Source organism: Musa acuminata, chromosome BXJ1-10 (genome assembly GCF_036884655.1).
Source record: "Musa acuminata AAA Group cultivar baxijiao chromosome BXJ1-10, Cavendish_Baxijiao_AAA, whole genome shotgun sequence".
Lineage (NCBI taxonomy): Eukaryota > Viridiplantae > Streptophyta > Magnoliopsida > Zingiberales > Musaceae > Musa > Musa acuminata.
Window position 1 is genome coordinate 14,769,173 of NC_088336.1, and position 72,089 is coordinate 14,841,261.

At 38.2% G+C, this 72,089-nt stretch overlaps 4 protein-coding genes and 1 long non-coding RNA gene across 6 annotated transcripts; 3 read left to right on the forward strand and 2 right to left on the reverse strand.

Moving 5' to 3' along the window:
* Nucleotides 1–205: 205 nt before the first annotated feature.
* LOC135595202 (large ribosomal subunit protein uL29-like) lies at nt 206–4,965 on the forward strand. The gene is made up of 4 exons (XM_065085815.1): nt 206–345; nt 432–567; nt 670–826; nt 4,677–4,965. Exons 1-4 carry the CDS (start codon nt 342–344, stop codon nt 4,749–4,751), a joined length of 372 nt encoding a protein of 123 aa, XP_064941887.1. The 5' UTR covers nt 206–341; the 3' UTR covers nt 4,752–4,965.
* Nucleotides 4,966–5,695: 730 nt separating this feature from the next.
* On the forward strand, nt 5,696–9,714 carry LOC103999902 (caffeoylshikimate esterase-like). Its single transcript, XM_009421802.3, has 9 exons — nt 5,696–5,776; nt 5,886–5,918; nt 6,009–6,102; nt 6,202–6,234; nt 6,325–6,471; nt 6,550–6,680; nt 6,754–6,891; nt 6,975–7,073; nt 9,260–9,714. Exons 1-9 carry the CDS (start codon nt 5,774–5,776, stop codon nt 9,533–9,535), a joined length of 954 nt encoding a protein of 317 aa, XP_009420077.1. The 5' UTR covers nt 5,696–5,773; the 3' UTR covers nt 9,536–9,714.
* Nucleotides 9,715–15,221: 5,507 nt separating this feature from the next.
* Nucleotides 15,222–16,283, reverse strand: LOC103999903 (uncharacterized). Its single transcript, XM_009421803.3, has 3 exons — nt 15,986–16,283; nt 15,801–15,906; nt 15,222–15,624 (listed from the first exon to the last, which is right to left on the reverse strand). The coding sequence occupies exons 1-3, from the start codon at nt 16,022–16,024 to the stop codon at nt 15,488–15,490; spliced, it is 282 nt and encodes a 93-aa protein (XP_009420078.2). The 5' UTR covers nt 16,025–16,283; the 3' UTR covers nt 15,222–15,487.
* Nucleotides 16,284–23,198: 6,915 nt separating this feature from the next.
* LOC135595203 (actin-2) lies at nt 23,199–26,320 on the forward strand. 2 transcript variants are annotated; one of them, XM_065085817.1, is made up of 6 exons: nt 23,200–23,286; nt 23,826–23,861; nt 24,489–24,559; nt 24,671–25,064; nt 25,146–25,759; nt 25,841–26,320. In XM_065085817.1, exons 3-6 carry the CDS (start codon nt 24,500–24,502, stop codon nt 25,904–25,906), a joined length of 1,134 nt encoding a protein of 377 aa, XP_064941889.1. In that variant the 5' UTR covers nt 23,200–23,286; nt 23,826–23,861; nt 24,489–24,499; the 3' UTR covers nt 25,907–26,320. The 2 variants fall into 2 exon arrangements, with proteins under 2 accessions (XP_064941888.1, XP_064941889.1); XM_065085816.1 differs by lacking the exon at nt 23,826–23,861 and having other exon boundaries at nt 23,199–23,286.
* A 914-nt stretch (nt 26,321–27,234) lies between these two features.
* Nucleotides 27,235–28,108, reverse strand: LOC135594880 (uncharacterized). Its single transcript, XR_010480226.1, has 2 exons — nt 27,588–28,108; nt 27,235–27,522 (listed from the first exon to the last, which is right to left on the reverse strand). It is a non-coding gene; the product is annotated as an uncharacterized LOC135594880 (long non-coding RNA).
* Nucleotides 28,109–72,089: the final 43,981 nt, after the last annotated feature.

Below are 72,089 nucleotides of genomic sequence, written 5' to 3' on the forward strand. Positions count from 1 at the left end.
ATATTATTTACAATGATTTTATTATAGTGATCAAAATATTATAATAGATCAAAATATTTTGGTAGCCTAAACATTATAATGGATCCAATTAAAGGACTATCGGCTTAGTTGGAAGGCCCATTTAAGAACCAGCTTAGGCCCGATATACCATTAAGGCCATATCATTTCGGTTTATGTGAAGCCCAATAAGCCTGGTGACCATGTCTAGGGTTTATTCAAAGGTGCTTGCTCACGACCGGGATCTGTAAAGTGCCGCCGTCGCCGTTTGGATTTACGGTTGCTACCTCGATCGAGCGGAGAGCCGCACCGGCTGGCGAAGGCGAAGAAGACAACCATTTAGAATGGGTAACGAATCGTTGTTTGTCGATTCCTCTTCTCGATTCTCTTTAGGGCCGCACTGCGTCGATCTCACTACCGATGCCTTGTTACAGCTAGGATTAAGGTCCACGAACTCCGAGGGAAGACGAAGGCGGAACTGCAGAACCAACTGAAGGACCTGAAAAACGAACTCAGCCTTCTCCGCGTTGCCAAGGTCACCGGCGGTGCCCCCAACAAGCTCTCCAAGATGTAACCGATTTATCTCCTGATCCCTTCTCTGTCCGACCGATCTGTCTCGTCCTTGGGGCGTTCGTTGTGTCATCTCATCTCATCACATCTTTCATTTCTCAGTAAGGTGGTGAGGCTGTCGATCGCGCGGGTGCTGACAGTCACCTCCCAGAAGCAGAAGGCTGCGCTGAGGGATGCATACAAGAAGAAGAAGCTTATCCCGCTTGACCTCAGGCCCAAGAAGACTCGTGCCATCCGCCGTCGCCTAACCAAGCGTCAGGTACTGCTCGTTTCAGATATTCTTATAAGAAAGGGTTTCTGGTCTGTACCTGATATCTTTGGGATAATGGTAGATCCTTTGCTTGATTTTATAGCATCATGTGATAATCTAATGACAATGCGGATATTGATTTTGTGGTGTTTCTGCTTATGCTGTTTATCATATATTGTGATATAAGGAATAGTTGTGATGCCTTTTCGCATTTTGTATTAAACTTTACGTGTGTGAGAAAGGTGAGTAATTTGAAGGTGGAAAAGGTGGATGTAAGATTGGTAACATTTGGTGGTCGTCATTTGTGGTTTTACCAGAGGCTAGTTATACAACTTGTTTGGTGCTACTATCTAGCTCAGTATATATGTTTATGCATAGAAAAGATAATCAATCTTTTTTGCTGACAATTTTGTTTTTCAATAAGTTGCTTTGTTTTACAATCGAACTATCTAAAGATGACTTTAGTGTGCCTGTTGGGATTGTCACTTGGCATATATTAGTTTACACTCTTTCCTTGGTGTCAATCAGAAGTACAATTATTGGATCCTCCAAAAGAATTAAGAACTTTTGTGAAGCACTGGATGGTTGATTCTTTAAGATTCTTATGCAAATACAACTAAGTTTCCTTTCTTTATTGTGCTTCGACTTATGCACTTTTTTAGTTACTCCTGTGAGAACCTCATAAGCACGGACATGCCAATTTGATGGGTGTACCCGTGTCGGATACATATCAAACACGGATGCGTCTTTGATACAACCAGTCATGTTTGACATGTGTCTATTTTTATTTTTTTTATTTTGGACACGACGTATCTGTGTAAGATCCATGCGCTTCCTCATCGCTCCTTGGGTCGTGTGTGGCATTAAGTTGCGTGGACCTCACATGAGGGCGACCTCATCGACATTTGTCATGCGGTTGCGCCCTTGGCGCGACTATTGTCACTACAGCTTCATTACCACTTAAAGCTCCTCAACTTCCTCCACCATACCCACCGTCGCCACCACCACCACCTCTGTCGACTTCTTGTCGTTGGACGTCGAGTCCATCTTCTTGGACCACATCCCTCAGTTGGATCTGAGGAGGAAGAAGAAGTCCAAAGGCGGTCAATCGGTATCAGGCTGCAGAGTCTGAGGAAGAGCCGGGCACTTGCCTCGGCGACGACAGCACTATCGTTGTCAACATCTCTAGGTGTGACGGTATCGTCGCTCGCCTCTTGTGGCTGCAACCTCACTGTTTCTCCCACCCCCAATGACCTATCACCTCTCACCAGTGGCCTCGCTCGTGGGTTTCCCTCGATGTCCCTCTCGTCGACCGATCGCCTATCTCCCACGGCCTCGTCACCTTGGTGCCTCTCTCATGCAGGCCTACGACCTTGTCCCAATTTTTTTAGAAGTGGTGTGTCGCTGTGTCCTTGTCCATGCTTCTTAGGCAAGAACATTTGTTTCATCAAAGTGAGTGTCATACAGGGGTTACTGGTGATTACTTGATCCATTCATCCACTTTTATTTCTCACCAAGTGGTTCATATCTTGATGCTGTATTATCCACTTTTTAGTGTTGATCAGTGAATCATGGTCAGCACAGATTATCACTTGTTAAAATGTGATGGACCAAAAAGGTATCAACACATGCTATGCTGCCATGGTGGTTTTGACACATGACAATGGAAACCCCATGTTGTCTGGATTAGGGGAATGACTATTGGCGCAACACAGAATCTGTATGTCCTTATGCGAGTACATGATAATCTAAAAATTAATCTAATATGTTGTTTTCATTGTCTTTTGCATTGTACAAAGACAATCACATGCCACTACCAGGAAATCATCCTAATAGGACATGGCCCAACCTAATGGTGGCTTCAAGCCGTGATATGGCTCCAATTCTTGCGAGCTCCGCACCATGTAGTACTAGACATCCTATAAAACTGACTGTCACTATTCAATCCATGGAAAAACTGACCCATTAACTGAATATGCCTCAGCCGCTAACTGAAAATATTTCAGTTTGAATTGATACTAATAGACCTCTGTAGCCCGTTATACCCTCATTACCATCCACTTACAATGTGGAATTAAATTAAGGCATCACAAGGTAACTGTTTGTGCTACACCTGCCAACATTATGGGTCGGAAATGCTCAGCTTCATGAGCACCATTGGTCGTTCTACTCTAATGATATAGACAGTTCAGCCTTTTAGTACCAACAAAATAATCAAGAACTGTTGTTACCCCCAACAGCTCAAACTTTAGAAATTCCATCTAGCTTGACAGAACTACATGTTAACACTGTTGGGACCTGGTGATTTATTTGTTTGTCTACAAAGATGAAAATAGTAAATTTTTCCATACCAAAGTTTGAAGTCTTGGTCCAAAACTGGTTTTGACACCTTGTTGGATACTTGTATACCGAGCATACTTGTTTACAGACATGTACCGTTTGGTGTCAGACTAATAAAAATGAATATTGGTCAGTGCAAGTTATATGATCTATTATTGATCCATGGCCATATTGATAATACTGATTGTTACTTTTCATTTTGATCGGTATTTGGAACCTTGCCCCATGAATCATCATCGAGGCCTTGTGGGAGAATAGGTTTCACAGGGCTAACATTTGAACTAGTCAATATTAAAGCTGAAAATTCCAAAAATGTGGTGCAAATGGTTGTAGAAGATAAGGGCAATATCCTCATGTTCCACGGCATGTAGCAGATATGCATTTGTCATATGTTGGATGTTGGCAAGTTTGTACGAACACGAGGTTTTCCAGTTCCCTAACTTGCACTGCAATCATTGAATTGCCTTTGATTCAGCTGCTATGTAGTATTTGTCCAGTTGTTTTGCACATCTTTCTTCTGTTTGTTCTTTCTTCATGGTCAAGCTGTCTAATTATCTAATTTATTGTTCCAGTCTTTGAAATGATTCCTCCCTCATACTCAGTAGGTTGTAACTCCATTGTTGTGTCTTAGAGTCATTTCTTGATCAGCAGAACTTTCACTCATTTATTTGTAATCGATATTCCAGGTTGTTCTAGCTAGCTTTTGTGGTAGAGCGATGTTGCTTGCTGTCAGCAGTCATGTAACTGAAAATTAGAGGTGTTTGATTGGATGTTGGTGCCTGATGTGAGGTTGTAACACTGGGAAGTACAAATTATAGTTGGAATTGATGTGAACACAATCGATCTTTGCAAATGGTGGATATATCTTGTGGTTGCAATAAGTGACTCAAGTTGGTATCTCTATTGTCTAACAATTCGTGTTAGTAAAGTTTGAGGACTGTTGGGAGTTGTATGTCTCCTTAGGGAGCGGAAGAGAGTTCCCAAGTGCGGCAGAAATTATGGAAAATCTGTACCAGAATCTTTTTAAAACAGTGTGTACAGAATGGTACTCTATGCATTGGTATGTCTCGGTACATTGTCAAAAATACTAAAAATTGTATAGCATGTTTGGTACTGACTAGAGACTATCAGAATGGTGGCAGACCGGTGTGACCGTGTGCAGTCAACACGGTTAATACATTGTTCTTGTTTCTAAAATTCAATATCAGTCCTATTTGCAATAGGTTGCATCTTTCAGAAAGATATACTTGTCATCAGGCAGATATTATGTTTATCTCATATCATTCTTCAGATCAAGCAAATATTTCATGTGGGTTATCTTTATGTTGAGCTGATTTAAATTCTATTATAATATACAATAAGACACTTCCGCAATAAGACATTTTCACAACTATAATTTGACTATGGACAAACATAAATCAAATCTTCCATACTTCCATGTAACAATATAATGATGCCTTTTTATTTTAGCTTAATGGGTATATTTTGACAAAAAAAAGTTCATTTATTCTGATCGCAGGGCTCCTTGAAGACAGAACGCCAGAAGAAAAAGGAGATGTACTTTCCAACGAGGAAGTATGCAATCAAAGCTTAGATAAAAGTAGGGACCAGGCTTGTTAAGCTCTTCTGTGTTAATTGCTACTCGATTTCATTGTTTAGTGAAGTCTTTTTTGCAATACTGTGAGCATCCTTTGAAAATTTTGTTATATGTTTGAACCGTGGAATGTTTTGTCCTTGAACTCTGTTTCACGATGTTGGTGCCACATCGTCGACTTCCTAATGGTTTTTAAACCGGCATGTGAATCTCACTTGTCTGCTGCAGGATTGTCATCGGCTTCCTGCTATCTCAATTGCTGAGTTAGTAATTGAATTATACAGCTGGATGTAAAGAGAAGACGATTATATCGTAGTGTTTGTGCCTTAACAAGTTTGCAGGCTGGGTAAGATTTTGACAATGCTGAGTGTGGCAATCTACAGCTCTACGAAGTCGAAGCATTAAGGCAAAGCCGCCACTCACCACGATGCAGAAATTAAGCGAACAACTCCCAACCACTGAATCCCGTCAACTTCAACCAAAAATTGAGATGGACGGTTGACTCTCCTTGGGATATACTCTCAATATTTTTTCTTCTGTCTTCCAAAGTGTTCCGACTTAAAAGCCTCGGTTACTTAAAAACTGTCGTTTCTTCTCTTTTCTCTATGGCTTATGACAGGAACAGATAACTTATTGAACGGTGGGTTCTTCCGCAATTAAAGGGTAGAAGAGGTGGCGACTGCTTACCAACATTAGGCGTGCATGAACCGATAATTATCGTCATCGGGAGCGTTGTTGGGTCGTATCCCATTTATTGACTTATGGATAATTGGAGCTTTCTAAGATTGGTCCCACAACAATGGACTGATATGATGGTGGCCCAGCGCTCCAGCTCGCGGATGATATGTTGACACGTATACGATCTGGAGAATACATAAAGGCATTTCATTTAAAGGTTGGTAGTTAGAATCTTAACTAACCAATACTATTGCTTATTCTCTCTATATAAGAATATCGTTTCGAATCCCTTCCTTCTCTCATCTTTTCCAACAAAGCTCTTCGTTTTCCTTGTACACTCTCCCATGGTATGTTCTCCTCTCACATTCTCTCTCTCTCTCTCTCTCTCTCTCTCTCTCTCACACACACACACACACACACAACATATTTGATATTTTGTTCTTTCTTGTGTCACAGGATCCAGGTGCTGAGAACGTTAGATACGAAGAGGTTAGCATTCAGTGGTCAGAGTCTTATTTGTTCTTATCCCTTCTATTACTTCTTGATTTGTGTTCATCTTTTTGTGTGCATATGATTCAGGAATTCATAAAGAATCCTCGTGGGCAGAGGATTTTTACGTGCAAATGGCTGCCGCAGAACGAAGAACCCAAAGCCTTAATCTTCTTGTGCCATGGTAATACTACCATGGCCTCAAACATCTCCAAGTTGTTCTTCTTTCTATATATTCATGTCACGAAAGAAGCTTTCTTTTGTTGTGTCTGAAATCTTCCAGGCTATGCCATGGAGTGCAGCATATCCATGAAAGGTAAAACTACTACCTACTCTAATAAAGATTGTTGGTATAGTTTTGCTGGATCAAGATTGTTGATGGCTTTTTAACTCCTGTGTCACCCAGACACTGGGACTCGGTTAGCGAAGGCGGGTTACGCAGTTCATGGAATGGATTACGAGGGCCATGGGAAATCTTCTGGGCTGCAAGGATACATTCCCAGGTTTAAGAATCTGATCGACGACTGCTTTGAACATTTTGTCGCCATTTGTGGTATGACAGTACGTAATAAGAAATGATGATGGATCAGTTGGAGCTCTTTCTAATCGTCTACGTCTTGAAACTTGTCAGAGAGGCATGAGAACAAGAAGAAGGCGAGATTCCTGCTGGGGGAATCCATGGGAGGAGCCGTGGCCATCCTCCTACACAGGAGGAACCCTTACTATTGGAATGGTGCTGTTCTGGTGGCCCCCATGTGCAAGGTTCTCTTCTTTTCTTCCTCCCCCCTAAACATTTACTATGTTTTGACACAACCTCTCGTGTGTTGTACCTTAGATTGCTGATGACATGAAGCCTCATCCTGCGATGAACATCATCTTGAGGAAGTTGAGCAACATCATACCGACATGGAGAATAGTTCCTACCAAAGACATCATCGACATTGCCTTCAAGTGCCCTGAAAAGAGGCAGGAGGTAGTATTGATTCAAGATACATGCAAATGACGCGCTAACTATTTGGGTTCATCCAACCTTTTTGTTCTGCTTGTTTTGATCAGATTCGGTCTAACCAGTACTGCTACAATGGAAAACCTCGCTTGAAGACTGGTGTTGAGCTTCTCATGGTCAGTCTGGACATCGAGCAAAAGCTGCATCAGGTAATGTTTTATTTTTATTTTTTTTCCGGTCAAAGTTAGAGGATAAGCCTGCATAGTTAATCTTAGAATGACTATAAAAGTCATGTTGTAATTAAACTTATTTAAGTGTCATAAAGAAATTTATTTCATCAAAAGAAAGGTTTATTGCATCAGGAAGATTCATTACATCAAGAAGAAAAAATAGATTATAAGTCTATGGAAGGATAAGTCAAATTGATTATTAATTTTTTAAAATATTTCTTGAAAGAGAATGATTCATCTCGAATACAATTAATGTAATGTATCTTTGGGGGCTATATAAACCTCATATATTGGGTCATGAAATAAATAAAGTTTCTGAATTTGTAAAGAGTTTTCTTGAGAGAAATATAGAAGATTGAAGCTTATCTACTCTTCCTCTGTTTGATAATTCTATCCCTTCTTGCTATCAAGATCAACATCCTAGACAATTATGATTTGATTAAAAATAAAATGAACGAAGACATATTAAAAAGTGACATATTTTTAAAAAGTTACGTGTGACATTAAATATATTAGGTTTGAAATTGTCTCCTATTTTTTATATGAAGATAAGTGACTCAAAAGTATACGGTGAAAATGTATTTGTGTGAGAATTTATGATTTGGCACCACCATTATTCATAGTTGTAATGGTTAGGTTTATTTAGTTTAAGTTCAGGAATATGATAACATTTTGAGCATGCTCGTCACATATGAGAGATGAGAGATAATAAAAGAACATATAATGAGATATCTTGAAGGATATAAGATCGAGAAGCTCGACCCTCACCTATGCCCGAGGTAAGAAAGTTAGGAAGTTTAACCCCCATCCCCACTCGAGGCATGGAGGTTGGAAAACCCAACCCCATCCAACCAATGTGCATCCCTTAATAACCCTATAGCATTAGGGGAGGCGATCTTGGACGGACGTGCCAGACAAACTCGTGTTGGACGATACAAGGTGCATAATGGACTACATATTGAAGGAACTAAACATGTCATTAGGTCAACAATGGATCAAAGTGGAATGAGCTAAACGTGCCGGATGAACCAAACGTTACACTTCAGACCTCTCTGGTAAGAGTCTCGAAGCACGTCTTCTAGGGGAGACAAATAATAAGGAGTATACCATCAACTAATCGTCATTCAACACAACCATCACATGGTAGCTAGGGTGGAAGAAGAAGACAAACATCACCCTCCACTTATCTGCCCACGTGGGCAAAAGTCTAAGGCAAAAGGTTACAGACTGCCCCCCCTTTGTCAGCCACTTGGACAAGAGGCCAAGGGGGGGCTATTGGAGGCACTTAGATGTCGCCTCCCTGTAGAATATTCCATGGAACCCTTTTACGATTAAGTATAAAAGCTCGTCTTCAATACAATGAAATGGAGGTTTATCTTTTTTAACCTCTCGTATTCGTACTCATACTTAGTTACTGACTTGAGTGTCAGAGGCATCGGATTGAAAAACCTCTCTCGATCTCAATTGTCGTGCAGGTGATACATCGGGAGCCAACATTAGACAACCCTACGCACATAAGTTCAGACCATGTTAGGCTGACGAGGATGTCAATGACTTCTTCCCTTGATAATATTTTTATAAGCACCTCAATTATAAACTTATCAAGAAAGAAAAATAAGTAGTCCTAAGTTACGCAACACACACAAGTTCGATAATTTCGAATTGAATCAAAATTAGGTTCTTAGGATCCGATTTTAGTTTCTAAAAATCGAAACTAGAATCAGATAAATAGGAAAAATAAGAATATAAATATAAATAGGATGCATGGTATAATGGTTAGTACTTTAAGCTTGAAGCAAGTAATTTCTTTTTTTATCAATCGAAACCGATTGATAGAATATAAAAACGGAACTAACTGGAACTGGTTCAGTTTCGATTTTCAATTAAAAAATGATAATCAAAATCGACAGTTCTGGAATGGGATCACTCCTAACATGACGGGTTCATGATATATGGTGTGTGAATAAAATATTATTGTGTGATCCATTTTTCATGCGGTCGTAAAACATTTTTTAAATGGATCTGCAACACTTAGAGAAGCTAAACATCAACAACAATTTCATACAACAACGATTGATTTCTACGTTGGAACTTCATCATCTACAGAAGCAAAACATGGAACAATCACTGACTGTGTTAAGATCAACTATGAATGCTAATTGCAGGTTTCACTACCTTTTCTGATCGTGCATGGCGGCGAAGATATAGTGATCGATCCCTCGGTCAGCAAGCTGCTCTACGAAACTGCATCATCCGAGGACAAGACGTTCAAGCTCTACCCGGGCATGTGGCATGCGCTCACGTCCGGCGAGCCCCCGGAGAACATCGACCTCGTCTTCTCAGACATCGTCGCTTGGCTTGACCGAAGGAGGGCGGCCGGCGAAGGTTCTTTGAGATCGGAGATGGAGCATAAGTCGAGGCACGACAAGCAGCACCAGTAGCAGTTGTTGGACGCACAAGGCAAGAAGCAGTTTGTTTGCAATCCGATCCATATATGTGATGCAGTTGAAAACCATATCCATATTCTCCTGGCAAACCATATCCATTGCCATGATCTGACTCATTTGAATTAACAGAAAAAAAAAAATGAAGTTGAGGTGGTGCAATGATTTATTCATGACATGAAAGAGTGTTTGCTAAAAGAAAAAGGAAATCACATGTAGAAGACACGTTTTTTTTTTTTCATGTCCAAGACTGTAGATTTAAAGGGTTCGGTTTTTCTTTTATAGTGAGTTAAGTGAGGGTGTTAATTGAAAGGGTGATTAATTATATGAAATCATCGATTATCATTATGTCATGGAGACATGTGTCCAATAGTCAGAACACTAAAATTCTATCATAAAATTTTATATTTATAAAAGTGAAATATTTAATTCTATTTTCTCCTTATGTCATTGATTCTGTTGACGAAAATACTACATGTACTTAGTGATAAATCAAAGTGAGATAAAGTCAACAAATGCTCAGTAATAAATCTTATAGAATTTTCATAGTCGACAACATGAGAGAAAACGAGATTAAATATATTACTTTCATAATTATAAGGATCTCAATATAATTTGATTTGCACCTAAATAGGAATTACGTCGGAAAAATATTTGTATGTCGAGATTTTATGTTGACCAACGATTATGTCGCTCCTGAACGGAAAATGAATGATGTTTGAGGCGACGCATCACCATGAGATATCGCTGCATCACTATCTTTGTCAAACACTTGCAAATAATAGCTTTGCGTTTTACAGCACTAAAGTGCGCGTTCTGCGTGTACTCATTCGTGTAGCAGAATAGATCTATTTTTTCTTTTCTTTTCTTTTCTTTTGGGTACGATTGATGGAAGGCGAATAGTTCTCAATCAGATTGGCCACCGGAATGCCTCGAAAGAGGATAAACAATAGAGACGTCTTCCTTAGTAGTCCCACCACACTTGTTAAACGGCGGCCTGCTCGATATGTTACGTGATAAACACATGGCGAACTATTCCTTCGCCTTTGTACTAAAGAATACATTTTATTTTTGGAGGGTTCTGTGTTTCATCCGTGGGATTGGCCCTAATAACATATGCAATGCGTGAAAAAATCATAATCATATAAAGGTTTCGATTGTTGATTTATTATTTCATCCACCATACTCCATCAGTATTCATCTTTATCCCTTTATTTGGTACACTCAAATCTAACTCCATATGTAGAGAGAGAGAGAGAGAGAGAGAGAGAGAGCCTATTGTTTGATGGCATGTGCAGGTCCTAAAAATCAAATCCATGATCCAAATCTTTTTGTAAAGGAGAAGATCATGTACTCGTTTAGGGATCGAAGACCAAAAAGGTTCAAGAATTTAATGGTGTGGACGAGGATGCAAGACTATGGGATATAAAGTGAGTGAAATAATCTTTGTATATGAATAAATATTAGTAGGTGATATGCACCAGAATTAAATGAAATCATAATCAAATAGAACACCAAGATATACGTGGAAAACCCCTCCAATATGAAGGATAAAAACAACGGGATAAACTAGAGATAATCCACTATGAGAATAATGAATATACAAATCTCAATCTCTTGCCCTAAACCCTAGCAACAATCACAAGAGAACAATTGGGATACAAGGATCATGTCACTGTCCATAATATCTATAACCTCCCAAGTAATCACAGCAAAAGTCTATTGTAGATTTGATCTAACTTGAGATGAGAACACTACTAGAAAGGGAAGTTTCTTTCTCTTGTTTTTCTGCATTTTTCTTCCCCTCTTTTCTGCTACAAAGTTCTCCACATTACTCCTCAATGTGAAGCCATGCCGACCAGCTATCGGCATATCTCATGTCTTTCTTTTGGTAAAGTCTTTGTCAACATGTCTGCTCCGTTGTCATCTGTGTAAATTTTCTTAAGCTACAGTTGCTTCTCTTCAAATACATTTCGAATCCAGTGGTATCTGACATCTATATGTTTTGCCTTGGAATGAAACATTGGGTTCTTATACAAATGGATGGCACTCTGGTTGTCACAATGCACCACATAATTTTTCTGTTTCAGCCCTAATTCTTGTAAGAATTCTTTCATCCATAACATTTCTTTGCATACCTCTGTAGCAGCAATATATTCTGCTTCTGTGGTGGAGAGAGCAATACACCTTTGCAATCTGGATTATCATGACACAGCTCCCCTTACAAAAGTAAGTACATAACCTGAAGTAGACTTCCTTGTATCTATATCTCTTGCTATATTTATAACCTATCAACACATGTGGTCCACCTCTAAAGCTTAAACAAACCTCAGAGCTCCCTCTTAGATATCTAAAAATCCACTTCACTATTGCCCAATGCTCTTGCTAGTCATACGTGCCCAGCAAGCCAATCACATGAGTGATAGCACGTGTGACTTGATACAGAATCTTTTTGCTTATTATATTTTGGCATATATCACTTTATAACTATTGCATATATGCATATATATATTGTGATGTCCTTGGATTTGTGCAATGGGAATCGGATCGTGATGAGATCACAAAAATGAGATCGATTCACCTTTAAACATATATCCTAAATAATCCCGGTCATAGGTTACTCGAGAGGGACATCGTGATAACCGGACAGACTGGTGTGATGTATACCTATCCATATGATGGATGCAGTTGGTCTCATAGCTGCTCGTGTAGGGACACTAGGGATACAGTACAGGTGCTCATTGGAGAATAAGTTTACTGATTGATCCGCTTATAGAATGCTGGATGGTTGATGATGCCTTATTATCAGATAGCGATTTCGTAGTCCTAGCGGTATATCTGGTCCTTAGACTTGAGACACCAAGGATGTCCTTAGACTTGAGACTCATCCCAAAACCTTTTGGGTAGCTTGGCCTGTGAAAGCATACATCTGATCTTTTCCATGATGGTGCGGTTCATCCTCTCTGCAATTGCATTATGCTGAGGTTTACCAGGAACTGTTATCTCATGTTGGATCCCATGTGACCTACAATAATCATTAAATAATCCTGTATACTCACCACCATTATCTGATCTTATGCATTTCAATTGTCTTTCTATCTCCCTTTCAACCATAGCATTAAACTCTTTAAATACATTAATAACATGATCTTTGGTCTTCAAAGTATAAGCCCAAACTTTCCTAGAAAAATCATCTATAAAATTGACAAAATAAAGTACACCACTTATACTAAGAACATCAACAGATCCACCATGAGTTTTTGTCCTCAAAGGACCACATACATCTGTATAAACACGGTCTAAGGCATGCATTTTTCTAGACAAAGCAGGACTAGCAAATGAAACTCTATATTGTTTACCAGCCAAACAATCAATATAAGGGTTCAGATGTATACCTCTGAGGTTTGGCCACAATTCCATACTGAAGTTTTTTTCTATAGCATTTAACTGCTCACCATAAGCTTTACCCTGCAACCTGTACAAAGTATGACATTTCTTTCCATTAGCTATAACAAGAGAACTCTTACTAAGCTTCCATTGCCTTCTGTGAAATCTACTATCATAATCTTCATCATCTAGTCTTCCAACTGAAATTAAATTCAGCCGTAAGTCTTCCAACTGAAATCTACTATCACATCCTTAAGCACTAACTTGCAGCCAAGGTTAGTCTTTAAATAGATATCACTCATGCCTATGATGTTTGCTGTGCCATAATTGTCCATCTTGACAACACCAAAATTTTCAGACCTGTATGTAGCAAAAAACTCCCTCTGTGGTATAGCATGATAAGAAGCACCTGTGTCAATCACCCATTCAAGATCCTGACACACACAAGAAAAAATATCATCAGAAGGAGACAAAATCAAATAATCACCACCCTGCACTATAGTTGTGATATTATCTTTTGACTCTGTAGACTCTACTTCTTTTCTCTTTTTCTTGCTCTTCTTAGGTTGCTTACATTGGTTCTTATAATGTCCTTTCTCACTACAGTTATAGCAGATAATATCTTTTCTTGATATTGACTTGCTCCTACTCATACATGAACTGCTTTTAGACTTTGACATTCCTCTGTTATCTGAGATAAGTGCCTATGAATCATTCTGAGATGTTGCTGAACTCTTTCTTCTCAACTCCTCATTCAACAAACTGCTTATTATTTGACTCATGGTGACAATACCATCTAGCGTAGAATTACTGATGGAAACCACTAGTGTCTCCCAACTTTCTGGTAATGAATTGAGAAGTAATAATGCCTATAACTCATCATCAAGAGACATTTTCATAGATGATAACTGGTTAGTAATACTTTACATTTCATTCAAATGCTCAGCAATAGAAGCACCCTTTCTATATTTTAGGTTTATAAGTTTTCTGATAAAAAAAACTTTGTTGCCAGTTGTTTTTCTTTCATAAAGACTTTTCAACTTTTTCCAAAGAGAATATGCAGAAATTTCAATAGAAACATGGTGAAAGACACTATCATCAAGCCATTGTCAAATAAACCCAATTGTTTTTCGATCTAACCTCTTCCACTCATCATCTGTCATAGTTGTGGGTTTTGCACTATCCCCCTACAAAGGTCCATACAAATCTTTACAATACAAGAGATCTTCCATTCTTGGTTTCCATATCATCCAATTGTTTCCATTCAAACTAATCATGCGAGAAACATTACTGGCTTCCATGTTAAATACAAAATTTAAATCGCCAAAACCCTTGCTCTGATACCAGTTGATGGGATATAAAGTGAAATAACCTTTGTATATGAATAAATACTAGCAGGTCATGATATGCAACGGAATTAAATGAAATCACAATCAAATAGAATACCAAGATATACGTGAAAAACCCCTCCAATATGAAGGGTAAAAACCACGGGACAAACTAGATATAATCCACTATGAGAATAATGAATATACAAATCTCAGATTGACTTCATCATTCATTCATATGATTTTAGAGTCAGTAGAAAAGGAATGGTCACATGAAAGATGGGGTATCTCAAGTGAAAATCGAATCGAAATAAAATTTGAATCCATTAATAATCTAATTAATAAATTTGGATCGAGCCAAATCAATTTTAATTTAAATCTTAAGTTTTTAATCAATTTAAATTAATCAATTAAATCAATAGAAACACTCAATTTTATAAATGATATGAGTTTAATTTTATAATTCTTGTCGGTCCAATTGGGATCAAAATTTTGATTCAATTCGAATCTTATAAAATATACATATTTTTTTTAAAAAAAAAGAAATTATTTAAAATTATAAATTAGTTAATCGGATAAATCGATTCGAACTATCTTACTTACTTTGGTTCAGCCCTCGGTGTGAACATTCCTAAGCTGCATAGCGGACACAAAACCCCAACTGTTCTTTAGCCTTTTTACCGAAGAATAATACTGTGTGTGGGCAGATGTGGGAAGTGCCTCTCATAAATTTGTGCAACTACTATAATTTGTCTCGTTATGAATTGCCCATCCCATCATAATCTGTTTGATATGTGTGTTCGGAACGGAGATATTCCACCACAACAACATATCACCTTTTGCAGACAGACTAAACAAAGCATACATATGTCTCATATGATTTCTCAATTTTTCATTGAATTAGTACTCTCATCCTACCGATAACGCCGGAATCAGCAGCTGAAAGCGTGACCAATTCGACTGCAAGCTTCAAACAAGCCAAGCCAAAGCCTACACGTCCATTCCATTGCAATTTGGACACATCAATCAATATACACATTGGCAATGATACGCATAAGCTGCCAATTAAGCGTAGCATCATGTCCCCATCGGCAGATCCTGAGTCCTGCACAAACCCACAGTAGCCGTAGGTTCTTCTTCTCCGGGAGCTTATTTGCTCTACCTTCTCATCTTTGCCTCCCCCGCCCGTCTTCCTTAATTACAGTATATATAATTTGGATTGATGGATGCCATCTTAGCCCTCGTCATCCTCTGGGTCTCGGGAAGCCATTTCCGTGACCATCTCCCGCATCATCTCCATTACACTCTCCTCTCGGTTCTTCGAGTACGCCTCGAAGAACTCTTTGTTCTCCTTTTCCAGCTCGGTCCACACTAACAAAGAACACAAGTTCGTTGGCACGAATGATTTCTTTCCCATGCATAATAACGTATTAAATTTATTCCTCCTCTATTCTTATGTAGAAGCACCGCGTGAGATTCTCATGATTTGCCGTATACGATGATAGTAACATGGTACGATGTTTACAAGGAAAAGACCATGAACATACCGGTGGAAGTGATGACAGGATCGATGGCGGCGTGCTTGGAGAGAGCTTCCACGCACTCGTCCTTGTTCATGTGGAAGATAAGGCACTTCTCGATCAGGAGCTGCACCTGAAGCCCACACCAACATGAACCATGAGAAAGGAGCGAAAGAACACACTCAAGCCGGGGGGTTGTGCTATGTGATCACCATGCGGATGTAGGAGGCTGGTGAAGAAGAGTCGCCCATGGCCGAAGCAGACAAAGCCCTTTTGCCGAAGGCGAAGAGGGGGTGTGGTTGGAGTTCTTAAGGAAGACCACTGCGTAACGAAGGGGCCGGCGGTCACGTGGGAGATGAGATACCATTGGCAGAGACGAGATGGAGGAGATTCTGCAAGCCACGTCAGCCTCTCATGTGGGACCCTCTCTGCCCGGCCGCAAGCTGATGCCTCACGCAACCCACTTTTACTGCGATTCCTCTGGGATGCCGCCATTCTAATATTGCCGACGCTAATTCCACGCGTGCCTGCATGCTACCCTCTCACCCGTCCCAACCGCACGTCTTGTCCATGCTTTTGGTATTCTCAACTTTGGCGGATACTGTAGAGTCGTCTCTTGCAGGAGGGGGTTAGCATTCAGATCCGTGGGCTTTCTCGAGGCTTTGCCCCACAGGGCAACGTCTATGAATCTGGTCACATGGCTACGGGCCCCATGGCAGATGTCCTCTTACATGAAAAGTTCAGCAGACGAGGCGATGGAGTCGTGTCCTCTTATATGGAGGCTATGAATTGGGGGCTCCAACGCTGCCAATCCGGTAAAATGGTTTGTTAGGGAGAGCTCCCACCGTTCGATCTTGATCTGGCAGTACCGAGTTGCTCTCAGTACATATGTGCCGCAAGGGTCGTGGAACGGGTCACGTACTTGGGTATCGAGTAACCATCAGATGGGTTGGCTTGATGGGGACACCACGGCCGTCTTCCCAGTATCCAACGGTGGTGATTTGGCAACCTGGACTTCGATTCGGATTACGTGATGAACGTGGCGTTCCAAGTGCACCGCACAAATACGATCGTATACTCCAACATGAAGAATCATCTGGTGCAGCGGTACCTGCAATGGATGAGGAGGAATCCGTTCCTTACGTGATCCCCTTGCGTGGCAGATTGATAAGGCAAGTGGTGGTTGAAGTTTCTGGTCTGTAGGTGCTTCCCAGAATCTCTCTCACTGCAGAGCCATCGTACTCCAAGGAAGTGGAGAGTTTGTCGGGTAACGAGCAGGCGATGAGCGGAGCACCGGAGTTCTCTCTCTCTCTCTATCAGCAGACTGGTCGTACTGGAGCGTAGTGAAATCGATTGGTTGCTCGGGCCCCAGCTGTCAGAGAACAGGAACAAAAGCCAAAGCACCGGAGAAGCCGAAGGAGTCAGCAGGTCTGCAATCATATCTCTTCGTTTTGAAATCAAGACTTAATTCTCGCTTTCATAAACAAACCTGTGCCGATCAATATCGAGTCCCACAACCCTTGTACTATTTTCCAGCAAACAGGATGCATCTTCTGCGAGATATTTCCAATGAGCCCAAGGCAAACTTCGTCTCGCTTCCCATGAGCACTTGGGCAACAATGGACCCTGCGATTACGAAAAATGGCAGCACTTAGACATGGATTAGGTGATGGAAAAGAAAAAGAAACCAGCAGATGGACAATTGGATCAGACAATGACTAGAATTGCATGGCTGAGTGAGCTCAATTTGAACCCTCAGATGTGCTGCTCCATGATAAGATTCGAGATTGCATAAATGGCCAACTAAAATAATACAACTCAGCTAGGATCAATTTCGATCTCCATCAATCATGAAACGAAATGCCATTTTCGAGTTGTCCGCTTCTGAGGCAAAAACCCCCCAAAAACAATAGCAGTCTGAAGCATCAGCGTTGTACATGCACCATCATCCAACCCGAGACTATATATAGTAGGATGTTGTTAGCGACAATTGTGAAAAATCCAATTCGAAGCGAAGATCTTCCTTAAGTTAACTCTAGTCGGTGAATTTCTCTTAACCTCTGTGAAAGCTATCTCATATAAGAGAGGAGAAAGTCTCCCTTTTGTTATACTGACTTCAAGGCACGACGACACCACTTATGATTAGACTCAGTCTTTCGCTCTTTCTACTCATCTACCTCTGTCAACTAATACAGATGAAACAGGACCATGACTACTAGACTACTATTATACTAGTTTAAGGGTAAACCTACTTACAGTTGAGTTTGAGTTCTTGTGAGCACTTGAACACGATAACAACTGATTCTATGGAAAGGAATCCAACAAACTAATAAACCAAAGCAAAGGTTCGGATGGAATTACTTGATCTGGAGTACATCACAAGTCCTATAAAGGACCTGTAGGATCATGATGTGGAGTGTAAAATTATCGAATTATTTTCTCAAAAAAGAAAAAAAAATTTCATCTACATAATTAATGGACAAAATTAAAAAGGATGCAACCTTCACATTGGATTAGAGAGGTATCATTGATGTAGTTAATGAGGTATGCACAAGCAAGATAGATAGCCCAGTTGAGCGAGCTCCAGGGCATCTTGGAGACCTTCCAAAAAGAGCCATGGCTTCAGCCGTGGACGTGGAGGGGTTCTGGACAGCTGAAGGGGCAAAACCAAGTGCCAAAGTAGAGTTTGATGATGTTTTGAAGAGAAAAGCAAAACATGCAGAATTATCACACTGTGACTAAGAGCCATCAATTTGTAGAGTAAAGCTTAGAGTAGAACTGTTTGTGGGAGGGAAGATTTCCACATCTCTTGACCCCTCAGAATGTTCATAACAAGGAGTGATATCTTTTATGAGAGCTGAGTGCTTTGAAAACTAGTGTGGATGGATTGGACTAGTGGTTGCAAAATCTGGCTTCACTTTAGTTAACACACAAAGGTCCATAGTGTCATAGGCTTAGTTAGAATTGTCAAGTCATGTGGTACCCTATGATATTCGTTAGCAAAGGGACAACCTAAGAGCAATCTAGTAACGTCTCGAAGAACCTACAAAAGAGAAAGTTTATTAGATTCAGAAAACCAATGACGAATAAATCCCAATGTCTCATGGAAAAACCATAGGAAACAAGCAATTCAATAAACACTTCAATTGCAAAAAAAGAAAAGAGAAAAGGAAGAAACAAGGACTTCGGAAGGAAAAAAGATAGCGACAAGTTTACAAACAACCGCTTAACCAGATGTCGGGGTGTAAGGCAAGTCTACGTATACTTTGCATATAAACATGTATATCTAAACAAGACCCAACACTACCCCAAAGGCTCATTCAGTCCTGTAATACCTTGGTGGTTATAAGGAGCTGAGATGGTTGACGTTTCACACCGCATAACAACCTGTATAAAACAGACTACGACACATGAAAACTAGACCATTTGGGATAGTTTTGCCTAGTCTGATGAGCAATCGATGCGCAGCCTTACAAACTGCTTCTACTTATAGAAACCTAATGAAAACACATAAAATCAAGGAAAAACACAATGTCAAACAACTATACAAGTATGCATAAGTGATGAACAGCCTATCGATGAATGTGTTGTATGTGCACGATGACCATCCATGTCATAGGGAGAAAGCAGTAGGGCTACTTAGAAGTTTAGATGAAGTTTTATAAAGATTATTGCTCTCCTTAAGCCAAGTCACGAGGTACCAAACGTTTGAAAGAGTTTTTGATGTTTGGCTGAAGGAGATTCCAAAAACATTAGCAATTGAGCATTCAAAAAGAAAATGCTTGGTAGGGTCTGTGAATAGCTTGCAAACAAGACATTGTTCAATTTGGCTACAAAGGATAGGTGAGAGGGTGGTACATGATCAAGTAATCCTTCAAATATCAAGTTATGGAAAAAAAAATGGAAGTATTGATGCGAGACAATTGTATATCATTTGTATACCAAGTTTAAGATAGTATGTACTGAATATGCCATCCATTAAAGAATAACTCCCAAGTAATCCTTGTTTTACAAAGTCATGGCATATCTTAATTTTTAAACAAAATAAAACAAATCCATAAAAATATACCTGAACTCAGAATATTTGATGGAGAACCATCTAGGGTTAAAAAGGATTTTATAAGAGTATACTAAATAAAAAAAATATTATTAATTAATTGGCCTAGAAATCCTAAAAATTGTATGGGAAAATGAAGAATATTTTAATCTTTCTATGTGTTAAACTTGGGACACAACTTTTGTGTTAAGTGCACTGTTTTTTTTTTTCTCAACTGTAATAAATTTTTAAAGTTGTTTAGGTCTCTAAAGAGTCATATTTTGGATTTCCAAAAGACATACAAGTTCTCTAGAAATCCAATGAGAAATTATTCTTGGGAATCATTACCCTTATTAATTGTACTACAGCTCCTAAACCCTATAAATACTGGAGTTTATAGCAAGGCTCTTAAATATCTCAGTTTTGACTAAAAAAATTATATATTCTCTCTTCTAGTCTTTTATTCTAATCTCTAATATCACTCTTCTCTTTCTCTCTTTTTCTTCCTACTCTTGCAGTTTCTACATCAATATTAGAATGGGCTGCTATGCAATACATTATACGTAGGAGAATCTTTTCTTTGGGTGAAAAATAAACATAAAAATGAAATATTGAATTGCAAATTGAAATCCGCATCCTTGAATGATGTCTTATCATTGGACTGAAAACGTACAATATATAGTTGTCCAAATATACGGCTCCACTTTACTTAATCAAAGACGGGCTTGTTAGTTGAGACGACAAAGATAAAGATCCATCATAACAAGAAAAACAGAGATGGACAGAAGAAAGTTCAATTACTTGCATTGGTAGTAGAATATGTGAAACTAAAGGCACTGCATCATGTGATGTTAATATCTGATCGGAAGCGAATTCAGATTATGATGCAGCTGGATTTGGTAGCAAAAGGTCTATGCTATTAAATATTATACAACAATTAAGGAACCACAAATCCTCAGTAGCAACAACAACAATTATTCTACACTTTGTTGCATGTAATATAAGAGAAAAATGAAGCTTGTTGAGTATCTCATATTTTTTAAAATGGCTTCTCTTCAAAAGTTTCAATCATAATATCCGGCTATATTAACTAACCATCCAAATATCCAGTCTATATATACGAATATCATGATGTATAGAAATAGATAAGGATATAACCAATCTGTTTTCTCCTTTAACCAAAGGAGTTCAGTTGATATTATATAAATCTGAATATTCTTGTTATGAGTCCAAATAAAAAGCAGTTTTCAGCTAAAATTAAAATAAGATCATCCTCTCTATGAATTACTTAGAAACTGTGAGTTTGGCTAAGCATGATTCTTGTCTTGGATTAAGAGAACCATGGTGAGAGTCTAATCCCTTTAGTATATATAAGATAAACCAAGACAAATTACATGTCCATCTAAAGTATGGAATCCTTCCACAAGATAATTCTTAAACATTAGAATAAGAAATAACTTGATGCCACCTGAAGGTAACTGGATGTGATATGAGCCGGTGCAACCTACCACATCTTCTTTAATAGCACCTACTACCTTCAAATTAGGGCCCCAAACAGAACCTCTGCTATTCCAACATCTTTTATCAGGAAGATCTATTTTGCATCTTCATCGTACAATATCGCACACATTCAAGGTATTGCACCATCAGAATTACTACGTAAAGCCTCTGACTCCCTCTTCCCATTTCCACAGATACAGATTGCATTTTCCTCAGCCAATTTCAGTGTTCTATCATTCGTCATTAGCATCGTCCACATCTAGATACGTCCTAACCTTGTCCACTATCTCCATTTCAGATATTAAGTCTATGTCTGCAGGTTAAACTGGTAGTATTACACTTAACTAGAAGTAGTCATGCGAGCATCAAAAGATACAATAACCCAAGTATCCTAAGGCACTCTTGGTTCTGATCAAAGAAACCAAACCCAGAGTCCGACGATCTCCCCACAGGAACAAAATTTTAGTAGTTGCTAGCAAGAAAAGAGCATCGAACATCGAGAAACTGACTCATTAAACAGCGAGAAGTCATCGACGCACCTTGTCCATCAGAAATCGGATCAAGCATGGCAGAAACCCTACTGCCAACTGAGATATACTCTTGTTCATCTTTCGCAGCGTTTTCTTAGAGATCAGCCATGGCGTAATCTTCCCAATCCATAGCCTCCTCCGCCGCACTCCCGTTGAGAGTCGCCCGTTGTAAACGCGCTCGAGGGCGAACAATTTGCATTTTGGACCTCCTATTTATTAATATATCCTTTCAAAGTTCAAAAGATCATATCTTGCCTTATAAGTTTATTATGATATGCCTATTCAAATGTTAGATTTGCTACTTCGACTACGAACTGATTTAAGTTTAAACATATTAAAACCTTTAATAAGTGACATCGGGTAATTTCTAAAAAAAAAATTGAGAAAGTGGGGAAGATAGGCATCCCTTTATTTAAAAATTCTTGTAGAGCTTTTTTTTTTTTTTTTTTAAGATGATATTGTCTCTACTTTCTGCCCTATTAGTCGTTATATTTAGATTATCCAAACTTTATCTTATAGAGCTTTTTTTTTTTTTTTTTTTTGGAAAAGATAGATATTGTCTCTACTTTCTGTCCTATTAGTCGTTATATTTAGATTATCCAAACTTTCATCTCTATCCCATTAGGATTACGAGCAAGGATAATGATAATTATAAAAAAGAGGAGAAGATAGGTGAGGATAGCAATATAGGATAAAGATGATTGGCGATGGAGTATGGTGCCAATGAGATGGAGGTGAATAGTGAATACGATCAAGGGTGACGAGCAGAGGGTGGAGGGCCAGCACGCCCTCATCGTCGTTCGCAATCCCTCCTTCACCAAAGGTAACAACAAGGACGAAGGGGATGGTATGACTAAAATAGAGGTGATGATGAGCAAAGACGAAGAAATGAAATCATCTTTTAGAAAAAACAAAAAAGCCTATGAAAATTTTCGAAGAACGAAGAGCTAAGTAGAAATTTCTCAAAATAATATATATATTTTTTTTTTTCAAAAATATCATATTTTTAACTCAATAAATCAATTATTTAATGGACTATGTTTTTTTTTTCTATTAAAATAAATAACATCAAATAATAAATCTGACTAGCATTTAAGCTTAGTAGAGCTTCCCTTAAAACCATTGCCCTAAGAATTCTGGTTTAGGAACAACCAATTCACTTAGCTACAGACAGATTTGGGGGGTAAAGGGAGGATGTATCTGATGAGTTAAGCCCAGTCCAAATAAAGCCCAAATTTTAAATTGGGATATCCCAAACAATTTGGACATCTCAGTCCAAATAAAGCCCAAATGTCTCGGATGATACCCTAATTTTCCTTTTCTTTATCCAGTAATCTTTAGTTATATAAGCGAGTAAGCGACATTTCTTTTCCTTCTTCTGCGCTATTTCTTTGGTCTTAGTCGTCCCTTTTACTCCTCAGCCCCCCAGTTTTCCTCTTCGACAAAGGTGAGAACCCGTTTCCGCCGATCTCGTAGATCTGTTTCTTCGTCGATCGATTCTGCGCGCAGCTCCGTTTCTTCGTCTCGTATTTTGTTCAGGATATTGTAGATTTACGGTTTGGTGCTCTGGATCTAGTGACCTCGAGCCCGATCGGCGTCTTCGAGGCGATATTGTCTTTTCTTAAGAGGCGGACTTGTCGCGCTTAATTTTGAGTGGATCGGGACCATCAGATCTAGAAATTACACGTTTATCTGATCGCGGATTCCTTTGATCATGATTCACATCGTTGTGCGAAAGTCTGCTATTTTTTTTTATGATTTTCTTTTGTTCTGCCATCTCCTAATGATTATTTTGAGTCTCCTTTACTAATTTGTTGTCGGATCTGACCTTTTTATTGCATCCTTTTCGCGACAGTGAATTTAGTAGAAAAAAACCCATTTTTTTTTCTTATTTTGCATCTCTGGTCCAATTTTTGCTCTCTTCGTAAGTAGCCAAAATTACGAAGGACGTACTAACAGGTTATATTGCTTGCAAATATTTAACAGATACAAGACATTGGAGACTAAGAAAGAACAGATTGGGTCGGTAAAGTAGGCTTTCATTCTAGTTTTTACTGATTTCCAATCTTACATTGGACTTTTTAATCTTCTGACCTTTTTAAGACTAGATATCTTCCGGATTCAATGTTAACATTTCAGCCATTTCTTCTCTTAATGTTTGATGCGGTTTGGCATTAGGTTATCTTCCTTCCAGATCTGTTGGTCCTTTGTTGTTAAAGGTAAACACGAAGTTCGCTGCTCTTCTTGCAAGAGTAGTTGATCTTTTGTCGAGGAGAGCTAACAGATCCTAAGTCTTAAGGGGATCTTTTTAAAAGCCAAGCTCAATATCTTCTCTTCCTTAGAGATGTTATCTTTATGGAGAGACGTAAGGGATGAAATCCACAAGATGTTTTCTTCCTGAGGGACTATGAACTCTCTCCTTTATATATTTAGAAGGAGAGAAAATCCACAAGATGTTTTAATTGTCTGTATTTTCTTAATTGTACTACTCATACCAATGTTACTTGTATCAAATATTCAGTCACAACTCAAATGATAAAAAATATTTGAAAGGGAGAGTTCCCCGCTTTGGTTAATTTGTTCTTAATGCATGCGTTAGCACTAGTCTGTAACTGTAGGTTTGCTGATATCCTCATGTCCCTTCTTCAGATTTATAGAAAATGGCTGATGCTGAGGATATCCAACCTCTTGTTTGTGACAATGGAACTGGAATGGTCAAGGTCAGTCAGCTTGGTATTAGTAATTCTGTCTTTTTGGAAGTATATTTTTGTGCTTCAATTCTGGGCATATATGTGAAACTGATTCGTGCTTCTCTTGCCTTTGTTGAACAGGCTGGATTTGCTGGTGATGATGCACCTAGAGCAGTGTTCCCCAGTATCGTTGGCAGACCTCGCCACACAGGTGTTATGGTTGGGATGGGCCAAAAGGATGCTTATGTTGGTGATGAGGCTCAGTCCAAAAGAGGTATCCTTACCTTGAAGTATCCAATTGAGCATGGAATTGTCAGCAATTGGGATGACATGGAGAAGATTTGGCATCATACCTTCTACAATGAGCTCCGTGTGGCTCCTGAGGAGCACCCGATACTTCTGACTGAAGCTCCTCTTAACCCCAAAGCAAATAGAGAAAAAATGACCCAGATCATGTTTGAAACTTTTAATGTGCCTGCAATGTATGTCGCGATTCAGGCAGTCCTCTCCCTCTATGCTAGTGGCCGTACCACCGGTTAGTATCTGTCTGACTGATTAATTAGGGTGATTTACCATTTAAAATTATCATTTACTTGATTGGGCTATTATTTGTTAGGTATCGTGCTTGACTCTGGTGATGGTGTCAGCCATACTGTTCCAATTTATGAAGGATATGCACTGCCTCATGCTATTCTTCGTTTGGATCTCGCTGGACGTGACCTCACTGATGCCCTCATGAAGATCCTTACTGAGAGAGGCTATTCTTTCACTACAACTGCAGAACGGGAAATTGTAAGGGACATAAAGGAGAAACTTGCATACATCGCTCTTGATTATGAACAGGAGTTGGAGACTGCCAAGACGAGCTCAGCTGTGGAGAAAAGCTATGAACTCCCGGATGGGCAGGTCATTACCATCGGGGCTGAGAGATTTAGGTGCCCAGAGGTCCTCTTCCAGCCGTCACTGATCGGCATGGAAGCTGCTGGAATCCATGAGACCACATATAACTCCATTATGAAATGTGATGTTGATATCAGGAAAGATTTGTATGGAAACGTCGTGCTCAGTGGTGGCTCAACCATGTTCCCTGGTATTGCTGATCGTATGAGCAAGGAAATTACTGCTCTTGCCCCAAGCAGCATGAAGATTAAGGTGGTTGCCCCACCTGAACGCAAGTACAGTGTCTGGATCGGAGGATCCATCCTTGCCTCACTTAGTACTTTCCAACAGGTATATCCTAGTCCTGGTTCCATGATATCAGTTTTTTGCAGATATACGTGATGCATGACCTTGTCACACTTAAATATGCAGATGTGGATTTCAAAGGGTGAGTACGAGGAGTCTGGTCCAGCAATTGTCCACAGGAAATGCTTCTGAGCTTCCATATATGTGGTGCTTTAGTTTTCTGTTCTGCAGGCAGATTTTTAGGTCCCAGTTGTGTCTTGATTGGAATGATAGGTTTGCCAAATATTGTCAGATTTGCAAGTGAGATGCATGTCTGCTTTGAAAAAGTATGGGCTTATAGAAGCCCTCTTGTTAGATGATGTTTTGGGTCAAAGCACCATCAGTATTTGCAGTTGGTGTTGCTAGGAATCACCATCTTTTGGTCCTTCAGACCCGGTTTATTTGGGTTTGTAATGTGGATGCTGGTTCAGCATCTACAGGCTTGGTTTGTGCTCCATTTCTTCAGTTTATCTGGTACACAATTTGATGCATTTTATTGGAAATCATTGTATGAAGACTTGTTTAGTCTAAGCTTGTTGAAAAGACATTGTGGTTTTGTTGGTTTTATGGCATTATTTTTATTCATCTCATCGACTGTCTTGTATTTTCTCACGAAATAGTCGAAACTAATCGAACCAATTCACAGATTGGTTTAGTTTGGTCTCTATAACTTATGATGTTCTATGTAGCTTCCAGCTTCAAGATTTAACTACTTTTAAGCTTGATCTCTCGTGATGGATAACTGTTGGAACATTGAATGCTTGCATCAATACTGGTGCTTTTAATTTAATTTGAAGGGTATCTCAGTCTGACCTCTTTGTTATTTATCGAATGCAGAGTATAAAATAAAATAGTTGTATGTCCTTTTATGGCTTCTCGTATGTCCTATAAATAATAGTTGTCGCAGGCTCAATTTTCGTCTACCATTGTTCATTTTTGTTGCAGTCTGCCTTTGCTTTTGATGGCCTCAAGGAGTTTGTCTTCTTCTCTATCTTGACAAAATCATCACTCATTTCTCTTTCTTCTTATATATGTTCATAAATTCTTAATTCAAGGGGTTTTCTCTGACATGTTATTAGCATTTTGTGTTTTTGGTCTCTAATTCGAAGAGCTTCACCGAGTAGTTTTGCCTTGGACTAGTGGTAAGTTGGACATGTGTTTTGCTGAAGTAGAGCTATCCGTGGATGAATTCACAACTTCTTCAGAATTAATCTTTACCCAGAAACCAAATGTTCTACTGATTCGTACTCATCATTCGGACTACAAAGATCATAGCTGACGAACCACAGAAACCATAGAACAACTCTTTGTTCGAGGACAGTGGCACCGAGTTGTTCCAACTCCGTTCTCGAAGAGGAAGACTTAATCCATTCTCACTAGAAATGCTTTCGATGTAAGAAGCCAATGCGACTGATTAAAAAGCTAATGCCAATTCGACATGTTGAACTTTATTTTCTGATGGATCGATACACAAATAACACTTCAACAACCCTTTCTTTATTGAGTGCAGCTCGGTCAGACGCTTCTCGAGAACAGAAAGAAGGTCAGAGGAAAACCACACCAAAAAAATTTCTGAGATGCATCAAATCTCAGGAAAAAAGAATGAAAATTGGGAGCTCCATCAACGAACTCCCAAGACATATTTCAATAGAATTATAGCTAAAAAGAAACACTCAAACTAGAAACGGAGAGATCATCCATCCCAAAACGACAGCTAATTATCCTTCACGGACTCGGACTGGGAGAGTTGCTTGATTCATCAGTAGTTTCTGCAACCAAGTACACCAAACAATTAAGTTACAGAACTGGACATTAGCCCATCACAGTATCTTACCTGCTTTCTTGCTCTTCTCGAAGAGGCTGTGGTAGCATTTGACATTGCAGAAGAATCTCCAGTTCTTGCTTGCGAGGCACTGGTCATGGCATTCCTGGGAGGAGGGGGATCCGCTCGTCGCTGGCGCCGGCGAGGCGACGATGGACATCGCGGCAGGCGAGATGGCGTCGGAGGTCGCCGGTGTCAGAAGAAGCAAGCACAGGAGGAGCAGGATGGCCATGCAGCTCGCCCTCATGGTGGTTGCCGACGTAGCTTTCTCGGTCTGATAGAGGTTGTGATAGGATTTTTGGGTGCAGTGAGCGTGTGTTGAGGAAGACGAGAGACGAGGAGGCATTTATACCGACGCAGGGTGGCTATTCTTGGACAGTTCTCATGTACGTACGGTGGCTATGGCCTTTGAACATGATAATGGATGACGACGGAGGAGAAGAAGTCGTGGGAAAGAAGCGTTGGACCATTTCCGACCTCGTGTTCTTCTGTTGCTTAGGAGAGTTCATTTCTCCGGATCTTTATAAGAATTTTTGGGCGAATATTAGAAAATAATCCATCTTTTTGGGGTTTTTTTTTCCCGGAAGTGTTAAAATATTTTTAGTAATATGTAAAAAATATTATAATGTAGTACGAAAGATTATGTTATGTCGTTTTTATTCTATGTTATAGTGTTTTCCTGATACTGTTGAAAATAAAAACACCATAATATAACATTTTTTTACTTTAATACAGTGTTTTTCTAATGTTATTGAAAAATTATAAAATTATATAAAAACACTATAAACATAATATTTTTTATAAAATTTGTATAAAAATATTATATTATAGTGATTTTGTGCTACATTATAATGTTTTAATGTAATATTAAAAATATTATAATAACATCTTAACTAGACTGATACAAACTATGGACTGATCAATAGGAAAATAAAAGAAAAATAATATTTTAGATATTAGGCAAAAAAGTAAAACGTTGCTTGAGAATTATGAAGATTAAGGGCGTTTCCTAGAAAAATAGAGGAATTTTTTCTAAGAATTTGCTAAAATTTGTATCATATATATATTATATATTCAATATGAAAGGATAGAATATATTTTCTTCGTTATATAATCAATTATGGATAACAGAAAAGAATGAAGTCGATTTGATATCTTTTTCTTATTGTATAATTAATTATAGATATAATAAAATCAAAATTTGATGGTCCATCTAATTTGGAAGGATGGAGAGGATGTGATCTCTGTTTCTTATGGATCAATTCCAGAACGTCACAAATCAAGTTATGCAAAAGGTTCACAAAAGATTAATGGATGCTCTGTAGAGTACAAATGTTTGCTATGTAGAAAGATAATGAAAGCTCAATATCTAAAGAGAGAGGGTCAGTGTGCATAAGAAATCAAAATTTTTTACCTTCCTTTATATTTCGAGGAGAACAACTTTATGTAATTAGTGAGGAAGTATTTATAAATGGACGCTTTTTCTATAAAATACTTAGATTTTTTTTGAAAGGTATCATCTTTTTTATTTTTTTTATCAAATAGTATTTTTAATTTTAAAAAAAATCTCAAATACTCTTCAAAGGTTTCTTTCACCAAATTTTTTCTATCATTATTTTTATTTGGTTTGTTTGTAATATTTTTTAATAATATTTATAATATTTTATTAAGGTTTTAAAAATATTATAAATGATATCATATTGTACCTCCTTAGTAGTCATTATTCATAGATTATTATAATATTATATTTTTAAACATACAATTGATTTGATTGAGATTAGAAGTCAATTTATATAAGAAATTTTTAGAGGATAATTTAATTATTTTTAAAATTAAAGATATTATTTGAAAAAAAATTAAAATATTTAAAATTATGAATATTTTCTAAGAAAACCATCGGTTATAAAAACTATTATCTAATTTAATATGAATTATATATCATTTTGATTTGATTATAACATGTTGATTGATTCTATAACATGTTATTCATAGATTATTATAATATTATATTTTTATACATACAATTGATTCGATTGAGGTTAGAATTCAAATTATATAAGAAAGTTTTAAAGGATAATTTAATTATTTTTTAAATTAAATATATTATTTGAAAAATAATAAAATAAAAATATTTAAAATTATGAATATTTTTCTAAGAAAATTATCGGTTATAAAAACTATTATCTAATTTAATATGAATTATATATCATTTTGATTTGATTATAACATGTTACTTGATTCTATAACATGTTATTTATATATTATTATAATATTATATTTTTATACATACAATTGATTCGATTGAGGTTAGAAGTCAAATTATATAAGAAAGTTTTAAAGGATAATTTAATTATTTTTAAATTAAATATATTATTTGAAAAAAAATAATAAAATAAAAATATTTAAAATTTTGAATATTTTTCTAGAAAAATTATTGGTTATAAAAACTATTATCTAATTTAATATGAATTACATATCATTTTGATTTGATTATAACATGTTGATTGATTCTATAACATGTTATCCGCTCCTCGCGCGCCTCGGTCTCGGCCTCCACGAGCATCGAGAAATCCCCCCAACCTAGAGTTCCTCGATCGAAAGGAGTCCGACATTCTTCGTTTTATCGAGGACCAAGGCCTCGGCAACGATTTCATCATGCTATTTGATGATCGACCTATTCTCTTTCTTCTTCAATCTTGTTCGACGTGGAGTCCCTCCTCCCTCTTGGATGATGTTTAGTGTAAACGAAATAGGTCGATAACAGGGAATCTTCCGAGCCTATGGTGACACCAAAGCAGGCTGTGAAATTGTTGTTAACATAAAATCTGTAATCATACTATCTATAATGCGAAAAAACTTTTAGCCAAGATTGAAATCAAATAAAATTAGATCTAACAATATTACGATGAAAATATTTCATTGTTGTTCAGAAGAACAAACCTTATCTTATCTACAAGCGCACCATCATCGGATCTGAGATATCAATCTACAAGGAGAACTAAATCTTTCTCTCTTCCTATCCTTTCACAGGACCACTTAGATTGATGGTTAGGGAAAAGGGTTAAGAGATAAATTGTAATCCTTGAACTAAATCCTCTATGAGATGCTTCTATTTAGCCCTTAGAGGTCCTGTCTATTTATAGGCGAGAGCAGAGGATTTAGGATAAGTTATTAGGAGAGTTCCTCCCATCAATGTTATCTCTAAGGAATCCTACTTTAACATGAACTTCTTTTCTATTGGCGAATAACCATAATCAAAATACAATTATATCTATAATATATCTTACCTAATTAAATAGGGCCACATAATCTAACATTCTCCCACTTGGCTCATTAATTGATAAGATACAAAAAGACTTAAAATTAAAAATAAATAAATAAAATTTATTTAAAAAATAATTTGATTCAATTGGATTATGAAATTTTAGAAAAACTATATACACGCGTGTGAATTTTTAAAAATAGGCTAATAAGTCTAATAAATATAATAATACTATATTAAGTCTGACTAACAATACGAGTCATAACAATTATATGTCATAAATGTCACACTTCAGTCTATGTACCACAATATTGTTAGGCTTTCCTGATGCAGTCCAAAATGACCCATATAATTTATCTTGTCAGAATAATCCTATCATCACATTCAACTATAATATATACATATATAATTGTGAATAGGATAGCAGAAACAAATAACTTAAGTACGTAAGCAAGAATGTTAATTATAGTATCTACTCAAACATGCATCACCATATCCTTTATGGATTGCTCACAAACCCATATTCTTTCAAAATACTTTAGATTGTAAGTTCTAAGTGAATAAACTAGCAATCAATACATTGGAAATCAAGTAATTAATTGACATTGGATATTTCTAGACTCCTCATCTCTTAACATCAAGTATTTTATACCATAATGTATAGAGATGCAATAGTACTTGTAGAGAAGAAAATTACTGCAATATCACAAAATATCTTCAATGACTTGGTAATTGAGTTTGACTACACCAAGTCAGATAAAATTTCACAATCCAAAAGTTTAATCAATGGCCTCATGCCACAAAATCAACTTCTATTAATAATAATAATAAATTATCTCTCTAGTTGATATAGATATTAACTGTAAGGTAGAGTTCCTATTATCGAAGCAATTTATACAATTAGCATCTAAAAAAAATACCATCATTTCAAGCTTATATAATTTATGAGCATATAATCATTTGTCCCTTCCTGATATCTTATTACTTTCTCTATAGTCCTTTAGTATTTTTACTTCTGGGTAATTCCAATATATACCTATTATTTTAACTGTAAAACTGATATCTTTTCTGACACAAGCTTGAGCATAGACTTCTAACTATGTATATACAAAGAATATCTTCTTTATCTGATTCTTTTCAAACCATTTCAAAGCATTTACTATTGACTAAAATTTTGCTTTTATGATTTACTAAACAAAGTTATATATTAAAATCTTTTCAAGACTCGGTTGATATATCTTTTTTAAGACAGTCTTCACAATCATTGTGGTCTATCTTTGAATTACTCAATGTTAATAATATAAGATGTTTCATTCATATCAACCATCTTAGTGACAAATTTCTTGATTTAGTATAATAAACCAAGATCACTATTGGTAAGATAAAATATTATCCATATACAAGACCAATATAATAAACTTGCTCCCACTAATATAAATACTAATCAATAGTATTTTTCTTAAATTTGAAAATAATGATATCAAGAACATTTATATATCATTATCTTGAAACTTGTTTAAGGTCATAAATGGATTTCTGAATTTACATACCAAACTTTATAATTCTTTCATTTTCTTTGTAAATCATTTAGAGTAACTCATATAAAGCTAGATCTTAAAAAAAATATTTTCATATCATTATAGTATAACTTAAACTCATAATGAGTTACTAATGTCATGATGATTCTTAACGAGTCTCGTTATAGTCGATACATTCTTTATGAGAAAAACTTTTAACTACAAGTCTGACCATTATATCGTTTAACATTATCCTTTGAGTCACATTTGTATAATAGACTCTTTTACAATTATTGGACAATTCAGCAAATTTATCAGACACAATTCTGGTTATTAATTTTAACTCTTCTTTTATTGCATCATATTACTTTTTAGAATCATTACTTTTCATGACATCTGAAAATAATAAGGGATCCATTTTGATTCCTATATCATAATATAATTCTTGTAAATATGTCATATAATAACTATAAATGACATGATTCCTTTCCTTTTGAGATATTCCCAAGGTTGTCAATTATGGTTGTTCTGCAAGACCATTAACAACGATATCAATATAATGTGAGAGTTTAGTAATATTATTTTGTTGTTCACTTTTATCAAATAATTTAATGATTTGAGTAACAATAATCTCTCGAATAATAAAGGAGTATCAACTTGTATCTCATCTATATCAAAATTGAATTTCGTGATTTTCACTCCCATTGATTTGCTATTTTATAGGAATCTTATATTACCAGATTTAATTGTCTTTGTACTATGATTAGAGTAGTAAGATGTATACCCCTTTAAACTTTTCTGAATAGATAATAAAATATTCAGAAATAGTTATTAAATCTAATTTTTTTTTTATGTGAGTTGAAGATCTTTATCTTTATAGGACAATCTCAAATATGTAAATATCTTAAGTTAGGTTTCCTATCATTTCATAACTTAAAAGAAGTCATGTAATTTACTTACTAAGAACATCATTCAAGAAATATATAGTTGTTCTTAGAGCTTCTTCTCATATTGATTTGGGTACAATTGGTACGAATATATTTTTCAATAATCATATTCTGCTGTAGCACATCTAGTAAATCATATACGTTATTTTTTCAAGAAACTAACAAAAAAATTAGAATTATAATTGGGTTCGTTATAAATACCATAAAATTCATTACCCTTGGCTAGATATGATGATCTTGAATTTTCTATCTAATTGTCTATCGACTTCATTTATATACACTTCAAGAGTGTGAACGGTTATAAACTTTATATGAATTAGATATATATAATTATATCTTAATAGGTTATTTATATGGTAATAAAATATCTCTTTTTAATGAGACGAAAACATAGAGTGACCCATAGATATAAGCATAATCTTAAGGAGTTTATAAAACTATATTTTATTTTAATATTTAATTATAGAATCATTGTAAACTTAAGATTCATATTAATTCTATATAGACTATTATACAAAATTCAAAGATTAATTTTTATTAAATCACAGTAAGTTTACAACCACTAAAAGAGAAATAATATTCTAATAATTCTAGGTAAAGAACCCAAATTCCTAGAATTATAATAACACAGCATGGATTCTCAAGATCTATCAATTGAATTATATTTAGATGTAGGCGATAAATACAACTTAATATCGCTTTCACTTTAAGATGATTCCCTATAATGATGAATATCTCATTCTCTTTTGGTTTTATCCCCCTTTATGATTGTCTATTATTGGTAACATATGTTGAAGCATCAAATTAGTCTATCAAATATTAGAAAGATAATTTATGTAATATTTGATTTGAACCATATAAAGGTTGTATTTATACCTTTTCATTTCAAATCAAATCTTATAGTTTTTTTTCTTCACATAATTTTCTTCTCTATAGAAGTAATATTTTATCGTGAAGATATTCTTTTATGAGTTTATATAGTAATTATAAACTCAAGTGAATTACACTTCATTCTTATTTTAGTGTTACCCACTCCTTGAGTAATACTCAAAATATTATGAGTTTTGAGCTTACAGCTTTATCATTTATATTGTTGAGTATATAATCTTGAATTCCTCAAATACTATCATTTTAAGGTGTCAACTAATGACTTATCAAAAAATTTAAATTGATCCTTAGATATTCTTATACGCTAGTTGTAAACTGTACTGAAGTCTAAGTATCATAAAAATGAGTCTTTCATACATTTCTTGATTCCATAAAACTTTCAGTAATTAAGTTTATGTTTTGTTCAATTAATCTGATCAAGGTCTCACTCACTCAATACAACTTGTATATGCTCAAACCATTTATTTCAAAAAATATAGGGACATTTACAAAAATACAATGAAGGAAGTACCACTGTAATAATATAATAGTAATGCTTTGAGTTTTCAAAATATGATGAACTATTGATATCATCTATATTTCACCTTTGGGTGAAATATTGACATATCTAGTATTCACTCAAGATCATTTATGAAGGACTGATACCATCCTTATGGAATAGTATTGTTACATTTGGGTTTACAACTTTAAACTACAAGGATATCCAAAACAATATCACCCTACCCCATCACATAACTATTTGAAATAAATTCTCTTTTGGGATTATATAAATCTCCTATATGTGCCATCGTGAATATTATTTTATTTAATTTTATTTAGAATTAATTCCATAATGTATTTTATAGATTATTGGTCCAGGTCACTTTGGTTGCTACAAGACCAATACAAAAGGATAAAATACAATCTAAAATATCTCATGAATGATAAGAACTTTATTATAATTCATATCCCATAAGCCTATCATCCCAAACTACTTTTGTAGCTACCAATTAGATAAAATTTAAGAAGATAAATTACAAATAATATTCACCAAATTTCTTTATCTTGATTCATGCTGTCATTGTGAATATTATTTTATTTAATATTATTTAGGACTAATTTCATAATATATTTTTATAAATTATTGGTCCATGTCACTTTGGTGGCTATAGGACCAATACAAAAATATAAAATATAATCTAAAATGTCCTATAAATGATAAGGCCTTATTGTAATCCATATCTCATAAGTCTACTATCATGTCATGGACATAGCTGGTTTTGCCTAAGTCGTGCGGCACCGTTGCGTGTCTGTCTACAGAGGTCAGCCTCCCCGAAACCTCCCATGGTCTCTTAGGATCTACAAGTGAGAAAATGAGTTAGAGAAAGCGCCTCACTCAGGATCCACAAGTAAACATTTCAGGAAACACTTCATAGACAATGCAAATTACAAACAGACTTTACAAGCTCTGAACGGTTATACAACAAAGGGTCAAAATGATCAACTATAGACCGCATATCTCTCACAAGTGTCCACATAACACAACCTTTATTTACAAACCTAAGAAGGCTACCAAACCCAACTAAAATGGAGCTTTTAAGCCTTCGACCATCCCTCTACATACTGTGCAAAGCATGAACAAGCCAAAAGACACGGACATACATAAGTATAACATCAAACATCCTGTTTAGAATTTTGTTTATGACATTTTCCCCACTTATTCCTTCAACGTCCTTATCAAAGCCTTTGTCGACACTGCAACTCCTCACCTTTGCTGAGTCTTTAATCTTCTGCTCCAACTACAAAACGCCTCTTGGCTCCCAACTGCTCTCTACTACTATTTTTGAGTAGTGGAGCTTTTGATCTGCTTTGCTACTTCAACTCGCCAATGACTCTGACTCTAGTGTGGGGTTGGCTGAGTTGTGTTGATCTCTGTTGGTTCTTGCGGATCCTCTAAATGAAGGAAAAAACCATCCTTACTATGCGCTAGTCTCTTAAATGCCTCATGTTGCTTGAACTGGGTGGATGCTTGATGGAGCTTTAATGAGCATCATCTCGTAAACTTTCGAAATTTTGGGTCCTTCCTCCACAAAATTTATCAATCGACTCTTCTTTCATTTAGTTGTCACTTCCAAGTAGATTCGTATCACTTTCGTTTTCGATTGGCATTCTGTTGGGAAATGAAGCGGATAATCTACTCTCAGTTGCACTGATTACCATTGGTGAGGATTTAACAACTATTATCTTCCATTATCTTCGAAGGGTCTTTGAACCTGTACAGAGCTCCTCTGCTGGATAGATAAGAGAATTGAGGTACTCGGTTTCGCCCATTCTCTTAAGAGTTGAGAAGGCAATGGTTACTTTGACTTTGCCCGCCTCCTCAAGGGTTATACTCTATGCATCAAGCTAGTTACTGACCTTCACCTACTCTTTGCTCACACTTTTGAAGCACTTGAAGTGTTTGCACTCTTTGCATTGAGTTAGCTATTGTGATTCATCTTCTTAATGCCATCAAACTTATGGAATGCAGAAAGTTTTCACCCCAATTTGGAGTAAGTCTCTAATAGTTTTGGTTGCCTCTAGGATTGTACCGTCTTCTCCATTAACCCTATCGCCTACTCCACTTAGTAACAAAGGTACAACATCGCGTACTGCCTGCTTCATTCCTTAGTCGTGCACTCTTGCATGACCCGAAGTCATTCACTTTTGGCTATCTTGATGAGAAGCTCGTTGACACAGGTCTTACGAAGTTCCTTGGCCTCTGCCCTTCAGCCTTATCTCAGTACTTAGAGTTTGCCTCTACATGCTCTACCTCCTCGGCCCCTTTCACGACCAAGCACTCTCCCTTCATTAGAGCAAGGGATCAATGACTTTCACAGAAGTCCCGCCTTTGTGGTACCATGGCGCTGCCATGCCCATGGCCCTACTATCCGTCGCCTCACATCTGCATCCCTTTTCTTCATGATCTGTAGATATGTCTCTATGGCACTCCTCCGAGTCCACCTCCATTCTAACTGATGTTTGATTTTTGGGTAGCTAAGTCCCTCTAGACTCGTCGTCGCTTCCTCGTCCCTTTCGACCCCCTGCTTCAATACCTATGTGTTCTCCAAGAAATTCCCTTTGGTCGATGGAAAGATAGACTATAGCTCCATGCATAGCCTTTGCCATCATGTTGTAGGGTTTGCACCGATTCTGTTCTCCTTAGCTTCTTTGGTAGCAACGTTCACTTACTCGACCTTGTCCTCTGACTTGCCGGGCTCCCTTCAGTGAATATGGGCTCTAGAGCAGTCTAACTCTCTAGTTGCTTCGATCATACCTCTATATGATCAAGTCCCTCCTATAGGACTCACTGGTACTTGCATTCTAACTTTTCCCTCGGTGGTACATAGCCCCCATATGCTGATGACCAAGGCTTTCATCCGATGCAAAATTCGATGCACGCAAGGAAGACCCACCTCTATGGTACCATAGTCTTTACTCCTTGAATCCATAACCCTTCTTGCTGTTATGTTGTTCACCGAAGTGGAGCTCCTAGTAGCTCCCGATCATACCTCCGTATGATAATGTTCCTCACGGGGCTAGATTCGTGTGTATCGTATTGCCACAAACTGTTTCACTGTAATAATATAATGAAGGAAATACCACTATAATAATATAATATTAATGCTTTGAGTCTTTAAAATATAATGAACTATTGATATCATCTATATTTCACATTTGGGTGAAATATCGATATATCTAGTGTTCACTTATTATCATTTATGAAGGACTGATACCATCCTTATAGAATAGTGTTGTTATCTTTGGGTATACAACTTTAAACTACAAGGATATCCAAAACAGTATCATCCTACCCCATCACATAACTATTTGAAATAAATTCTCCTTTAGAATTATATAAATCTCCTAATTATATGCGCCATCGTGAATATTATTTTATTTAATTTCATTTAAGATCAATTCCATAATGTATTTTATAGATTATTGGTACAGGTCACTTTGGTTACCACAAGACCAATACAAAAGGATAAAATACAATCTAAAATATCCTATGAATGCTAAGAATTTTATTATAATTCATATCTCATAAGCCTATCATCCCAAGCTACTTTTATAGCTACTAATCAGATAAAAATTAGGAAGATAAATTACAAATAATATTCACCAAATTTCTTTATCTTGATTCATACTGCCATTGTAAATATTATTTTATTTAATATCATTTAGGACTAATTTCATAACATATTTTTATAAATTATTGGTCCAGGTCACTTTGGTGGCTATAGGACCAATATAAAAATATAAAATATAATCTAAAATGTCCTATAAATGGTAAGGCCTTTATTGTAATTCACATCTCATAAGTCCACCATCCTATTATGGACTTAGTTGGTTTTGCCAAGTCGTGCGGCACCATTGCGTGTCCGTCCGTAAAGGTCAACCTCTCCGAAACCTCCCATGGCCCCTTAGGACCTACAAATGAGAAAACGGCTTAGAGAAAGTGTCTCACTCGGGATCCACAAGTAAACATTTCAGGAAACACTTCATAGACAATGTAAATTACAAACAGACTTTACAAGCTTTGAATGGTTGAACAACAAAGGGTCAAAATGATCCACTACAGATCGAATATCTCTCACAAGTGTTCACATGACACAACCTTTATTTATAAGCCTAAGAAGGCTACGAAACCCAACTAAAATGAGGCTTTTAAGCCTTCAGCCATCCCTCTACATGCTATGCAAAATATGAACAAGCCAAAAGACATGGACATACATAAGTATAACATCAAACATCCTGTTTAAAATTTTGTCTATGACAATCTGAGGCTACTTTGGCAACTATCGCTTAGATAAAACTTATGAAGATAAATTATAAATAATATTCATAAATTTATTTATCTTGATTCATGCTGAAATAATTCAATAATAGAATAATAACCATAATAATTATTGAACATTAATCAGTAAAAAAAAACTCATATGATAATCATGATAACATATAAATCATGAAGAGCCTTTATGTGAAAGATAACTATCATTTTGCAATTTCAAATAGAATAACCAAATGAATATCCAAGAGCAATAATTGGATTTTATTTACCATATATTAAAAACATAATCAATAATTCATATGAGAAAACTATAAAAGTAAATCATAATTTATAGTTTTTTTAATCAAAATTAAATCTAATCAAATAATCAAAATATAATCATGATTAAATTCAATCATAATTATAATAAATCATATTTATCAATTTTATAATTAAGAATATAAATTAGAATTCTCAATTTCATAAGGGTAAAACTATAAATATTTGACAATACATAAATTAGAATTAAGAAATTTGTAAAGGGTAGAATTGTCAAAAGAAGTAAAGGATATTAATAAAATACAAAAGGGAAAAGCTATAATTTGACTAAAGGGAAACCCTAGGGAAAACTATAATTTTGCCCCAAAATCTGATCTGTAGTGCCGTCGCCTTTGCGCGTGTGGCATTACCACGCTACTGCCGGCGTGCGGTCGCTACCGCCATGGGGCTGCCTCTACCCGTGCGCGGTTGCCTGTACGACTGTCGTCGCCTGCGCACGACTGGCTACGGTTGGTACCACCAAGCGGTCGCCGCTTGGGTGCATGTGAGTAGCAAAAAAAAATACATTCTTTGGTCTTACCATACAACTTGGACCTCTCATCATCTGAAACATGTGCTGCACGACAACCAAACACTCACAAATGCCTATAGGAAATATATTTTCCTGACCATACATACTTTGTAACATCACCATCTACGGCTATACAAGGTGACAAGTTGATCATATTAATTGTAGTCCTCAAAGCTTCCTCAAAAACTTTTTGGGTAGCTTGGCCTATGAAAGCATACATATGATCTATTCTAAGATAGTGCAATTCATGTTGGGTCGGAGGAAAAAATGTCAGAAGATTGGATGTCGGGCCGGAGGATCAGTCGACGTATCGATAGAAGGCTTCGGGCCATGGATTTGGGCATCGGGCCAAGAAGAGCGAATATTACGCCAAGGATATCAGAGTTGCGGAGTCAACTAGCCGATTGGGCAATAGGATGCAAGAAAGGATGATGCATCGAAGAATCAGACGAAGCGTCGATGGACCAATGACTTGCCGAACAACATGATTCATGCTTAGTATTAATTATCTAAATCGAAGTGTATTTTTACATGTGCGGAATTAACTACGATAGCAAGACATAAAGCAAAATGAAGTCCCGAAGTCAAAGACGTGATTTCGTTGGGAGTTCGAGAGTTCGTCGAAAGTCCAAACGTTCGTCGGAAGTTCTGTAGGAACCAGCCGAGAAGTCCAGGAGCTTGCCAAAAGAAGCTCGTCGGAACTCACCAAGAAGATCATCGTGAAGTCCAGGAGCTTGCCAGAAGTCCGTTGGAACATTATCGGGAGTTCGTCGGAAGTTCGCCGGAAGATCATCGAAAGAAACCAAGACCTAGGGACTTGTTTAGCTTAAGTATGCCTTAGATTTCGTAGTTAGCACGTAATTGAGATTGAATTTGGGCCAACCTAATTATGAGCCAGTTGGTCCCATATAAGGATTGTGTTGGGACCAATAAAAGACCCAAACAGTGACCCAAGAGATGGCACCATCGTGGCATAGTCTTCGAGACTGTGTCAGGCGGTGGAACCACCAGTCTGGGCGGTGGTACCGCCCCTGGCAGTGTGCCAGACTGTCACGGACAAACTTCTAAACAAGATGTTTGATGTAATACTTATGTTTGTCTCTGTCTTTTGGTATGTTCATGCTTTGTACAACATGTAGAGGGACGACCGAAGGCTTAATAGTCCCATTTTAGTTAGGCTAGTAGCCGCTTTAGGCTTGTAAATAAAGGTTGTGTCATGTGGACACGTGTGAGAGATTTTCGGTCTGTAATGGACCATTTTGACCCTTTGTTGTGCAACTATTCAGAGCTTGTAAAGTCTGTTTGTAATTTACATTGTCTATGAAGTGTTTCTTGGAATGTTTGCTTATGGATTCCAAATGAGGTGTTTTCTCTAACCCATTCTCTCTTTTGTGGGTCCTAAGGGACCGTGGGAGGCTTCGGGAGGCTGACCTTTGTGGACGGACACGCTGTTAGAACCTTTGCAGATTCTAAACTTGGGGTTGATATCTTTAGGGGATCGGCCTCCTTGGAACTCTATAGGGGTTCCTCCCTCCAAGTTGCTGCTCAAAGGCTGCAGAAAAGATTCATCTATTGCTTAAGAAAAGAGAAGGAATACATGGCTATTTATAGGGCTTCTAAACCCTAACTCCTAATAGGACTCCTACTTAAGACTCTTACTTCTAACCAACTCCTAATAGGACTCCTACTCAAGACTCCTATTCCCTTACAACTCCTAATTCTTCTCTAAGAAAAAACCTCCTATATGAATGCCCCTCTCAATTAGGACTCTCCTAGTTAGAGTCCTAACAGTTTTACATGAATGTCCCTCTCAATTAGGACTCTCCAAGCGAGAGTCCTAACAGACCCGCCCTCTTCAAATTGTTAGGATCGGAGCGGCACTAAGAGTGGGGGGTGAATTAGTGCAGCGGATTAAAACTTCGGTTTTGATAAATCTTTAGTACGATGAAAAGCAATATCAATGGAAACCGATTTTAGAAGCTTGATAACTTAGAAACGTATGGAAGCGTAGTAACTAAGTAGAGAAGTTTGCAGTATGTAAATGGCAAGAGTAGGATGCAAACCAGATAACGCAGCAGTTTTTAAAGTGGTTCAGTCAAAATAACCTACATCCACTTGCGAGGCCCCTCTTCGATGAGGCTCCCACCTTCCACTAGCAAATCTCTTGAAATGGAAGGGCAAATACCCCTGTTACAACCTTTTACAAGCAGTTCAACCTCTTACAAATTTTCAGCAAGAAAGGAGGAGAACACTCTAGCAAATTGAAAACAAGACTTGCTAAGACTTTCTAAGACTTTTCTCTCAATCAATTGCTTCTCAAAAAGTTGTAATCTCAGCTGAGATTTGAGGGGTATTTATAGGCCTCAAGAGGATTCAAATTTGGGCTCCAAAATTTGAATTCTCTTTGGGTTCCCGATGCTGGCGGTGCCACCGCCTGTCACCGTCAGACATTGACAATGCTGGGCGGTGCCACCGCCCAGCTCTCGGGTGCTGGGAGGTGCCACCGCCCAGCTCTTGGGTGCTGGGCGATGCAACCGCCCAGTCTGGCGGTGCCACCGCCAGACTCTTCGGTTCACTGTTTGGGCTTCAAATTTAGCCCAAACCAAGTCTAATTTTGGGCCCAGTTGGCCCCTAACCAGGATATAGGATTTATCTCTTAATCCTAATCCTAATTACAAGTGAACTACATAACAAAAAAACATCCTAAGCAAGTTTTCAACCGCGAACGTCGAGTCTTGTTTCGACGAGCTTTCCGACGAACTTCTTCCGACGGACTCCCAGCAAGCTCCCGAACTTGTGATGACTTTAACGAGTAGCCGAGCCTTCTTGGTGATCTCCGTGAACCTCCGATGATCTCTTTGGTGAACTTCCAAAAATTCCGACAGGTTCCCGATTTCTTCTCGATTGGTTCCGGCAGCATCTCCGACGATTCTTCGGACTCTTAAACGTCCATCGAACTTGACTCCGGTATTCTTACTTTGTATTTTCTGGTTATCGTAGTTAATCCTGCACACTTAGCTCAATAATATGGATTAGATCAATTAACCCATCAATTGATTTTATCATCAAAATCCGAGATTCAACAATCTCTCCCTTTTTGATGATGACAATCAATTGATGACGGAGTTAAACATAAGTCCCCCTATCTATATGCCATATTATGAGAAGATGAAAACACTTGAATTTCATCCATTGAATTCAAGCATAAACCGATAAGTTCTAAACTTATCGTTATTCCCATTAAGCAATAGTAAACGCGAAACTTCGATGAAAATCATTTTCAAGTCGAATGATAAGAGACAATTTTTACTACGATAGGAGATAAAGATTTTCAACATGAATTTCATGATATAGATGTAAGGCATGCTTTCAATATAATCAATCAATCTTGTGATATTCTCAAGGATTTTGCAAGGCATTTTGCAAGGCATATAAGACATTCAGACAAGCTTTTGCAATTCATATAAGTCATGCTATCAAAATGGTACAAGTCATCACTTTTCTCCCCCTTTGTCGTCAACAAAAAGGGAATGAGACTTGAAGCACATAATTTGTGATTATAACATTGATCATGCAAAAATTTTATCATCCAAAATTAAGTATGCTAAAATATTTACGCCGAGTTCATCATAAAGGAAAATTCAACATTCATCCATTTTATCAAATCTCTTCTTTCTATAAATAACAAAAATTGTAGGTATACAAGGAAGAGATTGTGATTAAAAAAAATTCAAGTAGTAACTCCAATAAGTCAAGATCATAATTCGAATACAAACTCATTTAAATTCAAATTGTCAACTTGAAACTCATAATTAAGCCATCAAAATCAATTTCGAGATTCACAAAATATCATAAAATCATTAATCTTAATCAGATGGGAGCGGTGTATGACTCAAGATAGGATAAGATAATTTAACATGTCATTTAGAATCAAAAGAGAAGGATTAGATTCACTGAGGAACGGAGAGAGGATGAAAAACTTTACGAAAAATCCATTCAAACAAGTTTATTCTTTATGGACAATTTAACATACCTAATTCCCTTCTAATGAATTCAAATTGGTCTTCATTCAAAGCTTTTGTAAATATTTCTGCTAATTGATGCTTTGTGTTAATGAATTCTAGAACAACATCATTGTTAAGGACATGATCGCGTATGAAATGATGCCTAACGTCGATGTGCTTAGTTCTAGAGTGCTGAATAGGATTTTTAGTAAGACATATGTCACTAGTATTATCACATTTTATGGGAATGTTTTTAAAGTGAATTCCATAGTCTTCTAATGTATTTTTTATCCAAACAACTTGCGCACAGCATGCACTTGCAGCAATGTACTCGGCTTCCGCCGATAGTGTAACTGAATTTTGTTTCTTGGAAGTCCAAGAAACAAGTGCATGTCCTAAAAATTGGCATGTTCCGGATGTACTTTTTCTATCTATCCTGCATCCGCCAAAATCGGCATCTGCATAAGCTATTAAATCAAAAATTTCAGATTTTGGATACCACAGTCCTAGATTTGGAGTTCCTTTAAGATACCTAAATATTCTTTTAACACTTATAAGATGAGATAATTTAGGATTTGATTGAAACCTAGCGCAAAGTCCTACACTAAACATAATATTCGGTCTAGTCGCAGTGAGGTAGAGTAGACTACCTATCATTCCCCTATATGTTTTTTGATCGAAATTTTCATTATTTTCATCCATATCTAACTTAGTCGCAGTACTCATAGGGGTGTCTATTGCTTTTGAAATATCCATGTTAAATCGTTTTAACAATTCTAATGTATATTTAGATTGGTTAAGAAATATACCATCCCTAAGTTGTTTGATTTGTAATCCTAAAAAGAAAGTTAATTCACCTATTAAACTCATTTCAAATTCATGACTCATACATTTGGCAAATGATTCACATAGTGATTCATCCGAAGAGCCAAAAATAATATCGTCAACATAAATTTGCACAATAAGAAAATTATTTTCAAAATGTTTAATAAACAATGTAGTATCAACCTTGCCTTTGGTAAAATTATTTAAAATAAGAAAGGAACTAAGCCTTTTATACCAAGCTCTAGGAGCTTGTTTCAAGCCATAGAGAGCCTTAGTCAATTTGAATACATGATTAGGAAGAAGAGAATTTTCAAATCCGGGAGGTTGTTCGACATATACTTCTTCGGAAATAAAACCATTCAAGAAAGCACTTTTGATATCCATTTGAAACAGTTTAAAATTATTACTACTAGTATAGGCAAGGAGCATCCTTATGGCTTCTAATCGAGCCACGGGAGCGAAGGTTTCTTCGTAATCGATACCTTCTTCTTGGTTGAAACCTTTGGCCACTAATCTAGCCTTGTTTCTAACCACGATACCATTTTCGTCTTGCTTGTTTCTAAAGACCCATTTAGTACCAATGACTAAATGGTCACTAGGTCTAGGAACAAGCTTCCATACCTTATTCCTCTCAAATTGATTTAATTCCTCTTGCATTGCAATAACCCAAAAATCATCTTTTATGGTCTCGTCAATGCATTTAGGTTCAATTTGAAAAAGGAAGGCAGCGTTAGCACAAAAATTCTTGAAAGAGGAATGAGTTTGAACTGTTGAATCTCGGATTTTGATGATGAAGTCAATTGTCATTTGTTGTCTAATCTATGTGTTGAGATAAGTGTGCAGGATTAACTACGATGAAAGTTAGACAAGCAGCAGGAGTTGCGCCGGAGTCAAGTTCATGATCACGTTGGAAGTTCGAGAGTTCGACGGAAGTTCGGACGGTCGTCGGAGGTTCTGCGAGAACAGATCCGAGAAGTCCAAAAGCTTGCCAAGCGAAGCTCGTCGGAACTTGCCAAGTGGATCGTCGCAAAGTCCAGGAGTTTGCCGGAAGTCCGCAGGAGCATCACCGAGGGTTCATTGGATGATCGACGGAAGTTCGCCGAAAACTAGCCGGAAGGAGCGATTGACACACCGAAGCAAAGCTGCAGAAATTGTCTTAGATCTAATCGTAGTTAGCACGTTGATTAAGTTGAAAAATGGGAGGTGATCCCATTAGCTTAATCTTGGGGCAATTGGGCCCCTGAAAGACTGAAATTGGGCCGAATGGAGCTAACCATTCGGACCCTGATTGCACCAGGAGGTGCAACCGCCTAGGCCAGGAGGTGGCACCGCCTGGGCTAAACCTCCCAGCGAGACTGGGCGGTGCAACCTCCCCAGCCGGGAGGTGGCACCGCCTGAGCTCAGTCTTCGAGCAAGACTGGGCGGTGCAACCTCCCTGACAGAGAGGTGGCACCGCCTGAGCTCGGTCTTCGAGCTTTGCCAGGCGGTGCAACCTCTCCAGTCAAGAGGTGCAACCGCCTGATCCCGGAATTCCGGGATTTGATCATTTTGAGCTCCAAATTTGAACTGGGTTGGGGCCTATAAATACCCCACCCATTCAGCACTGAAAAGATACAGACCTACACCGAAATCTTGATCTTTTCTGTGATTCTAAGAGCTCAAAAGTGTTGTAAAGCCTTTAAGTCTCCTCCTTTTGTTCTTCAAGTTTTTGAGTTGTAAAGTGAGGAGAGAAAGGTCTGTAAAGGTTGTCTCCTGAGCCTGTCAAAAGGAGAGAAACTGTAAAAGGGCAGTTGGCCTTCGCCTATTGAAGGAAGGCCTCTAGTTGACGTCGGTGACCTCGTCGGTGGAGGAAGCCAAAAGTGGAGTAGGTCAAGACTGACCGAACCACTCTAAATCTCTGGTTTGCGTTTATTTTGAGCACTTTATCATTACTGCAAATCTCCTTCATAACTACTGCTCTATGGGCTTTTACGAACAAGTTCTAAGTGCTGTTCTTTCCGAATATGCATTCAGACGTAAATCGGTGTTTTCGTACATTACAGTTTACGTTTACGTTTTAATTCTGCAAAACTGTCTTCTACGCCTTCACGAACAAGTTTTTAAGTGCTGATCTGTCCGAATCTTCTTTCAGACGTAAACCAGCGTTTTCGTACGATATTTACATCGCAGTTTACGTTTACGCCTTGATTCTGCAAAACTGTCTTCTGCGCTTTTACGAACGAGTTTCTAAAGTTCAGATCCCTTTAAAACTGCGTTTAGACGTAAATCTGCGTTTAGACGTAAAACTGCATTTAGACGTAAATATGAGTTTAGGCGTAAATCTACGTTTAGACGTAAAACTGCGTTTAGACGTAAATCTGCGTTTAGACGTAAAACTGCGTTTAGACGTAAATCTGCGTTTAGACGTAAACTGCGCTTAGACGCAAACTGCGCTTAGACGCAAACTGTGTTTAGACGCAAACTGCGCTTAGACGCAATCTGCGCTTAGACGCAAACTGCACTTAGATACAAACTGAGAATTAGCTTTTGCATCATAATAGTTTTTATTGAACGAACGCAGCTTTTGGTTTTAATCGCTGTAAGATTTCCGCTGCACTAATTCACCCCCCCCCTCTTAGTGCTCTCGATCCTAACAATTGGTATCAGAGCGAGGTTAACTCTCTAACGGATTAAAACCCAAAGAGAAATGGCATACGCCGGAAACCAAGAGGGGCATTCTATTACACGTCCACCCATGTTCAGTGGGACGGACTACACCTACTGGAAGACCCGAATGAGGATCTTTCTTATTTCTATGGATTTTGAACTGTGGAATCTTGTCGAAAACGGATTTTCGAAGTCTTCTCTTCCAATGATCGATTGGAATGATTTGGAGAAGAAGGCTTTCGCTCTTAATGCAAAGGCTATGAATGCCTTATTTTGTGCACTTGATAAAAACGAGTTTAACCGTGTTTCAACTTGTGAAATTGCATTTGATATTTGGCACACACTCGAAGTGACCCATGAGGGCACAAGTAGAGTAAAAGAGTCAAAAATCAATTTGTTGTTACATTCTTTTGAACTTTTCCGCATGAAACCGAGTGAAACCATTGGCGACATGTTTACCCGTTTCACAGATGTCGTCAACGGTCTAAAAGGACTCGGAAAGAGCTTTTCGGATTTTGAGCTTGTTAACAAGATACGAAGATCCCTTCCTAAGAGTTGGGATCCTAAAGTCACTGCTATTCAAGAGGCAAAAGATCTACGAAATTTTCCTCTTGAAGAACTAATCGGGTCATTAATGACCTACGAAATGACTTGTAAAGCTCATGAAGAGCAAGAAGACATCCTTCCAAAGAACAGGAAGGATATGGCACTCAAAACTTCTGAATGCCACTTGAGAGAAAACTCAAGTGATGAGGACTGTGATGATGACTTGGCACTTCTAACAAGAAAGTTTAAAAAGTTCTTTAAAAGAAACAAGTTTAAAAATGATGCAAAAAATAAACTTGAACCCAAGAAGGACCAAGTAATCTGCTATGAATGCAAAAAGCCGGGACACTACAAGAGTGATTGTCCCCAAGTCAAGAAGAGAACATCAAAGAAAAAAACGCTTCAAGCAACATGGGATGACTCAAGCGCATCCGAAGAAGAGGAGTCCAACATCGAGCAAGTTGCTCATTACGCCTTAATGGCCATCGAAGATGAGGTAACAAATTCAATAGATGCAGATTTATCATTCGATGAATTATTAAATGCTTTCCATGAATTGTTTGATGAATGTAAAAATATCAGTAGAAAATACAAATTGCTGAAAAAGGTGCATGATAGTCTTACTTGTGAGTTTGACAAGTTAAAAGTTGAACATCATGATAGTTTACATTCATGTATCAAATGTCATGATTTAGAAACTTTCCAAAAAGAAAACCTGCTACTCAAGGACACTTTGAAGAAATTCGAGGTTGGTAGCAAGTCATTGAACATGATCCTTGCAAACAAGGGTCACGTTCCTAAAAGAAGTGGAATTGGATTCGTGAGAAGTCCTCACCAAAATCCAACCACCTTCATAAAAGGCTCCATCTTACATGTTCAACACCAAACCAAGTGCAACTTTTGTTGCAAATCTGGATACAAGACACATTGTTGTCCATTCAAGAAAATAAGTCCAAACAAATTGATTTGGGTTCCTAAAGGAACCATGATAAACTCTATGCAACATGATAGAAAATGTAGATCTATTTATGAGGCACCCAAAAGCAAATGGGTACCTAAACATCATCCTTTCTTGTAGAAAACTAAACCATCGCAAGCTAGGAGCAAGAGATGGTACCTTGATAGTGGATGCTCAAGGCATATGACCGGAGATCCATCTTAATTCTCTAAGCTCACTAGCATAGACGAAGGCTATGTCACCTTCGGAGACAACAACAAGGGTAAAATCATTGGCAAAGGAACCATAGGTAACAAATCCAACCTGTTTATTAAAGATGTTCTGTTAGTTGATGGTTTAAAACATAACCTCTTGAGTATTAGTCAATTATGTGATAAAGGATATACTGTCAAATTCGAATCTAATGCTTGCATCATTGAAAAATCACATAAAAATATGTCTATGATTGCATTAAAACATAATAACGTATACACTATTGACATAAATGACTTATGTGATGAAATGTGTTTTGTGGTTATGAATGAGGATGCTTGGTTATGGCATAGAAGATTAGGTCGTGCTAGCATGAAACTAATCACTCAAGTATCATCTAGAGAACTTGTAAGAGGAATTCCTCATATCAAGTTCATCAAAGATAATGTATGCGATGCTTGCCAATTAGGTAAACAAATTAAGGGTAGTTTCAAAGCTAAGAATAAAATAAGCACCTCTAGGCCCTTACAATTGATCCATATGGACTTGTTCGGACCAATCTCTACATCGAGTCTAGGAGGTAGCAAATACGCATTTGTCATTGTTGATGACTATAGCAGATATACATGGACCTACTTCTTAAAACAGAAAAATGAATGCTTTAGATATTTTACCAAGTTTTGTAAACTTGTTCAAAATGAGAAGGGATCTATGATTTCGTCAATTAGAAGTGATCATGGTGGAGAATTTCAAAACCATGATTTCCAAGAATTCTGTGAACTCAATGGATACAACCATAATTTCTCTACTCCAAGAAATCCTCAACAAAATGGGGTAGTAGAAAGAAAAAATCGAAATCTACAAGAAATGGCAAGAACCATGTTGAATGAACATAGCCTACCCAAATATTTTTGGGCCGAAGCTGTAAACACTGCATGCTATATTTTGAATAGAGTTCTAGTAAGACCCTTACTCACCAAAACTCCTTATGAGTTATGGAATAACAAAAAAACCCAATGTCTCATATTTTAAAGTCTTTGGGTGTAAGTGTTTTATCTTAAATGAAAAGGATAACTTAGGAAAATTCGATGCTAAATCTGATGAAGGAATCTTTCTTGGTTATTCTTCGGTTTCTAAAGCTTTTCGTATTTTCAATAAAAGAACTTTAATTATTGAAGAATCCATCCATGTTGTTTTCAATGAGATTTCCGAAATTAAGAAAAATGATCTTGATGATGATGTTAACTTTGATTCTTTGAATTTAAACGAAACCCCGTCTCCAACTAGCAACTTGGATGCATCCACTTCCTTACCCAAGGATTGGAAGTATGTAGATGCTCATCCTAAGGAGCTAATCTTAGGAGACACGTCAAAGGGGGTTCAAACACGATCTTCTCTTAAAACTTTTTGTGCAAACGCCGCCTTTCTCTCCCAAATTGAACCCAAATGCGTTGACGAAGCCATGAAAGATGATTCATGGATTATTGCAATGCAAGATGAATTGAATCAATTTGAGAGAAATGAGGTGTGGACGCTTGTTCCTAGGCCAAATGACCATTTAGTTATTGGTACTAAATGGGTCTTTAGAAACAAGCAAGATGAAAATGGTATCGTGGTTAGAAACAAGGCTAGATTAGTGGCCAAAGGTTTCAACCAAGAAGAAGGTATCGATTACGAAGAAACCTTCGCACCTGTGGCTCGATTGGAAGCCATAAGGATGCTCCTTGCCTACGCTAGTTGTAATAATTTTAAGTTATTTCAAATGGATGTTAAAAGCGCTTTTCTAAATGACTTTATTTCCGAAGAAGTCTATGTTGAACAACCTCCTGGATTTGAAAATAATAGTCTCCCTAATCATGTGTTTAGATTAACTAAAGCTCTCTATGGTTTAAAACAAGCTCCAAGGGCTTGGTATGAGAGACTTAGTTCTTTTCTCATTGAAAATAATTTCATAAAAGGCAAGGTTGATACTACATTATTCATCAAGAATTTTGAAAATAATTTTCTCATTGTTCAAATTTATGTTGATGATATTACCTTTGGTTCTACGAATGAATCTCTCTGTGAATCTTTTGCTAAAACTATGAGTCTTGAATTCGAAATGAGTTTAATGGGAGAGTTAACATTCTTCTTAGGTTTACAAATCAAACAACTAAGCAATGGCATCTTTATTAGTCAAACTAAATATGCCATGAATCTACTCAAGAAGTTTAATATGGAGAACTCAAAAGCCATTAACACTCCTATGAGCACCTCCACTAAATTAGAAATTGATAAAAGTGGAGAAAGCTATGATCAAAAAACTTATAGGGGTATGATAGGAAGTTTACTTTACCTCACTGCAACAAGACCAGACATCATGTTCAGTGTAGGACTTTGTGCTAGATTTCAATCAAACCCTAAGATATCTCATCTCAAAGCAGTTAAAAGAATACTCAGATACCTTAATGGTACCACAAATCTAGGATTATGGTACCCAAAATCAGAGAATCTTGAGTTAATTGCTTATGCTGATGCGGACTTTGCTGGTTGTAGATTAGATAGAAAAAGCACATCAGGAACATGTCAATTTTTAGGACATGCTCTTGTTTCCTGGTCATCTAAGAAACAAAGCTCGGTTGCTCTATCAACAACCGAAGCTGAATATATTGCAGCAAGTGCATGCTGTGCACAAGTTGTATGGATGAAAAACACTTTAGAAGATTACAAAATTAATCTTAAAGATATTCCCATTAAATGTGATAACACGAGTGCAATATGCTTAACAAAGAATCCTATACAACACTCAAGAACAAAACATATTGATATCAGACATCACTTTATACGAGATCATGTTGCGAATCATGATATAATCATAGAGTTCATTGATACTAAACATCAACTAGCTGATATCTTTACAAAACCTCTAAGTGAAGAACAATTTGATTTCATTCGAAGAGAATTAGGAATGTTGTTGTGTCCGAATACTTAAACTAGTTAATATTATTTTTCGGACTTTATTAAATGATCAAATCACTTGATTGCCATGTTTCCATGATTATATGTGAAAATCTGCAACAAAATCTTATCCGAATGCATCTTATTTATTCGAATGCTATACACCAGATTTTCTCGTACACTTTCATGAAAAATAAGTTTCTGAAATAAAATTGATGAAGTGATTCATGTGTATGTATTCCATCCTGCAAAATCTTTACATAGACAATGGATTATAACAAAAAGGGGAAGAAGTATTTAAAGCAATCTATGTAAAATTCCTCTATAAGCTTGCTATTATTATTTTCCTGGTATCATAATTACTATGCTTTTTGTTGATGACAAAGGGGGAGATATATGAATTGATAAACACTGCCATGATTAGAAATACTATGAGTGATGCTATAAACACACTGCTATGATTATGCCATCCTTGCATCACCAAGAGATATATGAACATGTGCTAAAGTTTGCATTATGCCTTGAGTTGATATCTTATCATGTGAAGAAAATGCAAAACTTGCTAGAATATTTCAAATGTGTGCATCATGTAATAGTGCTTCACAGCTTTATATGATAATGTTCAAACTACATGATGAATAGTTACAAACACAATCATACAAACTTGATGATGTATGTCAAGCTTTGACATCATCCTTGAAGAGATACATCATGATGAGTATCATGATGGGAGTATTGATAAGTTTAACTGATCTAACTTATCAATATAACACTTGAATTCTTAGGTCTTGAATTCAAGGTTGACTTATCTCAACTATGGCATATAGACAGGGGGAGTTAAGGATAACTCCATTATCAATTGATTGTCATCATCAAAAAGGGGGAGATTGTTGAATCTCGGATTTTGATGATGAAGTCAATTGTCATTTGTTGTCTAATCTGTTGAATCTCGGATTTTGATGATGAAGTCAATTGTCATTTGTTGTCTAATCTATGTGTTGAGATAAGTGTACAGGATTAACTACGATGAAAGTTAGACAAGCAGCAGGAGTTGCGCCGGAGTCAAGTTCATGATCACGTTGGAAGTTCGAGAGTTCGACGGAAGTTCGGACGGTCGTCGGAGGTTCTGCGAGAACAGATCCGAGAAGTCCAGAAGCTTGCCAAGCGAAGCTCATCGGAACTTGCCAAGTGGATCGTCGCAAAGTCCAGGAGTTTGCCGGAAGTCCGCAGGAGCATCACCGAGGGTTCATCGGATGATCGACGGAAGTTTGTCGGAAACTCGTCGGAAGGAGCGATTGACGCACCGAAGCAAAGCTGCAGAAATTGTCTTAGATCTTATCGTAGTTAGCACGTTGATTAAGTTGGAAAATGGGAGGTGATCCCATTAGCTTAATCTTGGGGCAATTGGGCCCCTGAAAGACTAAAATTGGGCCGAATGGAGCTAACCATTCGGACCCTGATTGCACCAGGAGGTGCAACCGCCTAGGCCAGGAGGTGGCACCGCCTGGGCTAAGCCTCCCAGCGAGACTGGGCGGTGCAACCTCCCTAGCCGGGAGGTGGCACCGCCTGAGCTCAGTCTTCGAGCAAGACTGGGCGGTGCAACCTCCCTGACAGAGAGGTGGCACCGCCTGAGCTCAGTCTTCGAGCTCTGCCAGGCGGTGCAACCTCTCCAGTCAAGAGGTGCAACCGCCTGATCCCGAAATTTCGAGATTTGATCGTTTTGAGCTCCAAATTTGAATTGGGTTGGGGCCTATAAATACCCCACCCATTCAGCACTGAAAAGATACAGACCTACACCGAAATCTTGATCTTTTCTGTGATTCTAAGAGCTCAAAAGTGTTGTAAAGCCTTTAAGTCTCCTCCTTCTGTTCTTCAAGTTTTTGAGTTGTAAAGTGAGGAGAGAAAGGTCTGTAAAGGTTGTCTCCTGAGCCTGTCAAAAGGAGAGAAACTGTAAAAGGGCAGTTGGCCTTCGCCTATTGAAGGAAGGCCTCTAGTTGACGTCGGTGACCTCGTCGGTGGAGGAAGCCAAAAGTGGAGTAGGTCAAGACTGACCGAACCACTCTAAATCTCTGGTTTGCGTTTATTTTGAGCACTTTATCATTACTGCAAATCTCCTTCATAACTACTGCTCTCTGCGCTTTTACGAACAAGTTCTAAGTGCTGTTCTTTCCAAATCTGCATTCAGACGCAAATCGGTGTTTTCGTACATTACAGTTTACGTTTACGTTTTAATTCTGCAAAACTGTCTTCTACGCCTTCACGAACAAGTTTTTAAGTGCTGATCTGTCCGAATCTGCTTTCAGACGTAAACCAGCGTTTTCGTACGATATTTACATCACAGTTTACGTTTACGCCTTGATTCTGCAAAACTCTCTTCTACGCTTTTATGAGTTTCTAAAGTTCAGATCCCTTTGAAACTGCGTCTAGACGTAAAATTGCGTTTAGACGTAAAACTGCTCAAACTGTGTAAAGACATTTTAGACGTAAACTGAGTTTAGACGTAAATCTACGTTTAGACGTAAAACTGCGTTTAGACGTAAATCTGCGTTTAGGCGTAAAACTGCGTTTAGACGTAAATCTGAGTTTAGACGTAAATCTGCGTTTAGACGTAAAACTGCGTTTAGACGTAAATCTGCGTTTAGACGTAAACTGCGCTTAGACGCAATCTGCGCTTAGACGCAAACTGTGTTTAGACGCAAACTGCGCTTAGACGCAATCTGCGCTTAGACGCAAACTGCACTTAGATACAAACTGAGAATTAGCTTTTGCATCATAATAGTTTTTATTGAACGAACGCAGCTTTTGGTTTTAATCGCTGTAAGATTTCCGCTGCACTAATTCACCCCCCCCCTCTTAGTGCTCTCGATCCTAACAATTGGTATCAGAGCAAGGTTAACTCTCTAACGGATTAAAACCCAAAGAGAAATGGCATAGGCCGAAAACCAAGAGGGGCATTCTATTACGCGTCCACCCATGTTCAGTGGGACGGACTACACCTATTGGAAGACCCGAATGAGGATCTTTCTTATTTCTATGGATTTTGAACTGTGGAATCTTGTCGAAAACGGATTTTTGAAGTCTTCTCTTCCAATGATCGATTGGAATGATTTGGAGAAGAAGGCTTTCGCTCTTAATGCAAAGGCTATGAATGCCTTATTTTGTGCACTTGATAAAAACGAGTTTAACCGTGTTTCAACTTGTGAAACTGCATTTGATATTTGGCACACACTCGAAGTGACCCATGAGGGCACAAGTAGAGTAAAAGAGTCAAAAATCAATTTGTTGTTACATTCTTTTGAACTTTTCCGCATGAAACCGAGTGAAACCATTGGCGACATGTTTACCCGTTTCACGGATGTCGTCAACGGTCTAAAAGGACTCGAAAAGAGCTTTTCGGATTTTGAGCTTGTTAACAAGATACTAAGATCCCTTCCTAAGAGTTGGGATCCTAAAGTCACTGCTATTCAAGAGGCAAAAGATCTACGAAATTTCCCTCTTGAAGAACTAATCGGGTCATTAATGACCTACGAAATGACTTGTAAAGCTCATGAAGAGCAAGAAGACATCCTTCCAAAGAACAGGAAGGATATGGCACTCAAAACTTCTGAATGCCACTTGAGAGAAAACTCAAGTGATGAGGACTATGATGATGACTTGGCACTTCTAACAAGAAAGTTTAAAAAGTTCTTTAAAAGAAACAAGTTTAAAAATGATACAAAAAATAAACTTGAACCCAAGAAGGACCAAGTAATCTGCTATGAATGCAAAAAGCCGGGACACTACAAGAGTGATTGTCCCCAAGTCAAGAAGAGAACATAAAAGAAAAAAGTGCTTCAAGCAACATGGGATGACTCAAGCGCATCCGAAGAAGAGGAGTCCAACACCGAGCAAGTTGCTCATTACGCCTTAATGGCCATCGAAGATGAGGTAACAAATTCAATAGATGCAGATTTATCTTTCGATGAATTATTAAATGCTTTCCATGAATTGTTTGATGAGTGTAAGATTATCAATAGTAAATACAAATTGCTAAAAAAGGAGCATGATAGTCTTATCTGTAATTTCGATAAGTTAAATGCTGAACATCATGATAGTTTAAGCCCATGCATAAAATGCCATGATCTAGAAACTCTCCAAAAAGAAAACCTGCTACTCAAGGACACCTTGAAGAAATTCGAGGTTGGTAGCAAGTCATTAAACATGATCCTTGCAAACAAGGGTCACGTTCCAAAAAGAAGTGGAATTGGATTTGTGAGAAGTCCTCACCTAAATCCAACCACTTTTATAAAAGGCTCCATCTTACATGTTCAACACCAAGCAAAATGCAACTTTTGTTGCAAATCTGGACACAAGACACATTGTTGTCCATTCAAGAAAATAAGTCCAAACAAATTGATTTGGGTTCCTAAAGGAACCATGATAAACTCTATGCAACGTGATAGAAAATGTAGATCTATTTATGAGGCACCCAAAAGCAAATGGGTTCCTAAAAATCATCCCTTCCTATAAAAACATTAAAAATTTTAGGCCGGAGCAAGAAATAATATTCTGCTCCTTGACTCTCGATAGTCATAAGCCAAGAGTCAAAAAGGAACTCGCAACGCTTAAGTAACAAGTGGAAGTTATGAAATCACAAATACGATTTGGATACAACCTTATTAGAAACATATGATATCCAAATTCACATATCCCCTTGATCTTCGAACCCGTTAACACTATCATCTACGAATTAATTCTTGTATCATGAAGAAACTAAATATGTCATGATCTTAAAAGGGATACCAAACAAACTGTCAACATACGTATGACATATGCACGTTAAAAGATCTATCTTGATCATACAAGAGCTTCTTCCTTAAATAAAAACTCATACGAAATCATGTAAGAAACTTAATTGCTCTGAAAAAAAAAAAACTCTCCTCAAGGCAAAGGCTCCCTGATCAAATCACATTAGGTGCTCACTGGTTGCAGGCGGTGGCACCTCTCCAGCTGGCGGTGGCACCTGCAGCTACCACGGGTTGCCAGAGGTTGCACCGCTCCAGCCAGAGGTGCAACCGCCCGCAACTCTGCCTTTTAAAACCACACTAGGGTCGGCGGTGAAACCGACCCCAACTCACTCCCATTTCCTCCTCTACTCTTCCAAGTCTCCTCCATTCTCATTTCACTCCTCTAAGCCGTCCAAATACCTTCCATTTCGGAGCAAAACATCAAGAATCCTTCCTTCTCTTGAAGATTTCACAAAGGTACTCTCTAAGAAGCCCTTAAATTCTGTTTTGTTCTTCATTTACTCTTGCTCATCATCATCCCTCTAAACAGCAGTAGTTATGGGATCTAGAAGATCCTCAAGGGACAAGGGAAAGAGGAGATTAATAGAAGAGTTTGATTTCACTCTTTTCGATTCAAAATACCATGCTGAAAAATTTCCCTCTTTCGAACTTAGATGTATCAGTAAGGGAAAATACGTAGATCTAAATGAACTAAGAGACTTAGAAACTATCCAATGATTTGCAAACCTAGATCTACTTCCAATCTTGCAGATTAATGAACCCATCTATCCTAGGCTAGTTAGATTATTTTACAATAACATACAAATAGATGATGAAGAAAGGATGTCCACCTATCTTTTAGGACAACGCATCTCAATCACTGATAGGTTCATTTGTGATATGATAGGCATTCCCATAAAAAGCATAGGACTTTACTTTAGAGGATCATGGGATGATGAAAGTATTGGAACATCCTATGTTGAAGCCTTAGGAACAATCTTTGCCAATCCTAACATAGCATTAGTTCCTAAAAGTTGTGAACATCTATTGCCTTTGAACACTAAGATACTTCATTATATCATGACTAGTATAATTCTTCCTAAACAATACCATCATGATGAAATAAGTCAATTAGAATTAGGAACTATGTACTCAATCATGAAGGGACATGACATCTGTCTTGGTTATCTTATTCAACAAAATATGTTAGAATTATCTAAGAAAGATATGATGCTCCCATATGGTGGTATAATCACAAGAATAATGAAAGCTTACGACATTCTAATACCACCAGAAGAAGAAGTAATGAAAGTAGATCGATTCAGCATAATAAACAAAAATCTACTTCACCGACTAAGATGTTACTATAGAAACGGTAACTGGGTTAGAATCCCTAGAAGGACTGATCACCCTCAACCTGAACCAGAACCGGAAACACCAGTATTTAGGGGTACCCAATCTCCTCCGACCCTTCCCTTTGAGGAAACACATCCAGTTGAGCAAACTCATACATCCATCGAAGAAATTGGGATTCGAATGGATCGGTTCGAACAGAGACAAGAACGGATTGAATAACGACAAGATCAAATCCTATCTGAGCTGCAGCAAATTCATAGTCAATTTGACTCCTTGTTTAGGCACTTTAATTTTCCACCTCATCAATGAACTTGTTGAACACCTGTTGTTGTTGTAAACTTCTTATGTTACTCACTTCTGATGTGCTGGCTGTAAACATCTATCGTGGTAAACATATATCTTGCACCTTGTGGTAAAAGTTATCTCAGATTTTTATGGTATCATTACTGTTTGGTATGTGATGTGTCCAAATTAAGAATGTTGTGCTTTGAAACTAAAAGTTTTGAAAACCTTGTTCTTTGATTCAGAATTAGGAATGTTGATGTGTCCGAATAGATAAATTTGTTAAAATTATTTTTCGGACTTTATTAAATGATCAAATCACTTGATTGCCATGTTTCCATGATTATATGTGAAAATCTGCAACAAAATCTTATCCGAATGCATCTTATTTATTCGAATGCTATACACCAGATTTTCTCGTACACTTTCATGAAAAATAAGTTTCTGAAATAAATTTGATGAAGTGATTCATGTGTATGTATTCCATCCTGCAAAATCTTTACATAGACAATGGATTATAACAAAAAGGGGAAGAAGTATTTAAAGCAATCTATGTAAAATTCCTCTATAAGCTTGCTATTATTATTTTCCTGGTATCATAATTACTATGCTTTTTGTTGATGACAAAGGGGGAGATATATGAATTGATAAACACTGCCATGATTAGAAATACTATGAGTGATGCTATAAACACACTGCTATGATTATGCCATCCTTGCATCACCAAGAGATATATGAACATGTGCTAAAGTTTGCATTATGCCTTGAGTTGATATCTTATCATGTGAAGAAAATGCAAAACTTGCTAGAATATTTCAAATGTGTGCATCATGTAATAGTGCTTCACAGCTTTATATGATAATGTTCAAACTACATGATGAATAGTTACAAACACAATCATACAAACTTGATGATGTATGTCAAGCCTTGACATCATCCTTGAAGAGATACATCATGATGAGTATCATGATGGGAGTATTGATAAGTTTAACTGATCTAACTTATCAATACGTCACTTGAATTCTTAGGTCTTGAATTCAAGGTTGACTTATCTCAACTATGGCATATAGACAGGGGGAGTTAAAGATAACTCCATTATCAATTGATTGTCATCATAAAAAAGGGGGAGATTGTTGAATCTCGGATTTTGATGATGAAGTCAATTGTCATTTGTTGTCTAATCTATGTGTTGAGATAAGTGTGCAGGATTAACTATGATGAAAGTTAGACAAACAGCAGGAGTTGCGCCGGAGTCAAGTTCATGATCACGTTGGAAGTTCGAGAGTTCGACGGAAGTTCGGACGGTCGTCGGAGGTTCTGCGAGAACAGATCCGAGAAGTCCAGAAGCTTGCCAAGCGAAGCTCATCGGAACTTGCCAAGTGGATCGTCGCAAAGTCCAGGAGTTTGCCGGAAGTCCGCAGGAGCATCACCGAGGGTTCATCGGATGATCGACGGAAGTTCGCCGGTGAAGTAGTTAGCACGTTGATTAAGTTGGAAAATGGGAGGTGATCCCATTAGCTTAATCTTGGGGCAATTGGGCCCCTGAAAGACTGAAATTGGGCCGAATGGAGCTAACCATTCAAACCCTGATTGCACCAGGAGGTGCAACCGCCTAGGCCAGGAGGTGGCACCGCCTGGGCTAAACCTCCCAGCGAGACTGGGCGGTGCAACCTCCCCAGCCGGGAGGTGGCACCGCCTGAGCTCAGTCTTCGAGCAAGACTGGGCGGTGCAACCTCCCTGACAGAGAGGTGGCACCGCCTGAGCTCGGTCTTCGAGCTCTGCCAGGCGGTGCAACCTCTCCAGTCAAGAGGTGCAACCGCCTGATCCCGAAATTCCGGGATTTGATCGTTTTGAGCTCCAAATTTGAACTGGGTTGGGGCCTATAAATACCCCACCCATTCAGCACTGAAAAGATACAGACCTACACCGAAATCTTGATCTTTTCTGTGATTCTAAGAGCTCAAAAGTTAGACGCAAACTGCACTTAGATACAAACTGAGAATTAGCTTTTGCATCATAATAGTTTTTATTGAACGAACACAGCTTTTGGTTTTAATCGCTGTAAGATTTCCGTTGCACTAATTCACCCCCCCCCTCTTAGTGCTCTCGATCCTAACATGAACCCCTTTTGATGTATCTCCTATAATTAGCTCCTTTGGATGAGCATCTATATACTTCCATTCCTCGGGTAAGGAAATTTCGGAAGAAGGTGCATCCAAGTTGCTATTTTGAGGAGGGGGTTCATTTAAATTCAAATTATCAAAACCAAGATCATCATCAAAATCATTTTTCTTTAAATTAGAAATTTCATTAAAAACTACATGAATAGACTCTTCTATTACTAAGGTTCTTTTGTTAAAAACCCGAAAAGCCTTAGAAACGGAAGAGTAACCAAGAAAGATGCCTTCATCGGATTTAGCATCAGATTTTCCTAAGGCATCCTTTTCATTCAAAATAAAGCATTTACAACCGAAAACTTTAAAATAGGAAATATTTGGTTTTTTGCTATTCCATAATTCATAGGGAGTTTTTGATAGTGATGGTCTTATTAGGACCCTATTCATGATGTAGCAAGCCGTATTTACGGCTTCGGCCCAAAAATACTTAGGTAAACTATGTTCATTTAACATAGTTCTTGCCATTTCTTGTAGGTTTCTATTTATTCTTTCAACTACTCTATTTTGTTGGGGATTCCTTGGAGTGGAGAAGTTGTGATTGTATCCATTAACCTCACAAAAATTTTGAAAGTCACGGTTTTGAAATTCGCCACCGTGATCACTCCGAATTGATGAAATCATGAAACCTTTTTCGTTTTGAGTGAGTTTACAAAATTTAGAAAAACACTTGAAGCAATCACTTTTGTGAGCTAAGAAATAGGTCCAAGTGTATCTAGTATAGTCATCCACAATGACAAACGCATATTTGCTTCCTCCTAGACTTGTCGTATCAATTGATCCAAATAAGTCCAAATGAATCAATTGTAATGGTCTAGTAGTGCTAATTTGAGTTTTTGATTTGAAACTAGTTTTTATTTGTTTACCTAGTTCACATGCATTGCATGCTTTGTCCTTAATAAACTTTATAGTTGGAATTCCTCGCACTAATTCTCTAGATGAGATCCTAGATATTAGTTTCATGCTTGCATGGCCTAGTCTCCTATGCAAAAGCCAAGCATCATCATTTAAAGCGAAGAAGCACATTTCATTACTTAGTTCATCAAGGTTGATGGTGCAGACATTATTTTGTTTTAATGCAATCATAGTTATGTTATGGTTTGGTTTTTCAATAATACACACATTTGATTCAAATCTAACGATATAACCTTTATCGCATAATTGACTAACACTCAAGAGATTATGTTTCAATCCATCAACTAATAAGATATCATCAATAGAAAAATTTAATTTGTTACCTATAGTTCCCTTGCCAATGATTTTGCCTTGGTTGTTGTCTCCGAAGGTGACGAACCCTTCTTCTTTGCTAGTGAGCATAGAAAAATGAGATGGATCTCCAGTCATATGTCTTGAGTATCCACTATCTAGATACCATCTCTTGCTCCTAGCTTGTGATGGTGTATGTTTCTACAAGAAGGGATTATTTTTAGGTACCCATTTTCGTTTGGGTGCCTTAAAAACTGATTTAACTTGTTCATCATATTGCATAGAATTGATCATGGTTCCTTTAGGAACCCAAATTAGTTTGTTCGGACTAATATTCTTGAATGGACATTTATAAGTTTTATGTCCATATTTGCAACAAAAGTTGCAATTGCTTTGGTGTTGAACATGTAAGATAGGGCCTTTAATGAAGGTGGTTGGATTTTGGTGAGGACTTCTCACAAATCCGATTCCACTTCTTTTAGGAACGTGACCCTTATTTGTAAGGATCATATTCAAAGATTTGCTACCAACCTCGAATTTCTTCAAGGTGTCCTTAAGTAGCAAGTTCTCCTTTTGGAGAGATTCTAGATCATGGCATTTTATACATGGAGCTAAACTATCATGATATTCAGTTTTTAATTTATCGATATCACAAGTGAGACTATCATGCTCCTTTTTTAGCAATTTGTATTTTCTACTAATTGTCTTACATTCATCAAATAACTCATGGAAAGCATTTAATAATTCATGATAAGGTAAATCTGCATCAATTAAATCCGTTACCTCTTCTCCGATGGCAATTAGGGCGTAATGAGCAACTTGCTCGGTGTTGGACTCCTCTTCTTCGGACGCGCTTGAATCATCTCACGTTGCCTTGAGCACCTTCTTCTTTGATGTTCTCTTTTTGGCTTGAGGACAATCATTCTTGTAGTGTCCCGGTTTTTTGCATTCATAGCAAATCACTTGGTCCTTCTTTTGTTCGAATTTATTTTTTATATTATTTTTAAATTTGTTCTTTCTTAAATATTTTTTAAATTTTGAGTCAAAAGTGCAATGTCATTGTCACTGTCCTCATCACTTGATGTTCCTTTCAAGTGGTCTTCTTGTGATTTGAGTGCCATATCCTTCCTGTTGTTTGGAAGGGGGTTCTCGAGCTCGTCATGAGCTTGACATGTCATTTCGTAGGTCATTAGAGACCCAATGAGTTCTTCAAGAGGGAATGTTTTAAGGTCTTTGGCCTCTTGAATGACCGTAACTTTTGGATCCCAACTTTTAGGGAGGGATCTTAAGATTTTAGTTACTAGTTCAAAGTTAGTAAAATCTTTACCAAGAGCTTTGAGTCCATTGATGACATCCGTAAACCGGGTGTACATGTCTCCGATGGACTCACTTGGTTTCATTCGGAAAAGTTCGTAAGAGTGCACAAGGAAGTTGATTTTGGACTCTTTCACTCGGCTAGTGCCTTCATGAGTGACCTCAAGAGTTCTCCAAATATCAAAAGCCGAATCATAAATTGAAATACGATTAAATTCATTTTTGTCTAGTGCACAAAACAAGGCATTCATAGCCTTTGCATTTAAAGTAAAAACCTTCTTTCTCCGATTCATTCCATTCGCTCATCGGAAGAGAAGATTTTTGAAATCCGTTTTCAACAATAGTTCAAAGCTCGAAATCCATAGAAATGAGGAAGATCCTCATACGAGTCTTCCAATAAGTATAATCCGACCCATTAAACAAGGGTGGACGTGTGATAGAATGACCCTCATGTATGCCGGAGTAAGCCATCTCTCTTGGGTATCAAACCAAATATAAGAGTGAGCCTAGCTCTGATACCAATTGTTAGGATCGGAGCGGCACTAAGAGGGGGGGGGGGGGGGGTGAATTAGTGCAGCGGATTAAAACTTCAGTTTTGATAAATCTTTCATACGATGAAAAGCAATATCAATGGAAACCGATTTTAGAAGCTTGATAACTTAGAAACGTATGGAAGCGTAGTAACTAAGTAGAGAAGTTTGCAGTATGTAAATGGCAAGAGTACGATGCAAACCAGATAACGCAGTAGTTTTTAAAGTGGTTCGGTCAAAATGACCTACATCCACTTGCGAGGCCCCTCTTCGATGAGGCTCCCACCTTCCACTAGCAAATCTCTTGAAATGGAAGGGCAAATACCCCTGTTACAACCTTTTACAAGCAGTTCAACCTCTTACAAATTTTCAGCAAGAAAGGAGGAGAACACTCTAGCAAATTGAAAACAAGACTTGCTAAGACTTTCTAAGACTTTTCTCTCAATCAATTGCTTCTCAAAAAGTTGTAATCTCAGCTGAGATTTGAGGGGTATTTATAGGCCTCAAGAGGATTCAAATTTGGGCTCCAAAATTTGAATTCTCTTTGGGTTCCCGATGCTGGCGGTGCCACCGCCTGTCAGTGGCGGTGCCACCTCCTATCACTGTCAGACATTGACAGTGCTGGGCGGTGCCACCGCTAGACTCTTCGGTTCACTATTTGGGCTTCAAATTTAGCCCAAACCAAGTCTAATTTTGGGCCCAATTGGCCCCTAACCAGGATATAGGATTTATCTCTTAATCCTAATCCTCATTATAAGTGAACTACATAACAAAAAAACATCCTAAGCAAGTTTTCAACCGCGAACGTCGAGTCTTGTTTCGGCGAGCTTTCCGACGAACTTCTTCCGACGGACTCCCAGCAAGCTCCCGAACTTGTGATGACTTTAACGAGTAGCCGAGCCTTCTCGGTGATCTCCGTGAACCTCCGATGATCTCTTTGGTGAACTTCCGAAAATTTCGACAGGTTCTCGATTTCTTCTCGATTGGTTCCGGTAGCATCTCCGACGATTCTTCGGACTCTTAAACGTCCATCGAACTTGACTCCGGTATTCTTGCTTTGTGTTTTCTGGTTATCATAGTTAATCCTGCACACTTAGCTCAATAATATGGATTAGATCAATTAACCCATCAATTGATTTTATCATCAAAATCCGAGATTCAACATAAATCAGCCTTGTCCTCGAGGCTAATGATTCGTGAATTCTGGGAATTTGATCTTCAAGTCGTCATAGTTCTCCCAAGTGGCATCTTCTATTGGTAGGTTCGCCCACTGTATTAGCACTTCATTAGTGGGTCGTCATCATCGGGTCACGATCCGTCGATCAATAATGGCACTTGGCTAGGACTGGAGTTCTCTTTGGGTAGTCATATTTGGTGGGTGGCTTTGGGCTGTCTCTAAGCACCTATTTAAAACTTTCGTCTGGCTATTGGTTTGTGGGTGATATGTCGTACTCCTTTTCAATTTAGTACCCTGGATATGGAATAACTTTATCCAAAATCTTCTCTTGAAGATGCAAGTAGAATTTGTCACAAGCACAATGCGTCCCTTATAGCATAATTCTTTTGAGTCCCGATTGTAATGAGCCACGGAGCTTGGTGCTTCCTTTAATTTTTTTTGTATCTTACTGGTCTCCGAATCTTCCTGCCATTCCATCTTAATATCCTCAAGGAAGTCGCTGGTTGGAAGTAAAACGACCGAAAATTCAGCTTGCTCAGGTAGCTGCGAAAGCGCATCTGCAACAACATTCTCTTTCCACCTTTTGTAAGTTATTTCATAATCAAATCCAAGAAGTTTTGTTACCCATTTTTGCTGCTCGAGGGAAGATATCTTCTGCTCCAAGAGATATTTTAGGCTTTTATGGTCAGTCTTGATTTGAAAGTATCGCCTGATCAAGTACAATCTCCACCTCGTTGCTGCGTGCACAATGGCGAGCATCTCCTTATCATATGTTAACATATTTTGATAGGGGGGAGACAACGTCTTGCTAATGTATGTGAGTGGTCAACCATCTTGTATGAGAACGTCTCCCATTCTGTTTCCAAATGCATCGGCCTTAATGATGAAGGGTCGGTTGAAATCTGGTAGCGCTAGCACCGGCGTCGTCGTTATGGTTGCCTTAAGTTTGTCGAAGGCAATGGAGGCTCTGTCCAACCATTGGAAGACATCTTTTTCCAGTAAGAAAGTAAGTGGTGCACTGATCTTTCCATAGTTTTTTATGAACTTATGGTAGTAGCCTGTTAAATCCAAAAAGCCATGTAGCAATTTTATGTTCCTCAGGGTAGGCCAGTTTTGCATTGCTTTAATTTTGAAGGGGTCCACCATCACACCTTCCTCTGATATGATATGCCCAAGATATTTCACCTTTTGTTGAAGAAAGTAAAAATTCGTAGTGGCCGTTGTGTGTTCGAAAGGCGATTTTCGGTATGACTTCTTCATACACTCGTATTTGATAATACCCGGATCGAAGGTCCAGCTTTGTGAAGATTTGTGCTCCCTTTCATCAGCAATTTATCTGCTATTGGAATAAGGTATTTGTTCTTGATGGTTATGCCATTGAGAGCTTGGTAATCAACGCATATTCGTCATGTTCCGTCCTTCTTGTGTACAAGTAGCACCAGTGAAAAGTAGAGGTTGCAACTTGGCCAAATAACTCCTGTTTCAAGCATCTCTTTTAAAATCCTTTCTATTTCATCATTCTGGAGATGTGGATATCGATATGGCTGAGTATTTGCTGGATATTTGACTGGAAAAATCATTATACAATGATCATGCCGACGAGTAAGAGGTAGGTTGTGCGGCTCGTCAAATATATCTGAAAATTCAGCAAGCAAAGAAAATAGGTTTGGAACTTCAAATTCTATTGGCTCTCCTTTAATTTGCTGCTCAAGTTGTACCAAAAAGCCCTTGCATGCTTTATGCAAAACCTTCTCCATTTGTTGTGTGCAAATCATCGTTACGTCGCCCTCACGTTTCCCATGCAGTATCACCTGTTTCTCCTTACTGTAAAATTTTATAAATAGTTGTATAAAATTTCAAGAAATATCACCTAATGTCATCAACCATTTAATTCTGAGTATGGCCTCATGATCATCAAGAGGGAGGAGGAAGAAATCTGTAATTATCTCTTGGTCCTGCAGCAACAGTTTCACCTGTGGGCACCTATGATCACACTTCAAAATCCGTCCGTTGGCGACCTTAACGACAAACCTGTTGCAATTCTCAATAGGTAAGTTCATATAGATAGCAACCTTACTGTTTAGGAAGTTATTAGTGCTACCCGTGTCGATGAGAACAGTGATCGGTTGTTGTTTGAGAAGGCCTCCAACTTTTATCGTTTGCGGGTTTGAGTAGCCAACTAGTGTATGTACCGTAACTTCGGTCAGTTGTGGCTCTTCTTCTGCATCTTTTTCTTCATGTTCAAGGCTCTCTTCTGAATGTTCAATGACCTCTTCTTCTATCGGTTCAATCATAAGAAGTCCTCCTTTACTACAACGATGCTCACGGCTCCACGGCTCATCACAATGCCAACATAACCCCTTCGCATATCGCTCCCGAAGCTCTTCTCTTGTTAACCTCTTTAGTGTAGGGACTTGGTCAATAGTAGGGGGGGCTGAGGGCTTCAATATTATTGGTTGAGGAGCGACCCTAGTCCTCCAAGCTTCATGGTTCAATTGCTCCTCTTGATGTCGTGCGAAAGAGATGGCTGCCATAAGCGTATACGGTTGTCGCGCTTTAACTTCTCCTCGGATCTCCGGCTTCAAGCCCTCAATGAAGGTCCTCAATAGCTGTTTTTGAGACCAATCATGAGTTTGATTAGATAACCTTTCAAACCTGGTTTGGTACTCCTGAATGGTGGAAGTTTGTCAGATCTTTGCTAGTTGTCCATCAATATTCTCGTAATCGGTTGGTCTGAAGCGGATCAGCAGTTCTTCTTTGAATTATTGCCATGAAAGGACTCCATAAGTATGTTCAAACTAGTCAAACCACTGTATAGCATCCCCTTCAAGATGTATAGCTGTAATTTTCACCATAGATGCATCCGCGGTTTTGTGGTACTGAAAATATCGCTCCGTGCGCGAGATCCAACCAATCGGGTCTCCTTCTTCCCATCTAGGGAAGTCCACTCTCATGCATGGATAGTTGGGTTCAGTCATAGAGCCTCCCCTCCCTTGGAACTCATCTCTTCGAGCCTGGTGCGATTGGGCAAAGCTCTCTCCGTGATATGATTTTTTCGGGCTTAGTGGTCGGCCCAATCTGAGTTCGGTAAAGAGCGTCCGAATCTTATCCTCCATTCGCGCCTCCAAGGCTTCGAATTTAGCATTGATTGCCTCCTTAGATGCCATAGTATATGCCTCCAAATCTATGATGTTAAGATCTCTCTTTTGTTGTCAGGTTAAAGGCATGTATAGTTGAGAGAAATGATGGTCGAAAGGATTGGTGGATCGATGGATGTAGGCTACGATTTAGGCTTGTTTTGTGGCTGTTTTGGGTGCAGTTTGAGGGTGTGGTTTAGTGGAGTTTTAGGGCTATGGATGAATGTTTTGGATTTGTGGTAGATGGTAGCAAAGGTTTGATAGAAATCAGTGGAAGTTGCAGCAAGTATGTGCTGTCTTGTAAGAGTAGAATTGTCGTCGAAGAAACAACGGTTTCTCGACGTAATTTCCACCAAAAACTTGAGAGAATTGAGGAGGGAATTGATAGCAAAATCACAGTTTATATGACAGCAAGGATATCTAATTTAATCAAGAAAGTTTCGACAGTATAACAGCAAGGAAATTGGTGCAAGTTGCGATTGCAGAATTCTCGTCGAAATATTTCAGCAGGTTACGATGAAAATTTGCAGCAACATAAAATCGTTTTTAGAGATGAATTTCTTAATAGATCAATCTTAGATGGAAGCCAAGATGATCTATGAAGTGTATAAGAAATTTTATTCAAAAAAGATTGCAAATAGATGGGTTAAGGCAACAATATATTTTCTGCAGCACAAATTTTTAGGTATAGCAGATTGGACGTAAAAGATCAGTGGTTTATATTGAGAATTTTTTGATGAAACCAAAGGAAAATCTACTGTTAGGAAGTGTCAAAGCTATCATAAAAATTTTGTAGAGATTTGGATAGAAACAATGTAGTATCTAGATCAAACAAACAGTGCTATGCGGCTGAAATTTTACAGTGCAGATTTTCAAGTATAGCAGATTTGACGTAAAAGATCAATGGTTTATATTGAGAATTTTTTGAAAAAACCAAAGGGAAATCTGCTGTTAGGAAGTGTCAAAGATGTCATAAAAATTTCATAGAAATTTGGATAGAAAAAACATAGTAGCAAGATCAAAAAGACGATGCTATACGGTTGGAATTCTGCAATGTATCTTTCGTCGTAGAGATGAAAACTTTATGACGAAAAGTTTATGCAGCAATATAGGAATAATTTTTTTTGAGATTTTCAAATAAGGATAACTAAATTGCAGCAGCAGTAAGGTAGAAAACCAGAACCTGTTGCAATTCACGGGGAGATCAAATGATGATCCGTGGTGGTGGAGATGACGGCGGAATTTGGCAACGATCTCTTAAGCAATTGTGGGAATTGCTTTGGGCAGTTGTGGAGGGTTGATGGATGGCTGTGGAAGGGCAGCGAGATGCCAAGAACGCTGCTCTGATACCAGGTGTTAGAACCCTTGCAGATTCTAAACTTGGGGTTGATCTCTATAGGGGATCGGCCTCCTTGGAACTCTATAGGGGTTCCTCCCTCCAAGTTGCTGCTCAAAGGCTACAGAAAAGATTCATCTATTGCTTAAGAAAAAAGAAGGAATACATGGCTATTTATAGGGCTTCTAAACCCTAACTCCTAATAGGACTCCTACTTAAGACTCTTACTTCTAACCAACTCATAATAGGACTCCTACTCAAGACTACTATTCCTTTACAACTCCTAATTCTTCTCTAAGAAAAAACCCCCTACATGAATGCCCCTCTCAATTAGGACTCTCCTAGCTAGAGTCCTAATAGAATGTCCCTCTCAATTAGGACTCTCCTGGCTAGAGTCCTAACAGTTTTACATGAATGTCCCTCTCAATTAGGACTCTCCAAGCTAGAGTCCTAACACACGCAAGGGTGCCGCACGACTTAGGTAAAACCAGCTAAGTCCGTGACAGATGGTATCAGAGCGGGACAAGCTCTCATAGAAACACTTATCATGCAAACGTGGGGGACCTAGCGGGGCTGCATTGAGGGCAGTCAGTACATGCGCGACCGTTTGGGGGAAAACGGGCATGGAGATGTAGGGAAAAGGAGTCGCTCGGAGGAGCGGGCATGGAGATGTAGGGAAAAGGAGTTGCTCGGAGGAGCGGGCATCTGAGATTGGCATTCAGAGGAATAGCAACCCTTCGCGCAAGAGACACCATGAGAATAGACAAGCTTGGAAGAATGCAGAGCGCACAAAGGTTAGGATGGCTGAGTTTGAGCTACGGTTCAACGTTGACAACTATACTTGATGGTGCCCAAGGCAAGCGAGGCGCTTGGTAAAGGATGAGACCATCCAAGATGGAATGAGTTGCTCAGCGACTGAAAGAGTTGTGCAAAGCTTACAGAGGTGAGGGGAATTGCTAACTCAAAGAATTCGGTACTCATGCATAAGCTTGTATGCGGACGATGGAATGTTCGTGGCCATCCCAAGGCGACCGAAACTCAACGCCATAGAGCATTGAAACTTTCTCTTCGGCATGTGAAGGATACGTTTGTAGGAGGCTGAAGTGTGTAATGAGTTTAGCATGTTGCTAGGCCTTGAGTGGTGTAGCGGGGGCTGTATTGACGTAGAGTCACAATCTAGCAAGGGTGTTTGCAGAAGACAGAATAATAAATAGTTTGTTTAGCAGATCGAAGTAGTCCAAGGGGATGGTGGTCTCCGAAACGAAGAGAGATGTTGCTCCAATGGGACAGTTATCCAAGAGGGATAAGTCCCAGCTCTCCAGAGGGAAAATCATATGGGACGGACCTCACAAGTTGAGGAGGAGTACCTCAACAAATAATAACTCCATGAAGCTCAATGGACTGAGCAAGCGGCGAGGAGTTGTCGCATGATCTCGCTCGAGAGAATGCATTGGTAGATGCATTGCGAGATCAAGTGGGGGAGCGACCCAAAGCATCACAAATGAAGGCAAACTTGGAGTCGATATGGAGATCGGACTCAAGGGAGGGCTGACTCGTGGAATGGTGGGCACGAGGGCCACCATCAACTCAATGCAAAAATGAGGAGCCGAGCAACTTGGGTGTAACTTGGCGAAGTACCCAAGCCGCATGAAGGGAGCCAGCATAGAAGATGGAACATGGAGCGGAGGCATAGTGCTTTCCTTGGACAGAGGTCAAGGACATGAACTCTTGCAGAGGCAAGAGTAGGATCATATTGTTCCATGGGTCATTCATTCTGACGGAGTGGACTCATCTTGCATGGTGCCAAAGACGAAGGGAGCTTCTGGGCACATGCACCTTATCTCGGAGGAGCATTTGATGGAGGAACTAAGGAGACTCAATTTGCGGAGGCGAAGTTGGGTTCAGAAGGCCTTAGCACGGGGCAAGAGGATGCAGAGGTGGGTACTCTTGAAGAATATGCCACAGTGTTGCCATTCAAGTTGCCATGAAGGAAGCGGTGCACAGCGGAGATTGTGCTAGTAGGGGCAGAGGCCCAGGATCCAGACAATGGTGCACTAATTACAACGAAGTCGGTGGACTTCGGGAGGTACTAGGCGACAGACTATCCTAGAGCAGTGCTTCATCTATGTGTGACCCAAGAGTGGGTGGTTGAAGGTCGATTGCCAAAGGAGCAAACAAAATCGAAGGTGGAAGAGACCCTACGATGTATTAGCAGAGGCCACACATGGAGGGGTCACAATTCGAGTTCATCCCACAAAGATCAGAATGCAATAGAGATGTCACTAGGAGGCGATATGGTGCAGCGAATCGTGGTGGAACAGTTCGTGGCAAATGCGATACACACGACATAGTCCCATGAGGGACTAGATTATACGGAGGTATGATCGAGAGCTACTAGAAGCTCCACTTCGGTAAACAACACGACGGTAAGAAGGGCTATGGATTCAAGGAGTGAAGGCCATGGTACCGCAGAGGCGTGTCTTTCATGCATGCATCGAATTTTGTATCGGATGAATGCCTTGGTCATTAGCATATGGGGGCTATGTTCCACCAATGGAAAAAGTTCGAATGCGAGTACCAGTAAGTCCTATGGGAGGGACTTGATCATGTAGAGGTATGATCGAAGCAGTTAGAGAGTTGGACTGCTCCAGAGCCCATATTCGCTTAAGGGAGCCCGACAAGTCAGAGGACAAGGTCAAATAAGCGAACGTTGCTACCAAGGAAGCTAAGGATAATAAAATCGCTGCAAATCCTACAACGTGATGGCAGAGGCCATGCATGGGAGTTGCAGTCTGTCTTTCCATCGACCAAAGGGAGCTGCTTGGAGAACACAGAGGTGTTGAAGCAGGGGGTCGAAAGGGGCGAGGAAGCG

Bases quoted from the DNA above. Each gene is read 5' to 3' on its own strand.
- LOC135595202 (XM_065085815.1), top strand. The intron at 568-669 runs GTAACCGATTTA...TTCATTTCTCAG, and splicing joins CCCAACAAGCTCTCCAAGAT to TAAGGTGGTGAGGCTGTCGA. The intron at 827-4,676 runs GTACTGCTCGTT...TTCTGATCGCAG, and splicing joins GTCGCCTAACCAAGCGTCAG to GGCTCCTTGAAGACAGAACG.
- LOC103999902 (XM_009421802.3), top strand. The intron at 6,681-6,753 runs GTTCTCTTCTTT...GTTGTACCTTAG, and splicing joins TGGTGGCCCCCATGTGCAAG to ATTGCTGATGACATGAAGCC. The intron at 6,892-6,974 runs GTAGTATTGATT...TGTTTTGATCAG, and splicing joins GCCCTGAAAAGAGGCAGGAG to ATTCGGTCTAACCAGTACTG.
- LOC103999903 (XM_009421803.3), bottom strand. From the start codon at position 16,024: ATGGGCGACTCTTCTTCACCAGCCTCCTACATCCGCATG. The intron at 15,907-15,985 runs GTGATCACATAG...TGTGGGCTTCAG, and splicing joins CAGCCTCCTACATCCGCATG to GTGCAGCTCCTGATCGAGAA. The intron at 15,625-15,800 runs GTATGTTCATGG...GTTCTTTGTTAG, and splicing joins TCCTGTCATCACTTCCACCG to TGTGGACCGAGCTGGAAAAG.
- LOC135595203 (XM_065085816.1), top strand. From the start codon at position 24,500: ATGGCTGATGCTGAGGATATCCAACCTCTTGTTTGTGACAATGGAACT. The intron at 24,560-24,670 runs GTCAGTCAGCTT...TTTGTTGAACAG, and splicing joins ATGGAACTGGAATGGTCAAG to GCTGGATTTGCTGGTGATGA. The intron at 25,760-25,840 runs GTATATCCTAGT...TTAAATATGCAG, and splicing joins CACTTAGTACTTTCCAACAG to ATGTGGATTTCAAAGGGTGA.